The 70,360-nt window shown below is 36.8% G+C and overlaps 3 protein-coding genes and 1 long non-coding RNA gene across 10 annotated transcripts; all 4 read left to right on the plus strand.

Moving 5' to 3' along the window:
- Positions 1-7,856: 7,856 nt before the first annotated feature.
- LOC113893633 lies at positions 7,857-11,229 on the plus strand. Of its 2 annotated transcripts, none has more exons than XR_003511321.1 (3): positions 7,857-8,153; positions 9,902-9,997; positions 11,075-11,229. It is a non-coding gene; the product is annotated as an uncharacterized LOC113893633 (long non-coding RNA). The 2 variants fall into 2 exon arrangements; XR_003511322.1 differs by lacking the exon at positions 7,857-8,153 and adding an exon at positions 9,520-9,593.
- A 3,018-nt stretch (positions 11,230-14,247) lies between these two features.
- On the plus strand, positions 14,248-19,490 carry LOC113893634 (C-type lectin domain family 9 member A-like). The gene is made up of 4 exons (XM_027543530.1): positions 14,248-14,497; positions 15,389-15,531; positions 18,052-18,158; positions 18,722-19,490. The coding sequence occupies exons 1-4, from the start codon at positions 14,362-14,364 to the stop codon at positions 18,822-18,824; spliced, it is 489 nt and encodes a 162-aa protein (XP_027399331.1). The 5' UTR covers positions 14,248-14,361; the 3' UTR covers positions 18,825-19,490.
- A 15,352-nt stretch (positions 19,491-34,842) lies between these two features.
- On the plus strand, positions 34,843-39,628 carry LOC113892467 (NKG2-A/NKG2-B type II integral membrane protein-like). Of its 2 annotated transcripts, none has more exons than XM_027541324.1 (6): positions 34,843-35,065; positions 35,450-35,596; positions 36,032-36,085; positions 36,646-36,797; positions 38,868-38,968; positions 39,291-39,628. In XM_027541324.1, exons 1-6 carry the CDS (start codon positions 34,879-34,881, stop codon positions 39,406-39,408), a joined length of 759 nt encoding a protein of 252 aa, XP_027397125.1. In that variant the 5' UTR covers positions 34,843-34,878; the 3' UTR covers positions 39,409-39,628. The 2 variants fall into 2 exon arrangements, with proteins under 2 accessions (XP_027397125.1, XP_027397127.1); XM_027541326.1 differs by having other exon boundaries at positions 35,450-35,569.
- Positions 39,629-48,340: 8,712 nt separating this feature from the next.
- On the plus strand, positions 48,341-59,059 carry LOC113892472 (C-type lectin domain family 9 member A-like). 5 transcript variants are annotated; one of them, XR_003511064.1, is made up of 7 exons: positions 48,341-49,018; positions 50,847-50,957; positions 51,518-52,253; positions 53,980-54,084; positions 54,948-55,090; positions 57,535-57,641; positions 58,217-59,059. XR_003511064.1 is itself a non-coding variant. In XM_027541337.1 (6 exons), the coding sequence occupies exons 3-6, from the start codon at positions 54,054-54,056 to the stop codon at positions 58,317-58,319; spliced, it is 384 nt and encodes a 127-aa protein (XP_027397138.1). In that variant the 5' UTR covers positions 50,964-51,073; positions 51,518-52,253; positions 53,980-54,053; the 3' UTR covers positions 58,320-59,059. The 5 variants fall into 5 exon arrangements, 1 of the variants encoding a protein (XP_027397138.1); XR_003511062.1 differs by having other exon boundaries at positions 48,341-50,957; XR_003511065.1 differs by having other exon boundaries at positions 48,341-50,957; positions 53,994-54,084.
- The last annotated feature ends 11,301 nt before the right edge of the window (positions 59,060-70,360 follow it).

Below are 70,360 nucleotides of genomic sequence, written 5' to 3' on the forward strand. Positions count from 1 at the left end.
AGATATCTTTACTATTATGTTCATTGTAGCATTGTTTATGAACATTAATGGCCAAGATATGGAAAACAGTACAAGTGATATATATTATAAACATGTAATGAAATATTGTATAACAAATATTTATAACTGTATAAGATCCCTTGGAGAAGAGAGAGGCTACACCTTCAGTAATCTTCAGCTTCCCTGGTGGCTCAGATGGTAAAGAATCTGCCTGTGAAATTGAAAGGGGGGTTAATTCCTAAAGAGAAAAGTTGCTTTCAAGAAAAAAAAGGCATATGGGAAAGAAGAAAAAGCAAATTCATATACTTCACAACACACATTATTAGAGGTACTTTACATATTGATTGCATCCAAAGGACAGTTGTTCTTTAGGTTTAATTTAATGCCATTATTAAGAAAAAATGAGGTATAATTTTCCATTGTTAGTCCAGGAAATAACCTAGAAAACAGTGAAATTCTCCTATATATACACATAGTGTTTTGTTTCAAAGACGTCAATATCCAAGGATAGTTTATCTGAAATTATGAAAAGGATTACTAATAAACATGTAAGACAGTAATGGTACATTTCTTCCTGAATATACAGAACAATGGAGAAGAGAATGGCAACCTACTCCAATATTCTTGCCTGGAGAATCCCAAGGACAGAGGAGCCTAGTGGACTACATTCCAAGGGGTCATAAGAGTCGGATGTGACTGAGTGACTAACACACACACACATACAGTACAATTTTTTATTTTCTAATTTTTTGTTGCTACTATTATTCTAACTTTTTAAAGAAATTGCTGAGGATGTTTTAGAGTTTATTTGAAAACTGTACCACACAATCCTACAATTTTCACCACTTTGCAAAAAAAGACAATGGGGAAATAGCTTCAAAATTGCTGTCTTAGATATTCATATAGTTAAGACGGTTATCTATTAACACCCTCGGATGATCAACCAGTGTGTCTTAGATTGTCACCTACCACTTGATTGTACCATGAAAAATGGATTCTGCTTTATAAACTAATCAATTGTCATGCAGATATTGGCAGAGGCCCATAAGATAAACGGAGAAGGCAAATGGCACCCCACTTCAGTACTCTTGCCTGGAAAATCCCATGGACGGAGGAGCCTGGTGGGCTGCAGTCCATGGGGTCTCAAAGAGTCAGACATGACTGACTGACTTCACTTTCGCTTTTCACTTTCATGCATTGGAGAACGAAATGGCAACCTTCCCCAGTGTTCTTGCCTGGAGAATTCCAGAGATGGCAGAGCCTGGCAGGCTGCCATCTATGCGGTCTCACAGAGTCGGACATGATTGAAGCAACTTAGCAGCAGCAGCAGCATAAGATAAAAAAGATTATAGGTCACATTATAGGTCAGATTATGGGTCAATTAATAAAAAAAACATACCCTTGGAGAAGGAAAGCAAAATTTTATAGTGGTGGTTAAGGAGAAAAAAAAATATCACAATTTCCAGACTCTCAACCCTGCTGATAAGAAGATAATTTAATTGAAATTGAGTGATTACTATAGCCCATGTACAGCAGGGTAATTTTCAAAGTGGGAAAGTAGTTATTGAAAAGAATGATTCAGGTATAGGTGACCTTATTTGCAAAGCAAAAGTAGAGAGACAGATGTAGAGAATAAATGTATAATTATCAAGGGGGGAAGGGGAGTGAGAGGAATTGGGAGATTGGGGTTGACATATTTAAACTATTGATACTATGTATAAAATAGATAACGAATGAGAACCAACTGTATAGCACAGAGAACTCTGCTCAGTGCTCTGTGGTGACCTGAATGGGAAAGAAATTCAAACAAGAGGGGATTTGTGTACAAATTCAGAAAACTAAGATCATGGCATCTGGTCCCATCACTTCATGGGAAATAGATGGGGAAACAGTGGAAACAGTGTCAGATTTTACTTTGGGGGGCTCCAAAATCACTGCAGATGGTGATTGCAGCCATGAAATTAAAAGACCCTTACTCCTTGGAAGGAAAGTTATTACCAACCTAGATAGCATATTCAAAAGCAGAGACACTACTTTGCCAACAAAAGTCCATCTAGTCAAGGCTATGGTTTTTCCAGTGGTCCTGTATGGATGTAACAGTTGGACTGTGAAGCAAGCTGAACGCTGAAGAATTGATGCTTTGAACTGTGGTGCTGAAGAAGACTCTTGAGAGTCCCTTGGACTGCAAGGAGATCCAACCAGTCCATCCTAAAGCAGATCAGTCCTGGGTGTTCATTGGAAGGACTGATGCTGAAGCTGAAACTCCAATACTTTGGCCACCTCATGCAAAGAGTTGACTCATTGGAAAAGACCCTGATGCTGGGAGGGATTAGGAGCAGGAGGAGAAGGGAATGACAGAGGATGAGATGGCTGGATGGCATCACTGACTCCATAGACATGAGTTTAGGTAAACTCTAGGAGTTGTTGATAGGGAGGCCTGCTGTGCTGTGGTTCATGGGGTCACAAAGAGTTGGACACAGCTGAGCAACTGAACTGAACTGAATAGCTGATTCATTTTGCTGTATAGTAGAAACTAACACAACATTGTAAAGCAACTGCTTCCTGGGGAAGCAGATACATGACTCTATGCATTTGTCAAAGTCCATAGAACTGTATATCACAGAGTGAATTTTGATGTAGACTAAAATAAACAGAAATTCGTCAAGATATCAAGGGATCCCAGAATGAGATGCAAATCACAACAAATGAATCTAACTATAATACAAATACATGAAACAATCTCACTGAAAGTGTTGGGAAAAATAGGAGCTGACTTAAGTGGGTTTGGAAAATGGCATTTTGGTCAGAAATGATAAAGTTAGAAGCAAAAGGAGCCTACATAGTGATCTAGTTGGTCAATTTGTTTCTCATGATAGATGGGTTAACACTTCTGAAACGGATTTATGTGTACAGATGGAAGTTGGTAGGAGACAGATTTCACACTTTCTGAAAAGCAAGTTACAGACCAAGCAGAAAAGGTAGGTTAGACTAAATACTGTGCCACTAGATTAGAGTCAGCAACATCTGTTTGAACTCATGTTTCACCCAATGTACATACAGATGAAGACATATACAAACAGATGCACATACGTGTGTATACATGGGTTAATACAATGCCTAGCTCTGTCCACTTAAAAAGTTAGAAGCAGTGAAACCCCCAAAGCAGCAAACATACCCAGTACCCAGATCTTGGTTTTTAAATGTTATTCATCAGTAAAAGGAACTAGAGCTCTTTGGAGAAATGACTGATTCTAAAGTTAGCACAGAGAAAATATATAAGCTGAGAGTATCTTACAGTGACAGAAAGTAGAAAGTGCTCAAAAATAAAAAGATTAGGGTAGGTCAAAGGCACAGAGGAGCTACCTAAAAGATCTCCCAAGAGGCAAAAGTGGAACAATTTATGCAACAAAAGTAATAAAGTAGTATTGCATTATAAACCCAAGAATAAAATTCATATCAGTGAACCCATGCTATTAAAAATAAGTGATTGAATAATTAAATAAATGGGAGAGAAAAGACAAATCTTTACAGAAAATTTTCAGACATTCTTCTGCCCAGGAGGTGTAGTTTAACTCTGACTGAGGGTAGACTGGCTTTGGTGACTTGCTTTCTTCCATAGAACAGAGCTTGGAAAGAAGAAAATGATAACTTCACAGTGGGAAAACCTGACAAACACAAATTAAACCAAGTGATAAGGTTAAGATCACCTTATCTTATCACCTTATCCATACCTTGTGGATAAATGTTATACCTGATAAGACCTGATGATTTAGGTTAGTTCACCTTTGTGGTAGTTTTTCTGAAAATCCCACATTTCCAGTCTAAACAAGAGAAAAACATCAGAAGAGCAAACTTAAGGGGCATTTGACATGAAATCTGGCTGCAAGAAAAGACTGGAAGTGTTACAGAACAAACAGAACATTATGACTGAATGTCGTGTTGTATCCTAAATTGAAATAATGCCATTTGCAGCAACATGGTGCTATTGTTCTATCAGTCAGTCGTGTCTGACCTCATGGACTGCAGCATGTCAGGCCTTCTTGTCCCTGCAGCAACATGGATGAACTTAAAAATCAGTTGATATACTGAGTAAAGTAAGTCAGACAGAGAAGGAGAATTATCATATAACACTCCTTATATGCTGAAGCTAAAAAGAAATGATACCAATGAACTTATTTACAAAGCAGAAACAGATTCTCAGACTTAGAGAACTATGTTTTCAGGAGGAGGAGAAAAGATGTGGGGAAAGGATAGATAGGGAGTTTCAGATGGGCATGTACACACTGCTCTATTTAAAGTGGATAACTAACAGGGACCTACCATATAGCACAGGGAACTTATGTGGCATCCTGGATGGGAGAGGAGTTTGGGGGAGAATGGATACATGTATGTTTATGGCTGAGTCCCTTTGCCATCACCTGAAACTATCACAATACTGTTAGCTTACTCCAATACAGAATAAAATTTTTTGAGAAAAATGAAAAAAGCAAAAATAAAAAATTTGAAAAGCACATTAATGGAAGAAGTGATGAAATCCCCCCAAATGTTTCTCTTTTACTAATGTTTAAGTATTTTTTAGCTTTTTAATTTATTTACTTATTTTTTTATTGAACGATAATTACTTTACAGAATTTTGTTGTTTTCTGTCAAACCTCAACATGAATCAGCCATAGGTATACATATATGCCCTCCCTTTTGAACCTCCCTCCCATCTCCCTGAAGAATTATTTACAGGGCAGCAATGGAGAAATAAACATAGAGAATAGACTTATGGACATGGGGAGAGGGGAGGAGAGGGTGAGATGTATGGAAAGAGTAACATGGAAACTTACATTACCATATGTAAAATAGATTGCCAATGGGAATTTCTGTAAGGCTCATGAAACTCAAACAGGGGCTCTGACTAATATTTAAATATTTTTGAGCATTATTGTCTTGTTAAATTTTGGCTTGAACTGTGCTTACATGGTAAAAGTATTTCTGAATACTAATAACTGTGACCTGTTAGCTCATATTATTAAAATACCACAACAGAAAGCAAAATAAACTTCCAATGTGCTCTGTGTATAAAGAAAGAAAATACATATTGATTTTTAATTTTTATAATAGGAGAAATAGAGCATACATAATATTTTGAAAAATCTGATATCACCAAGATTATTTTTAAGAAGTATACTTTGTAAATAGCAAATACTAGGTTTCCAATGCTGACATTTTTTTAATATCATCCTCTTTTCCGTATTTTGAAATTTAGAGTTCTTTGAGTTTGTTTCTTTTGGTGCTAACTAAAGACTGAGGCTTATATGAAATAACAGACTGTTCAGTGTTCATCAGCTATGGATGTGTTTGTGTTTATCTACATGAGTATGTTCTTGAAATTAAGACAAAAGAAAAGCCAACAAAAAGTTAACAATACCTGTTAGGTTGTATTATCACCTCGTAAAAAAAACTTGATATTTATTTTTAATAAATTTCAAATTCTTTCAGGATTAAATGAGGTAATATCTGCAAAGTGCTTAGCACAGTGCTGTAAAATATTCAGTAATCTAGGTAAATTAATTTTTAAATTTGGAGAAACCAATTTGTAAGGTGAAGCATAATCATAGTAAAGGTTATGAGAACTATGTTAAATGTGGAAGATTAAAGAATTAGTGACATTTAGAAATAATGGGCACATTATATCATGCAGAAAGAAATTTCTGTAGAGAGGTATAATATTGTAAAGAAAAATTATCAAGAAGTGGGTGAGAGAATTGAGTTTTTGATTAAGTGGAGAAACTAGTGATCAGGAAGAAGTGGAAATATTCAGTGGACTTGCTAATTTGAGAAGCTAAGGCCTAAGCAAATGTTTTCAGGTTCTAATTACATGGTGTTGAGTGTTGAGCTTACCAGGTGGTTGTTTTAGATGAAGTCTATCGGAGAAGGCAATGGCACCCCACTCCGGCACTCTTGCCTGGAAAATCCCATTGACGGAGGAGGCTGGTGGGCCGCAGTCCATGAGGTCGCTAAGAGTAGGATACGACTGAGCAACTTCACTTTCACTTTTCACTTTCACACATTGGAGAAGGAAATGGCAACCCACTCCATTGTTCTTGCCTGGAGAATCCCAGGGACAGGGGAGCCTGGTGGGCTGCCATCTATGGGGTCGCACAGAGTCAGACACGACTGAAGTGACTTAGCAGCAGCAGCATTGCAGTTAAGTAGGAAATGGCAACCCACTCCAATATTATTGCCTGGGAAATCCTATGGACAGAGGAGCCTGGCAAGCTACAGTTCATTGGGTTGCAAAGAGTCAGACAGGATGGAGCAACGAACACACACAGAGCAGTTGAAGAGAGCAAGACAAAAATAAGAAGGGACTACTACAAGGCCCAAAAGGACATTTAATCAGAACATAAGTAACATTCCTCTTTTACAGCCTACATAGAGTTACTTTTTTATTACACTCATTCTGTTTGAAAATTTGGTAACAAATTATTTTTATATCAAAATAGGTTTTCCTTTTGTCATCAATTCTCCATACTAGAACTTAATGGAAAACTCTTACAAATGCACCACTCCCAAATGTGTTTTTTGTTTTTTTTTTATGAATGAAATCCACAATTGAAATACATTTCTTATTGTGCTTTTTATAATTATTGAACGGTGAAAACAGATAAAACTGTCTTTTTCTACTGAGTTAAAACCCATATACATAAACTGCATTACCATTGTTATTCATTACACTATTGGAACTGCTACTTTAGACTACTAAGAGGGTGTATATGTGTGTGTGTGTGTGCGTATGTGTGTGCTCAGTCACATCCAACTCTTTGTAACCCCATAGACTGTGGCCTGCCAGGCTCCTCTGTCCATGGAATTTCACAGGCAAGAATACTGGAGTGGTTGCCATTTCCTTCTCCAGGGGATCTTCCCAATTCAGGGAAGATCAAACCCACATCTCTTGTGTCTTCCTGCATTCACAAGTGGATTCTTTACCACTAAGAGGGTAAGGTTTATCAGACAGTAAAGAATCTGCCTGCAATGCAGGAGACCAGAGTTTGATCTCCAGGTTGGGAAGATCCCTTGGAGAAGGGAATGGCAACCCAATCTAGTATTCTTGCCTGGAGAATTCCATAGACAGAGGAGCCTGGCAGGCTGCAGTCCATGGACTTGCAAACAGTCAGACAGGACTGATCGAATAACCTACTTACTTAAGAGGGTAAGCCAATATATTTCTATTCATTATTAGAGTACAGACTGAAGGGGAATGAAATAAAAAATCTTAAAACCTGAAGCTTATATGTAGAAAGTGTATTTAGAGATTATACAGTATACTTGTATTGGAATGAACTGAAAAGTAGACTGTAAAAAATTCATGTGCTGGAAAAAAATGTTTCAAAAAATAAAGCAATTGAATTTAGGTATATTTTAAGAGAACCAGGGTTTGACTGGCTCTTCAGCTAATAAATCTTAACATCTTAAAATGTATTATTCAAAATCCCCTTCAGAATAATGTGAAGAGAGATGGACTATTAGCATTCATATATTTTCACTGAGTTAACACTACTGTAGTTTAGAAGATGAATTTAAATATATCATTATGTACAGTTGCTATTTAAAGCCCAAACTAGTGTCTGAAGCCCAAACTAGTGTTTGATATAGGGATTATATTTAGAATCCTAGCATTTGATGGTGGTCATAGTGGTGTTGATGACCACCCCCCCGCCCCGGCCTCACTTTTTTTTTTAAACATGCAGTGTTTGGATTCTGTGCAAAGTGGGTATGGCCCTTTAAATTATTTTTCTCAGTCATCTGCGCTGTTAAAATACGACCTTCCTCTGTAAAACAAAAAAAGCAAATGGTAAAGCCTGAAGTTCAAATATGAGCTGCTTTCTTACATCTTTGCAAGGAGCTGGCAAATACTGAAGCTCCTTTGGAGCAAGAACCAGTCATATTTAGATCCCAGGAAGAACCATCTTTTTTTTTTTTTTTTAAACCTTTTTATTTTATATTGGAGTACAGCTGATTGGACCTAGAAACTCATACCGAGTGAAGTAAATCAGACAGAAGAGCCATCCTGAGTCCAGCTCACGCATCTGTGCCATTCGCCCACTGGGGTTTACCTTTTCTCTTTGGACTAGTCTTCAGCAGAAATCGCCAAACTAACACAGGTATCACCAACTATACCTATAGCTGTTGCTCTCAGCATATATCATTATAACCAGTGCCACTTGATTGTATATACGGAGCACAAAGAATAGAGATTTTAAAAAGTAATTAAGTAAATTTAATATTGTAAGAAAAAGAGCTAAATCATTCAGATTTTAAAATTACTTTACAAGGTAAATTACCTTATATTTTTTCATGGTTTACCATTGAATACAACCAATAGTGTTGTTAGTCAATATTTCAATATATCTCTTGGATTAACTGAGTGGACAGACCAAATGATCACATCAATGAAGGCAGGATGTGAGCAATAAAATAATTATTTAATCAGTGATTAATTGTTCTTGTCTATATAACACTGTGTATCTCTATTTCATACCTACATCCAGAATTTTCTTATATATGTGATATAGCTTCCATATTCCTCATATATTCCAAATCTGGTAAAGAATTTTTAAAAGCATTAGAAATCTATTTCTGTACAATTGTGTTGTCTTATGAGAAGTTATCTTTAGGAAACTTTAAATGCTATAAGTGAATATTATGAACACAGAGGTCTATATATTTTAATCATATTATAAAAAATAACAATGGAGCGTACTTCTCTGAGGAAATGAAAATATATGAAAAGTATTTTATTTGGTGACATGCTGGCAAACTAGTGAACATAAGAATTTTCAATTTGTTTATCAGAATTCTATTATATAGAATATTGTTATTATCAAAATTATATTTAAACTATTTGAAGTAAATTGCTTTTAACCTATATGTTCAAATATTATGGACATAATGCCAGACACCCTACAGTATTATTTAATTACAAATAAACCAATTTGGATCACTTTTGTAGGGCTTTCATTTTTAACAACTTGTTGGAAGAGGATCTTTCAGAGATAATGGGAGGTAAACTATCTTTAATCATGAAAAAAGAATGAAGATAAAAAGATAGAAAAATATCAGAAGAACTAAAGACAGAGAAATTTTAGAATACATTATGTAACACTATCTTTACAATACAAAATGACTCATAAAAATTATATTGGCATTTTTCTGGATAGAGTTTTTAAGTATAGTATGAATATTTCATCTATCATAGCACTGTTACCCTTTTAAAGTATATATCACATTTAGAGAACTCCAGGTAAAAGGTGAAATGATATCTAAAGAGATGTTAACTGATAATTTTAAGAATGGGAAAGAAAATAACCTGAGACAAAAATCTTTCTTAAAAGAAAATTGCAAAAGTAAAATCATGCATCAGTAATTAAATGGCATGAAATAATGATGTCAGTAATACACAAAGAACCCAGAAAGATAAAACCTGAAAACTTAGATTTATATGTCTTAGAATTGCTATTACAATTTTTTAGAGATGAGTGGAAAACATGCAACACATGCAACGGTGAAACACATTCCTTCCAAAAAGCCAGCGCGAAAAGAAAGTGAGTGTTTTTTTCTCCCAATCTCTACTGAATTGTGATATTATTCGTTCCCTTGGTAAATAATTTTTATAAGGAATTTAATTTTAATTTAGCATATGACACATTATGTCTAACTCATTCTCAAGATTTTGTCATTTAAAAGATTTACCTAGTGGACTTTACATAGTAAGAAGAAACAAATTACGTAAATCTCCTTTATTTGGGGAAAAAAAAAAAAAACTTTGTCAACTCTGTTCAAACATATTTATAACCTACATGCTTTATGAGAAATAATGTGACTATTAAAAAGTTTCTATTTTAATCTCCAGAGACAAAAGAGCAGCTAATTTACACAGAAGTGAAAACAGTCACTTCACAGTCCAACCAGACAAAGATAACAAGAACTAAATCACCTGAAGAAAAAGGTAAAGTTTATGTAGAGGCCTAGCTTGTTGTTGTTTAGTGACTAAGTCATGTAAGACTCTTTTGCGAGCCCATGGACTGTAGCCCACCAAGTTCCCCTGTCCATGGGATTTCCCAGGCAAGAGTAGTAGAGTGGGCTGCCGTTTCCTTCTCTAGGAAACCGTCCTAATCCAGGAATCAAAACTGCATCTCCTGCTTGGCAGGTTGATTCTTTACCACCGACCCACCAGGGGAGCCAGACCTAACTTACATCTTCTCCAATTGCTCAGTTTACCATGGTACCAAATTACTAAGCCTGCCCAGTTTCACGGGGTTGCTTAAACTATATCCTATAACCTAAACAAAAAATGTAGTATTGCAAATGAAATGTCCATATTTATCATATTGCAGATAATTATTGTAGTCTGGGTGCTATATACATAAATTCGTAACTGAGCAATCAAGTGGCAAAATTCATTCTTTTCAACTTGTTTGGAAATAATTGTGACTCTCCTGATGTCATTATCCACTTGTTCTATGAAGTTTCAAGAAATAATGCATGATTAATATTATTTGATACATATTTGGAGTTATAATTTCTTCTACTGCTGAAACTATAGCAAAGTTCCAATAAGGAAATGATGGGTATTTATATATATATATATATATATATATATATATATATACACTTTGTATGCATGGAAGCACACAATATTTACAAAATTATAAATATACTCTGATCATGGGTCAATAAAATTGACTCATACAGATATGATTTAGAAGTATGTTTGCACTCCAAAAACCAAATACCTGTATTTGATATTTACTTTGTATTCATAAATCATAGAGATGAATCAGAGGATTATTTTGATAAAGTTAGAGTAAGTGACTTTCCTAAGAGATCTATATTAACAGAACAGAATAACTCTCATTTCTTTCAAATTGTTCATTATCCATTTCAATTTATAATTCCAAGTTTGAAGACATTCAAGAGTTAGGGTTTTGAATTTATGGAACAATCTGCCTCTAAACCCTGCTCTGTAACTTAATCTTTACTCTGTTGATCTCAGCCTCTTTTTTTTTTTTTTCCCTCTGGATAGGGTCTTCAGTTCCATTTCCTTGGTTTTTCACCGTAGTGATTCTTGGAATCTTCTGTTTCCTTCTCCTTTTAACCACAGGAATCTTAGGATTTATGGGTAAGTTAAACAAGACCAGTGCCCTGAACCAAATGTCTCCTCCCTTGGGAATTACTATTTTTACCAGTCTTCTTTTCCTAGTAGTTCCAAAACTATGATCTCCAGTGCTACCCAAGAAACCTTTCCACCATCACCACTAATGTAATCACTTGGACAGTTATCAAGTTCCTCAAAAGTTTCTAATGTCTTCTTTACTGACACAGCCTGGATCATATTCCGGATACTTCCAGGAAAGACTATATTTCAGATTTTATTGATGACTGATCATACTTTGTGAACATTAATTTCTCTGTATTCTCTGATGCCTTTTCATAAATGGTCCAATCTTCCTGCAATCTCCATTCTGCAGTTCAAACTTACTTTTTAAAATTGTTTATTGTCACAAACACCTAATACAACCCAACAATGCTTTTTCTCCTATATTATTACAGTCACCTCCTAAAATCAAGAGACTTTCAAAATCCTATTGCAATTGCCAGATAAACTTCTCCGAGTATATCTATGATCATGTCATCACAATGCCAAGAAACTGTCTCATCCTGTATTTATTATGTTAAAATTCCCCTACTTGTATTTGCCTTTGTGAATCAGTTTTATTTCAACCAAATGATTTTTAGCTTTCCTCCCTATGTACAGATTGGCTTCAGATAATTTTAGATCATTTGCTGGTCCCTGCAAGGTTCTCTAAGTCTCTCTGCCACAGTACGTTTGTTTATGCTATTCTCTTCATCTGGACAGCCTTCCTCATGTAGCCTGCCTCTGCCTATGAACATTTTAGACATCTCTCAAGGCCCATTTCATAGGACATGGATGACTTTTCTAAATCATCCATGATGTATTTTCTAACTCCCTAACTTGATGTCAATTCTCTCTGTCTAAAACCCATTTTGTGACTTTTTATTATTACTTTCTATTGGAGTATAATTGCTTTACAATGTTGCTTTAGGTTCTGCTATACAATGAAGTGAATCAGCTATATGTATAGATATATCCCCTCCCTCTTGGACCTCCATCCCACCCATCTAGGTCATCACAGAGCACCAGGCTAAGCTTGCTATGCTCATTTTATACATGGTAGTGTATATATGTCAATTCTAATCTCCCAATTTGTCCCTCTCTCTCCTTCCCCTCCATGTCCACATGTCCGTTCTCTACCTCTGCGTCTCTATTCCTACAAATAGGTTCATCAGTACCATTTTTTTAGATTCCATATATATGCATTAATATGCGATATTTGCTTTTCTCTTTTTGACTTACTTCACTCTGCGTAACAGGCTCTACGTTTGTCCACCTCAGTTTAATTGACTCAAATTCATTCCTTTTTATGGCTAAGTAATATTCTTGTTTATATGTACCACAACTTCTTTATGCACTCATCTGTCAGTGGACATCTACGTTGCTTCCATGTCCTGAATGTTGCAAATAATGCTGCAATGAACATTAGGGTACATGTGTCTTTTTGAATTATGGTTTACTCAAGGTATATGCCCAGTAGTGGGATTGCCGTTTCATATGATAGTTTTATTCCTAGTTTTTTTAAGGACTCTCCATACTGTTCTCCATAGAGACTGTATCAATCTACATTCCCACCAATAGTGCAAGAGGGTTCCTGTTTCTCCACATCCTCTGCAGCATTTATTGATAAGCCAAACTTTTTGAATTGTATGCCTGTGTGTATACATATAATCATGTATATAACAGATATATATTACTTTTATTAACATACAATTCTCTGGCCATATATTCTCACTTTTACTGAGTAAAATTCAGTGACTTCAAGTATATTCAGAGGTGCACAACCATGAAACAGACTGTTCATCATTCAATTGTGTCCAATGCTTTGTGACCCCATGAGCTGTGGGCAACCAGGCTCTTCTGTCCATAGGATTCCCCAGACAAGAATACTGGAGAGGGGTGCCGTTTCCTTCTCCAGGGGATATTCCAGACCCAAGGATCAAACCTGGGTCTCCTGCATTGCAGGCAAATTCTTTACCATCTGAGCCACCAGGGAAGCCTAACTTTTATCAATATTAGAGCATTTTCCTTACTCCAAAAAGAAATCTCACACTCATTAGCTATTGCTTCCCATTTCTCTGAAAATTTGCTAGCCTAAAGCAACCAATTATCTATTTTATGTCTCTCTAGATTTTCCTGTTCTGGACATTTCTTAAACGTGGAATCATATAATACATGGTCTTTTGTGACTGGCTTCTTTCACTTAACATGATGCTTCCAAGGGTCATTCATGATAGGATATATCAACATGGCATTCCCTCTAATAGCCAAAAAATATTCCACTGTATGGATATAATTAATCTATATATTAATCTTGTATCAGAAATAATTTGTAAATATTTTCCCCATTATTTGTATTGCTTTTCACTCTCTTGTAGTGACTTTTCATGTGTAAAAGCTTTTAATTTTGATGAAGCCCAGTATACTCTTACTTTGATCACTTGTGTTTTGGATATCATATCTAAGAAACCATTGCCTAATCCAGGATCACAGCTTTCACCTATGTTATCTAATGTCATAATTTTAACTTCTTCATGTGTGTGTTTGATCCATTTTGAGTTAATTTTCATGTGATATAAGGTGAATATGAGGTATTTTTTTCCATTTATTTAGGTCTTTAATTTTTAACAATTTTCTTTTTAAAGTACATGTTTTACACATCTTTGTTAAATGTATTCCTGAATATTTTATTATTTTTGATGCTATGATAAATAGAACATTTTTCTTAACGTTGTTTTCAGATTAGCCATTGCTAGTGTTGAGATCACAAGCTTTACCTTGAAGACAATGGCAATCCACTCCAGTACTCTTGCCTGGAAAATCCCATGGACAGAGAGCCTGGTAGGCTGCAGTCCATGGGGTCGCGAAGAGTTGGACATGACTGAACGACTTCACTTTCACTTTTCACTTTCATGCATTGGAGAAGGAAATGGCAACCCACTCCAGTGTTCTTACCTGGAGAATCTCAGGGATGGCAGAGCCTGGTAGGCTGCCATCTATGGGGTCACAGAGTCGGACACGACTGACGCGACTGAGCAGCAGCATTCCCAAAGGCTTTTTTATGCTGTAATTTTTTGTCTTCTTGTATAGTCTTAGCTCTCTAAAAAGCACAGGAATAAAACTCCTGAACATTAACTGACATATTAAAATTTAAATTATGCCTATTAGTCTGCCCCATGTTATGCTTTCCTAGAACTAATGATGTACGTAAAGTTTTCCAGGGTCGCTTACCAGAGCTTCCACTGGACAATGGAACACAAGAAAATTCCGCATCTAAAAACATAACTTTCAAAGAGAAACCACTTTACACAGGTATGTAGACATAAAGACTGAGACCAACAAGTTTCTTCTCTGCTTCTCTCAATCACTTGATAACCTGCTCAAATTGGATTTTATTTTAGAATCAGACAATTGTGGAGTCCAACTTTCATTTCATTTCATTGGGAAAAAAAAACTTAGTCTTTCCCAGTGGTTAGATTCTTCTGTATCCATGGTACATTCTTTTAAATCACTGTTTCACAAAATAATACTTTTTCTAACAAATAGTCTTAACTCTCCTTTAGCACATTCTCTAATCATTATTATATGCTCTCTTGTGGATATGTAGATCAAGTACTAGGTTTATGTACCTGATATACATAAACAGGTACAATGTATCAATGCTAAGTTAAGATCGGCTCTGTACCTATAGATTTTACTTAGTCTAGAGAATGCTTCCCTTGTGGCTCACCTGGTAAAGAATCCGCCTGCAATGCGGGAGACCTGGGTTAGATCCCTGGGTTGAGGAAATCCCCTGGAGAAGGGAAAGGCTACGCACTCCAATATGCTGGCCTGGAGAATTCCATGGACTGTATAGTTCACAGGTCACAAAGAGTCAGACATGACTGAGTGACTTTCACTTTCTTTCTTTCAGAGAATACAAAGAAGTTGTTTTCTCCTGTGAACTCCTATCTGTAGAGATTGTGAGAAAAAACATCAATTTTCTAAGATATATATCCTAGAGAATTTTAATAGTCTTATGCATAGATTTGGAGGGATGTAAGTCATCTCCCTAAGGCCAGGAATGTAGAAACGAAGTCCATCCATCTCACGAAATCAATGGTTTTACAAGGAGTAGAAAGGATTCCTCAGTAGCTAAGTTCCAGAGCATTCCTTTCAAGATACACACTGAATGGTCTCCGGGGAATATCTTTTGTTTTGAAGGAAAGGAATGTAAAAGTAAATGGTCGTGTTGTGGACAGAAATGTTACTATATTTCGGATGAATTGAAGAACTTTGAAGAAAGTAAAAAAAGCTGCAAGGAAATGGACTCCACACTTCTTAAGATAGAAGATAAGGAAGAACTGGTGACGTATTTCTTTTTCCATCTCACCCTGTGTTCATCTTATTCTTCTGGCCATCTGGCTTTTAGGTGTTGCCTAAATCATTTTTTTCTTTTTTAAGCTGTGCTGGGTCTTCCTCGCTACCCGTGGGCTTTCTCTAACTGCGGTGACAGGGCTTCTTGTGGAGGTGACTTCCCTTGTTGTGGAGTATGGGCTCGAAAGCTCAGGCTCAGTAGTTGTAGTGCGCAGGTTTAGCTGTCTGTTGCATGTGGAATCTTACTGGACTGGGGATCCAAGCTGTGTCCCCTGCGTTGCCTGACAGATTCTTAACAACTTGACCACGGGGAAGTCCTGTTAGCTAAATCTGAATGCTTGATAATATTTGAGTGTCCATAGTTTACAGTTGTAAGTTGATTCAGATCTAGACAGTTCTCATCTTAAGGTCAGAAATACAAGTAGAAATGAAATTAGAATTTCCTTTAATTCATCTAACTCACCCACAGTTAGAACTTTTCCAGTAGAGCAAATGTAAAGGGAAACATGAAACAATTAGGAAAAAATTATGCTTAAAGTATTTCATTTTATCAGAGATAATTATATTTTCATACTAATAATTTCATGGAAATGTAGCTTCTCTCTGAAAAAAAAAGTCATTTTACCTCCAACAAATCAAGAAGTACAATACCACTGAGTTTAGGGTAAAAGGAAGACTTAGTATGAATTTAAAATTGAAGATCAATTAATTCAAACTCATATTAAATTTTAACTCATACTAACTTCCAAGAAAATTGAACTAAATATTTCATAATCCTTATCAATATCCTTGATTTGAATAGAGAAATAATTTACTATTATTCTTTCAAGAAATATATTCTTACATTCCAAGTTAAGGAGAATCTTTATTATTCTTTCACAGACACTGAGACTAACTCAATTATCTGTAAGAGTACAATCACCCATATCTTTGGCTTTTAACAATTCATAAATAGTTATAAAAATATGAACTTGAAAACCATCAAGAAAACAGAGCAAATCTGAACCCGAAAAGAAGACCTTTGCAGATCTGAATTAACTTCCTTTTTATTCCAAGGGGCTTCCCTGGTGGCTCAGACAATAAAGAATCTGCCTGCAATGCAGAAGATCTGGGTTGGATCCCCTGAAGAAGGGAATGTCAACCCACTCCAGTATTCTTGCCTGGAGGATTCCATAGACAGGAGAGCCTGGTGGGCTCAAAAATTAGCTTTAGAGTCTAGAAGCCCTAATCTTTTATGTAGGATATCTTCATCAAGAAATAAGATCATCTATGAAAACCATGAAATTGAATGTCAAATCTTATGAGTAGATGGTATGTACGTCATTTTTTTCTGGGTAGAGAGACTAAGTTTTTGCCATATTCTCTATGGTGAAAGAAGCAAAGGAAAATAAAAACAAACTAAGGGTAAAAACTAAAGCAGAATAAAGAAATACAGAATTTATAGTCAGGAACTCTATCTTTAGTTCCCTTTCACACATTACTTTGCTTGTAATAAAACTGGTTATATTTTCTTTCCAACATATGTTAGGAAGATCACATGAGATAATATATGAACATTGCTGTTGTTTGTTGTTGTTTAGTTGCTAAGTCATGTCGACTCTTTTGTGACCCCATGGACTGTAGCCTGCCAGTCTCCTCTGTCCATGGGATTTCCTAGGCAAAAGTACTTGGGTGGGTGACCATTTCCTTCTCCAGGGAATCCTCCAGAACCAGAGATCAAACCCGTATCACCTTCATTAGCAGGCAGGTTCTTTACCACTGAGCCATCAAGGAAATCCCAATATATGTGCATAAATGTGGTAAAAATTAAGTTACAAGATGAACATCAGTTACATGTGTACTTATCAAGTAATTTCCAGATACCCATGTAAACATCTCATCTGGTAGAATGACCACTTCTTCAAGATGCTCACTTCACAAAAAATAAGCACAGTACTTTTGAAAAATAATTTAAATGACATTCGTAAAAACCTCATATCTGTCACACCTGGACCTCAAAATACCAACCAATTTTGCTCAGAATTTTTTCTTGAGCTACAAGTGTCAGTTTTGAAAGTAAATTAAGATATTTTAGTCTGAAGATTAAATAAGATAGGTACAGGACTTCCCTAGTGGTCCAATGGTTAAGACTTTACCTTTCAACCCACAAGGTACAGATGTGATCCCTCGTCATGCAGCTAAGAGCCCACATGCCTCTCGGCTAAAAATCCAAAACATAAAACAGAAGCAATATTACAACACATTCAATAAAAGCTTTAAAAATGATCTACATTCAAAAAATCTTTAAAAAAAGAGATAGGTAAGGTAAGACAGTGTTATTTTATGTCTCATTTTTGTCAATATATTTAATAAATATAACTAAGACTATTATTTTATCATTTGAACAGAATCAGGATGAAATTGATCTTGAAACTGTTGCTCAAAATAATAAAATATTAAAAAGATTATTATTTCATTTAAGAACTATGAAAAGACATTTTTCTCATAGAATATATCTCTTTTTATTGCAGAACTTCATTCAAAGCAGACTATCCTATTTCTATTGGATTGGATTATCTCGTAAAGGAACCAGAAATCAATGGACATGGGAAGATAAGTCATTGCCTTTTCTAAAATTGTAAGTCTCAAGAATAGATAGTAAATAAAAAGTTCCATATTCTAGTTTACATTTTGAAAAGTATATAGGGAAATGCACACTTTAATATATAGACAAATATACATACATATATGGGCATATACATGTGGCTCAGTGGTAAAGAATCCATTGGTAATGCAGGAGACACAGGTTTGATCCCTGGATCAGGAAGATCCCCTGGAGAATGGCAACGCACTGCAATATTCTTGCCTGGGAAATCCCATGAACAGAGGAAGCTGGCAGGCTACTGTCCATGGGGTTGTAAAGAATAGGACATAACTTAGCGACTAGCACACACATGAGCATTGCATGTACATACAGACACACACATACAAAGAATTTAAGTTCAGAAAATGAGTATATATAGAGAGGGAGGCTTTGCAACTTGTTGCTATAATCCTTATAAAGTATGCTTTAGGAAAGGCTAGGGCACCAAGGGATAGTTTCTTGTAAGGAAAGAAAAAATATATATACCTTAACTTTGAACCAATATTTCTTCTGTTTGCATTCAGATACATTATTTATATGCTTTATTTTATTTTAAGTGATTGGAAAGAGTCAAACGAAGGAAACTGTGCATATATTAAAGCAACAAAGATGTCTGCTTCTGACTGTTCCAGATTCAGGCGCTTCATTTGTGAGAAGTAGGTAGCTTGTCTTGCTACCTAATGAAACAACAACCAAAGACACATGCAACAACATTGCCTTATAAAAACTCAGACCCTTGGAAGTCCAGTCTGTATATCTCTCATTTCAGAATGCTTTGTTATGGGCTGCACCTATATTTTAGCTTGGTAGAGATACATTGTGGACCCTCCACTTCTGCCTCTTTCAAACATAAATCCCAGATCACACCAGTTATGAGCACAGTTTGGCAGAGTGAGAAACTATCAGTGCTTCTCATGAACCTTAGGACTGTGTAGTCAATTTCTGCAACTCACACAGATTTAGTAAGTAATCTTGCAACCTGTTGTCACAGCCATGTATATTTTACTTGGGATTTAATGCCAAGAGTAAGCGACGTCATTATTCTGTATCAATTGTATATGCATTTGTTTGATTTCTTACTTTTTAGCAGAAAGACAGTATAGTAACAGGAAGAAAACAAATAGATCTGTGTTTGTGACCTATACCACAACTAATAGCCTGAATGCTCGCTGGCAAGTCCAGACTTCTGTATATGATTCCATATTGCAAAGTGGCTGTACCGTTTTGCATTCTATTAGCAGTGTATGAGAATTCCATTTGCTAGTGTCCTACTAACTTTATATTGAAAACATGAAAAATTTCTTAATAAAGGTGTGGTATAATAAAGGTATATTTGTATATCTCTAATGAATGTTGCCGGGAGAAACATCAATAACCTCAGATATGCAGATGACACCACCTTATGGCAAAAAGTGAAGAGGAACTAAAAAGCCTCTTGTGAAAGTGAAAGTGGAGACTGAAAAAGTTGGTTTAAAGCTCAACATTCAGAAAACGAAGATCATGGCCTCTGGTCCCATCACATCATTGGAAATAGATGGGGAAACAGTGGAAACAGTGTCAGACTTTATTTTTCTGGGCTCCAAAATCACTGCAGATGGTGACTGCAGCCATGAAATTCAAAGACGCTTACTCCTTGGAAGAAAAGTTATGACCAACCTAGATAGCACTTTCAAAAGCAGAGACCTTACTTTGCCAACAAAGGTCCATCTAGTCAAAGCTATGGTTTTTCCAGTAGTCATGTATGAATGTGAGAGTTGGACTGTGAAGAAAGCTGAGCACTGAGGAATTGATGCTTTTGAACTGTGTTGGAGAAGACTCTTGTTAGTCCCTTGGACTGCAAGGAGATCCAACCAGTCCATTCTAAAGGAGATCAGTCCTGGGTGTTCATTGGAAGGACTGATGCTAAAGCTGAAACTCCAATACTTTGGCCACCTCATGCCAACAGTTGACTCATTGGAAAAGACTCTGATACTGGGAGGGATTGGGGGCAGGAGAAGAAGGGGATGACAGAGGATGAGATGGCTGGATGGCATCACCGACTTGATGGACATGAGTTTGAGTAAACTGCAGAAGTTGGTGATGGTCAGGGAGGCCTGGTGTGCTGCAATTCATGGGATCGCAAAGAGTCAGACACCACTGAATGACTGACTGAACTGAACCAATAAATGATGTGCACCATCCTTTCATAGATCTCCTATGGTAAAGATTGATTAAATATTTTGCCTATTTTTATTGGGTTGTTCATTTTCTTATTATTGAGCTGAGAGTTCTCTCTTTATATGTTTTGGATGTTAATATTTTTTCAGACATTTGTTTCATAAATACTGCCTTCCAGTATACCTTGTATTCCCTTAACATTCTTTTTAGAAGTTTAGATGAGCAGAAGTTTAACTTTAAGAAGTGAAATAAATAATTTTTAAACATATGTTTGTATATTTAAGAAGTTTTTAATTAAGAAATCTTAATTAACCTGAACTTAAAAAATTTTCTCCTATGCCTTCTTCTAGAAGCTCTGTTTACATTGATATCTATATTTCATTGCATTAATTTTGTATATAGTGCAATGTATGGATTGATTTTTTTTTAATGTTTTGCAAAAAGATGTCTAGTTATTTCAGCACCATTTTTTGAAAATTGTACTCTTCTGTTCAATTATCATGGCACTTTTGTCAAAAATCAATTCACCACTTATACTTGTATCTATTTCTAAACTCTATCCTATTTCATTGATCTGAATATCTGCCTTCTTTCACCAATAATTTGATTATTGTGAATTTATAGGAAGTTGTGAAGTGATGTGAGTTCTCCTGCATTGTCTTTTTCAAAATTGTTTTAACTTTTTTTTGCAAAGAATAAAAAACTTACTTAGCAGCCATTTTTTATTATAATTCCATTACTAGTAAATAAAATCTTAGCTACTTGAAAAAAATGGCTGATTCTAAAATAGGGGTAGGAAATACATAAGAAGAGCCTGGAGATTTTTGTAGTTCTAGAAAATGGAGAAGTGCTTAAAACTGTAGAGGTATGTCATCTAGGTAAAGGAATTACCAATGGCCAAAGCTGGAACAATTTAAACAGCAAAAGTCACAGAAAAGAAATAGTATTAATTATAACCCCAATATAAAATATCCATGAGTCCAGAGTAGTATAAAATGATTGAATACTTTAGCAAATGAGGGAGATGAAACAATCTCCTGTGCAGAAAAATTCTAAATAAATAATGTAGATGCTCTTGCCTAAAAGGGATGGGACTCCTTACTCCTTAAGTACTTACTGCACATAATGATTTCCTTCCAAAGAAATTATTACAGAGTCATATGGAAGAGGGAAAATAAGAGTAACCTTTGAGTGGAAAACCTGACAAACACCACCTCAGTGAGCAAAGGTAACATCAACAGTGAGGTCATGTTCACAGTTTGTTCCCTTGATATGATGTAATAAAATTTACACTCTGTCATCCTCCCCAAATTTACAACTCCAATCTCCTGATGAGAAAAATGTCAGACATATCTCAATGAAGGATATTCTAAAATATACCTATGTAGCAGTTTTCAAAACTATCAAGATCATCAAACACAAGGAAAGTCTGTAATAGCCAAGGGAAGCCTAAAGAGACATGACATCTAAATGTCATGTGGTAACCTGGATGGGATTCTGAAATAGAAAAAGGACATAGGTAAAAGTAGTTAAAGAAGCATGAATAAATTATGGATTTTAGTTACTAAAAATACACTGATGTTGGTTTATTAATTACAACAAAAGTGCAATATAATATAAAATGAATTAAAGAGGAACTGATTTCAGAATATATGGAATTCTATACTATCTTCAAACCTTTTCTGTAAATGTATATTGTTCTAAAAAACAAAATTCATTTTAAAAAATTAAAATTAATATGCAACTTTCTACAAAATAAAAGCTTAAAATGTTTCTTATTTTTTAACCTTTTTTTTTAATTGGAGGAAAATTGCTTTACAATGTTGTGCTGAATTCTATTACACAACAATGTGAGTCTGCCATAAGTATACATATATCCCCTCCCACATGAACCTTTCTTCCACTCCATCCAGATCCTGTAGGTTGTCACAGAGAACCAGACTGTGTGTTTCTGATTATGACTGACTGAAATTTATAGAGCAATTAAGGGAGAAAAGGAATCATCATAATGTTTAGACTTCCAGTTTAAGACTATAGTTTATTTATCAATTTGTCTTTTTCAGCCTTTCTCACTAGTATTTTATAATTCATCTTACAAATGGTGCAAATATTTGGTACATTTATACTATCAACTTAAAGCTTTTGACCCCATGAATTGTAGCCTACCAGGTTCCTCCATCCATGAGATTTTCCAGGCAAGAATACTGGAATGGGTTGCCATTTCCTTCTCCAGGAGATCTTCCAAACCCAGGGATTGAACCTGGGTCTCCCACATTGTAGGCAGACACTTTACCATCCAGGCTACCAAGGAAGTCCATTATAAATGATACTTTTTGTTTTTCTCAATTTCTAACAATTTATATAGAAATATAACTGATTTTGGGAGAAGACAATGGCACCCCACTCCAGTACTCTTGCCTGGAAAATCCCATGGATGGAGGAGCCTGGTAGGCTGCAGTCCATGGGGTCGCTAAGAGTTGGACACGACTGAGTGCCTTCACTTTCACTTCTCACTTTCATGCATTGGAGAAGGAAATGGCAACCCACTCCAGTATTCTAGCCTGGAGAATCCCAGGGACAGGAGAGCCGGTTGGGCTGCCCTCTATGGGTCGCACAGAGTTGGACACGCCTGAAGCAGCAGCAGCAGCAGCATAACTGATTTTAATATTCTGTTCTATCTGAAACCATGTTTCGGTTCAGCTCAGTTCAGTCGCTCAGTTGTGTCCGACTCTCTACGACCCCATGGTCTGCAGCACGCCAGGCTTCCCTGTCCATCACCAACTCACGAAACACTCAAACTCATGTCCATCAAGTCAGTGATGCTATCCAACCATCTCATCTTCTGTCGTCCCCTTCTCCACCTGCCTTCAATCTTTCCCAGCATCAGGGTCTTTTCCAATGAGTCAGTTCTTTGCATCAAGTGGCCAAAGTATTGGACTTTCAGCTTCAGCCTCAGTCCTTCCAATGAATATTCAGGATTGATTTCCTTTAGGATTGACTGGTTGGATATCCTTGCAGTCCAGGGACTCTACTTACTGGTTAGTTTTAGGAGGATTTTGGAGATACTTTGGAATTTGTGCAGACAATTATGTCATTTCACAAATAAACAGTTCTGTTTCTCTTTCCAATCTATATGACATTTTATGATAGAGAAGTAGAGTCAACAGATGTAGTAAATAAATTTATGGTTACCAGCTAGACAGCAAATTAAAAAGCAGAGATATTACATTGCCAACAAAGGTCCCTATAGTTAAAGCTATGGCTTTTCCAGTAGTCGTGTATGGATGTGAGAACTGGACTATAAAGAAGGCTGAGCATTGAAGAATTTATGCTTTTGAACAGTGGTGCTGAGTAAGACTCCCGAGATTCCCTTGGACTACAAGGAGATCAAACCATTCAGTCCTAAGGAAAATCAAGTCTTAATATTCATTGGAAGGACTGATGCTGAAGCTGAGGCTCTAATATTTTGGCCACCTGATGCAAAGAACTGACTCATTTGAAAAGACCCTGAAGCTGGGAAAGATTGAAGGCAGGAGAAGAGGATGACAGAGGATGAGATGGATGGATGGCATCACTGATTCAAAGGACATGAGTTTGAGCAAGCTCTGGGAGATGGTGATGGACAGGGTTGCCTGGTATGCTTCAGTCCATGGGATTGCAAAGAGTCGGACATGACTGAACAACTGAAAACCAACAGGTGATGGGGAGGGCAGGGATACACTGGGAGATTAGCATTGACATCTACACATTACTGTATATAAAAGAGAACCTGCTGTGCAGCACAGGGAACTCTACTCAATACTCTGTAATGGCCTATATAGAAAAAGAATCTAAAAACAGAGTAGATACAGCTATGTGTATAACTGAATCACTCTGCTGTACACCTGAAACTATCACACATTATAAAACAGCTAGAATCCAATAAAAATTTTTAAAGAAAAAAATATATGTGTCTTCCTTATTCATTTGTGTTTCTTAAATATTTGCTTTTGCTGCTAAAACAAAACAAAACACGTCTTTCCACATATATGTTCATGAAGTAAGGGCCTGTTTGCCTCTCAATGCCTTTTCATCACATAGTAGACTTCAAAGTGCACAGTCAATATTCAGTGAAGAATTGGAGTCAGTGATACTCCTCTATATTTCACATGTAATACTATGAATGTATATGAATTCCTGACCTATGAAAATATTTTAAATAAATGAATACCGAATTGATGTCAGTGAACCACATAGTCTCAACACAGAAATATTTTATAAATTTTAGATGAGTTTGTAGATGTCTAATACAAAATACATTACCGAGAAAATTTAAAGTAGTAGTAAATAAAGAAATAAAAACACATCTTTTTCCTGAAAAATATTTTTATGACCTGTAAACATTGCCAGAACTTTGTTCCTCATCAGTTCAGTTCAGTTCATTTCAGTCGCTCGGTCGTGTCCGACTCTTTGCAACCCCATGAATTGCAGCACACCAGGCCTCACTGTCCATCACCAACTCCCAGAGGTCACTCAAATTCATGTCCATCAAGTCGGTGATGCCATGCAGCCATCTCATCCTCTGTCTTCCCCTTCTCCTCCTGCCCCTAATCCTTCCCAGCATCGGAGTCTTTTCCAGTGAGTCAATCTTCGCCTGAGGTGGTCAAAGTATTGGAATTTCAGCTTTAGCATCATTCCTTCCAAAGAACACCCAGGACTGATCTCCTTCAGAATGGACTGGTTGGAACTCCTTGCAGTCCAAGGGACTCTCAAGAGTCTTCTCCAACATCACAGTTCAAAAGCATCAATTTTTCAGCAGTCAGCTTTCTTCACAGTCCAAACTCACATCCATATATGACCACTGGAAAAACCAGAGCCTTGACTAGACGGACCTTTGTTGGCAAAGTAATGTCTCTGCTTTTGAATATGCTATCTAGGTTGGTCATAACTTTCCTTCCAGGAGTAAGGGTCTTTTAATTTCATGGCTGCAGTCACCATCTGCAGTGATTTTGGAGTCCAAAAAATAAAGTCTGACACTGTTTCTACTGTTTCCCCCTCTATTTCCCATGAAATGATGAGACCAGATTCCATGGTCTTCGTTTTCTGAATGTTGAGCTTTAAGCCAACTTTTTCACTCTGCTCTTAAAGAAATTCAAAAAAGCAAAATGGCTGTCTGGGGAGGCCTTACAAATAGCTGTGAAAAGAAGAGAAATGAAAAGCAAAGGAGAAAAGGAAAGATATAAGCATCTGAATGCAGAGTTCCAAAGAATAGCAAGAAGAGATAAGAAAGCCTTCCTCAGTGATCAGTGCAAAGAAATAGAGGAAAACAACAGAATGGGAAAGACTAGAGATCGCTTCAAGAAAATTAGAGATACCAAGGGAACATATCATGTAAAGATGGGCTCAATAAAGGACAGAAATGGTATGGACCTAACAGAAGCAGAAGATATTAATAAGAGGTGGCAAGAATACACATAAAACTGTACAAAAAAGAACTTCATGACCAAGATAATCAGGATGGTATGATCACTCACCTAGAACCAGACATCCTGGAATGTGAAGTCAAGTGGGCCTTAGAAAGCATCACTATGAACAAAGCTAGTGGAGGTGATGGAATTCCAGTTGAGCTATTTCAAATTCTGGAAGGTGATTCTGTGAAAGTGCTGACTCAATATGCCAGCAAATTTGGAAAACTCAGCAGTGGCCACGGGACTGGAAAAGGTCAGTTTTCATTCCAATCCCAAAGAAAGGCAATGCCAAAGAATGTTCAAACTACCGCACAATTGCACTCATCTCACATGGTAGTGAAGTAATGCTCAAAATTCTCCAAGCCAGGCTTCAGCAATACAGGAACCATGATCTTCCAGATGTTCAAGCTGGTTTTAGAAAAAACAGAGGAACCAGAGATCTAATTGCCAACATCTGATGGATCATGAAAAAAGGCAAGAAAGTTCCAGAAAAAACATCTATTTCTGTTTTATTAACTATGCCAAAGCCTTTGACTGTGTGGATCACAATAAACTGTGGAAAATTCTTCAAGAGATGGGCATACCAGGCCACCTGACCTGTCTCTTGAGAAACCTATATGCAGGTCAGGAAGCAACAGTTAGAACTGGACATGGAACAACAGACTGGTTCCAAACAGGAAAAGGAGTATGTCAAGGCTGTATATTGTCACCCAGCTTATTTAACTTATATGCAGAGTACATCATGAGAAACGCTGGGCTGGAAGAAGCACATGCTGGAATGAAGAGTGCCGAGAGAAATATCAATAACCTCAGATATGCAGATGATACCACCCTTACGGCAGAAAGTGAGTAGGTTAGGATTGATACTTGGGTTTTTTAAATGTCTTAATATTTCGCCATTTAGTTACTTTGTAATTTGAGAAATCTAGATTTGAACAATCATTAAATAATGATAAAATGGATAAATACACTACCATTTAGTTTTCAACAAATATTCTCCCTCATACAATGCCAAATTATAGAGTAAATCTTATAATAGGCAAACTATATTTCATTTGGCTTTATTTACCATCAAATACTTGTACTATATTCACTAAAAAGCAAATTTATAAATACAAAAATGGATTTCTTTGATAGAAAAATAATCATAGTACCAAGCCATTTAAACTTTCAGATTGCATCGAATTTGAAGATGAGGGAATTTGAACATTGGAAAATTTGTTGCTAATGAGGCAGATAACACCAATAGCTGTAGATAAAACCCCACAAAATTTAACATAAAAAAAATGAATTAAATATTTCCCAAAACTGGAGACAAAAACATTATGTTCTGCATAATAAATATTTTTGACCCACTTTCATTTTGAGAAGATCATGGCATCTGGTCCATCACTTCATGGGAAATAGATGGGGAAACAGTGGGAACAGTGTCAGACTTTATTTTTCTGGGCTCCAAAATCATGGCAGATGGTGAGTGCAGCCATGAAATTAAAAGACGCTTACTCCTTGGAAGGAAAGTTATGACCAACCTAGATAGCACATTCAAAAGTAGAGACCTTACTTTGCCAACAAAGGTTCGTCTAGTCAAGGCTATGGTTTTTCCTGTGGTCATGTATGGATGTGAGAGTTGGACTGTGAAGAAGGCTGAGTGCCGAAGAATTGATGCTTTTGAACTGTGGTGTTGGAGAAGACTCTTGGGAGTCCCTTGGACTGCAAGGAGATCCAACCAGTCCATTCTGAAGGAGATCAGCCCTGGGATTTCTTTGGAAGGAATGATGCTAAAGCTGAAACTCCAGTACTTTGGCCACCTCATGCGAAGTGTTGACTCACTGGAAAAGACTCTGATGCTGGGAGGGATTGGGGGCAAGGGGAGAAGGGGACGACAGGATGAGATGGCTGGATGGCATCACTGACTCAATGGACATGAATCTGAGTGAACTCCGGGAGTTGGTGATGGACAGGGAGGCCTGGCATGCTGAGATTCACGGGGTTGCAAAGAGTTGGACATGACTGAGCGACTGATCTGATCTGATCTGATCTGATCTGTCTTCACCTGTAGAATAACAGGAACGTTGCTACTGCTGCTGCTAAGTCGCTACAATTGTGTCTGACACTGTGCGACCCCATAGACGGCAGCTCACCAGGCTTCCCCATCCCTAGGAGTCTCCAGGCAAGAACACTGGAGTGGGTAATGTGAACATTAGCTATTACTTAACATGTACCCCAGAGAAGGCAATGGCACCCCACTCCAGTACTCTTGCCTGGAAAATCCCATGGACGGAGGAGCCTGGTAGGCTGCAGTCCATGGGGTCGATAAGAGGCGGACACGACTGAGCGACTTCACTTTCACTTTTCACTTTCATGCATTGGGGAGGGAAATGGCAACCCACTCCAGTGTTCTTGCCTAGAGAATCCCAGGGATGAGGGAGCCTGGTGGGCTGCCGTCTATGGGGTCGCACAGCATCGGACACGACTGACTCGACTTCAAAGCAGCAACATGTACCACAAGGTAAATTATTTCCTGCAACAGTCAGAACCTCCCAAATTCTACATTGCTCATCCATAGCAAGTTCCCCTGTATCTATCTTTGTTCAACAGTGTGACAGCAGAAGCATGGATTACATGCCCACACTGACTGATAACACCTATGTCTGTGCCTTGAGATTTCACCAATTGGAGCACAAGCTTGGTCAGAAACACATGTAGGGTCAGCTCTCTCGACTGGCCTTTCACCTCTGCTTTTAGAGTAGCAGGTCCATGTTGGTATGTATGACTGGTTTCAGAGACATTATATCAGAAAAAGATAGCCAATGATCCAATAGCATTCAATATTCCCACACAGAAAGTTTCCACTGGTTTCACTATTTCATTTACTTCACACCCTTCAGACAAGAATCATAGAGAACTAAAATGCCAAATTTTATGAAGATTTCGTAGATCAAACCATTTGTGAACTTTAAGAGCCAACATAAACTTGAAAAATAAGGGCGAACTTTCAGACTCTCATGCAGGTGGGAAATAACTAAATTCAAAAACCCTAAAAATAAATTACCTGACATCATTCCTAGATATAAATTCAAAATATCAAACTGTGGGTAAATATCAGTCTATATTTTTAAGAAACATCCTAAGGATATCCAACCTGATTGATACAGTACAGTAAATATATCCAATATTGGGTTGACTGATTTGAATAACAACAGATTTCCACTTCTTTCTTGTGTTCTCCTTATTTTTCATTTCATTTCATTTTATTTTTTTATTTTATTTTTAACTTTACAATATTGTATTGATTTTGCCATATATCAACATGAATCCGTCACAGGTATGCACGTGTTCCCCATCCTGAACCCTCCTCCCTCCTCCCTCCTGTACCATCCCTCCAAGTCATCCCGGTGTCTTGTGTTCTCTTTAATTTATCTGAAGAAACAGATATTGGCATTCAATAAAATATGACAGCTGTAATTGAAAATCTTAAAATGTTTGAAAGTTGCCCTTTAAATGCATCAAAATCAAAATGATCTATTCCGTTAGCCATAGCAACAATTATAAAAGCAATTGTTTAAAAATCATTACATGTTTAAATATAATGAGAATGTCTGAGCCCTATTTTACCTCAGAAATAAGTGCTAGTTAGGCAGAAACAAAAACAATAAAAAAGAATTGGATTTTGGCTCTTGTTGTTTGTTTGTTGGTTTTTCCTCTTATGAACTACATAGATCTGTGCACCTAAAGGGCAAACAGTGCTCCAGTGCTTTATAATTTTTCTGCAAAATGCATAGCAATAAGAATTGAACAGGGAGGCCTGGCGTGCTGCAACTCATGGGGTGGCAAAGAGTCGGACACGACTGAGCGACTGAACTGAACTGAACTGAACTGAACGATTGAAATTACTTCTATGTCAGCTACACCATTTGTAGTCTTTTCAAAAGCACTTTTAAATGGCTTGGGATTCCTTCTTCTCCGAATCCCTATGCAAAAGTGTTTTTCTCCTTTTAAATAAAGGTAGTGCATTTTTGGGGGGCTTTCCTGATAGCTCAGCTGCTAAGCAGGTAAAGAATCCACCAGCAATGCAGAAGATCCCAGTTGGATTCCTGTGTCAGGAAGATAACGTGAAGAAGGGATAGTCTACCTACTGCAGTATTATTAGGGTGGTGGTTCAGATGGTAAAGAATCTACCTGCAGTACGGGAGACCTGGGTTTGATCCCCTGGAGGAGGTCATGGCAACCCACTCCAGTATTCTTGCATGGAAAATCCTCATGGACAGAGGAGGCTGGCAGGCTACAGTCTATATGCTTAACCTCTTACCCCCCAGGGAAGCCGTGGGGTTGCAAAGAGTTAGAACACAATTGAGGAACTAAGCATAGCACAATTTTTAGATCTTCTAGTGTGTCAGTTCAGTTGCTCACTCATGTCTGACTCTTTGTGATCTCATGGACTGCAGCATGCCAGGCCTCCCTGTCCATCACAAACTCCCAGAGTTTACTCAAACTCATGTCCATTGAGTCAGTGATGCCATCTAACCATCTCATCCTCTGTCGTCCCCTTCTCCTCCCACCTTCAATCTTTCCCAGCATCTGGGTCTTTTCAAATGAGTCAGGTCTTGGCATCAGGTGGCCAAAATATTGGAGCTTCAGCTTCAGCATCAGTCCTACCAATGAATATTCAGGACTGGTTTCCTTTAGGATGGACTGATTGGATCTCCTTGCTGTCCAAGGGAGTCTCAAGAGTCTTCTCCAATAGCACAGTTCAAAAGCATCAATTCTTTGGCTCTCAGCTTTCAGTCCAAAGCTCAGATCCATACAGGACTCCTGGAAAAACCATACCTTTGACTGGATAGACCTTTGTTGGCAAAGTAATGTCTCTGCTTTTTAATATGCTGTCTAGGTTGGTCATAACTTTCCTTCCAAGGAGCAAGCGACTTTAATTTCATGGCTGCAGTCACCATCTGCAGTGATTTTGGAGCCCCCCCCAAAAAGCCTGTCACTGTTTCCATTGTTTCCCCATCTGTTTGCCATGAAGCGATGGGACCGGATGCCATGATCTTAGTTTTCTGAATGTTGAGCTTTAAGCCAACTTTTTCACTCTCCTCTTTCACTTTTTTCAAGAGGCTTTTTAGTTCCTCTTCACTTTCTGCCATAAGTGGGTGTCGTCTGCATATCTCAGGTTATTGATATTTCTCCCAGCAATCTTGATTCCAGCTTGTGCTTCATCCAGGACAGCGTTTCTCATGATGTACTTTGCATATAAGTTAAATAAGTAGGGTGACAATATACAGCCTGACATACTCCTTTCCTGATTTGAAACCAGTCTGTTTTTCCATGTCCAGTTCTAAATGCAGCTTCTTGACCTGCCTATAGATTTCTCAGGAGGCAGGTCGGGTGGTCTGGTGTTCCCATCTCTTTCTGAATTTTCCACAGTTTGTTGTGATCCGCATGGCCAAAGGCTTTGGCATAGTCAATAAAGCAGAAGTAAATGCTTTTCTGGAGGTCTCTTGCTTTTAAAAAAATATATACAAATTTATTTATTTTAATTGGAGGTTAATTACTTTACAATATTGTATTGGTTTTGCCATACATCAACATGAATCCGCCATAGGTATACACGTGTTCCCCATCCTGAACCCCACTCCCTCCCTCCCCGTACCATCCCTCTGGGTCGTCTCTGCACCAGCCCCAAGCATCCAGTATCATGTATTGAACCTGGACTGGTGACTCGTTTCATATATGATATTATATATGTTTCAATGCCATTTATAATAGCCAGGACATGGAAGCAACCTAGATGTCCATCAGCAGAAGAATGGATAAGAAAGATGTGGTACATGTACACAATGGAGTATTACTCAGCCATTAAAAAGAATACATTTGAATCAGTTCTAATGAGGTAGATGAAACTGGAGCCTATTATACAGAGTGAACTAAGCCAGAAAGAAAAACACCCATACAGTATACTAACACATATATGTGGAATTTAGAAAGATGGTAATGATAACCCTGTACGTCAGACAGCAAAAGAGACACAGGTGTATAGAACAGTCTTTTGGTCTCTTGCTTTTTTGATGATCCAATGGATGTTGGAAACTTGATCTCTGCTTCCTCTGCCTTTCCTAAAGACAGTTTGAACATCTGGAAGTTCTCAGTTCACGTACCATTGAAGCCTGGCTTGGAGAATTTTGAGCATTACTTTGCTAGCAAATGAGATGAGTGCAATTGTGCAGTAGTTTGAACAGTCCTTGGCATTGCCTTTCTTTGGGATTGGAATGAAACCTGACCTTTTCTAGTCCTGTGGCCACTGCTGAATTTTCCAAAATTGCTGGCATATTGAGTTCAGCACTTTCACAGCATCATCTTTCAGGATTTGCAATAGCTCAACTGGAATTCCATCACTTCCACTAGCTTTGTTCATAATGATGCTTTCTAAGGCCCACTTGACTTCACATTCCAAGATGTCTGGCTCTAGGCAAGTGATCTGGATGCTTATCTGAGTCATGAAGATCTTTTTTATATAGTTCTTCTGTGTTATCTTGCCACCTCTTCTTAATATCTTCTGCTTCTGTTAGGCCCATACCATTTCTGTCCTTTATTGTACCCATCTTTGCATGAAATGTTCCCTTGGTACCTCTAATCTTCTTGAAGAGATCTCTACTCTTTCCCATTCTATTGTTTTCCTCTATTCTTTGCACTAGTCACTGAGGAAGGCTTTCTTATCTCTCCTTGCTATTCTTTGGAACTCTGCATTTAGATGAATACCTTTTTCCTTTTCTCCTTTGCCTTTAGCTTCTCTTCTTTTCTCAGCTATTTGTCAGGCCTCCTCAGAAAACCGTCTTGCCTCTTTGCATTTCTTTTTCTTGGGAGGACCTTGACCACTGCCTCCTATACAGTGTCACAAAGCTCCATCCATAGTTCGTCAGGCACTCTCTTTATCAGATCTAATGGATCTTACAGTATATGGTAACACTTTCTCAGAGGCATTTAAAAATGGAAAATGTAAATAACACAATTAGAGGTCCAGTTGTCCTTTTAATTGGAGCTCAAAGTCTCCTATTTTCTGGAGGTGTGTGATAAGCTAAACTCTCTTCAACTCGCCTAAGTGTGAGGATTTCCTGTTCAAACCTGAAGTGACACATTGACGACAAATCAATATTTTCCATTCTAGCTTCACTCTGAGCCTTCACAGGGCAGCCTGTGAAGGTCACAGACATTGCTTATCTTGACTGGGTTGTAAGTTTTAAAATTTCTCCTTTGGTTACCAGCTATAGCAGGTCTCTTTTTAGAGAGTAACCTGATCTGCACACTAAAGAATGCACAACTTCCTGGCCAACAGAAGGTATGTGTCCCTCCTCTCCTGTCTCTCTGCTAGACCGTCTCACGTAGTGGGAACTAACAAATGTTAGAGGGGATGCAACTGAGCTATAGTAAATATACAACAAAATCAAAGTAGAACATTGTTTTTTTTTTTAATAATTTGGTATAAACAATAACCATAAAATACCAAATATTGGGTGATTTCTCCAAGTATTCAAATTATTGTCTGTAGAACGCTAGTCAGTGAATACACACATGCATATTTGGGTGTGGATATAATATTAAGTGAACTTTATTGACCTCATGATAGGGAACAATTAGTTTTGGATTTTATAATCAGTAGATGGTAAGCTTTTTTGTATAATAATACATTTATACATATTTTGCTCAACATCTATAAACAGATTCTTGGAAAGGAATTCATTATATAGCAAAAGGCCAAGCATAATTCCTCCTATATGTTTTAGGTTGAATTAAAAAACCCTAATTTTTTAATAAAATTAAAGATGAAGTAACTTCTTTTTTTTAATATATTTTATTTCATATTTTAACTTTACAATATTGTATTGGTTTTGCCATATATCTAAAGGCTAATTTAAACTTAATTGTCATATTAAAGTATTTTTAAAAAATCAAACATTGCATAAATGATATGTTATACTAATTAAAGGCTGATATAAATCAGAAATAGTACCATAGAAATGATGACTAAGATAATAATTAAAACTGATAATTACTGAGAACTTATAAATTTCAGGTTGAGTGCTCAGTGTTACACACCTTATATATTGCATAAACTTATTTCCATTTTATATTAATAATATAGGTTACCAGATAGTAAATAACTTTTTGAAGGTCACATTTTATAAATTTCAGTCATAATTAAATTCCAGATACTTCTGACTACTGCATCAATTGTCTGAATTATTAAATTATGTTATCTGGATTTTTTATAAGTAATTACCATCACTTATACAGCTAAAATGACCTTTACTAACTTGGACATCTCTCAGATCTTTCTGCAAGTTTGAACCAACAGTGTTCTTCCATAAGTGACCTGTACATGTTTATCATTTTGTGGGTTCAGATATTAGCCATTAAATCAATTATCAACTACTTTTGTAAAATAAGTATTTTTTAGTCTTTCCTATTGTTTTATTTTTCATATTACTTTGTTCTATATGTTTAATGTGTCATTAACATTTTCCAATATATGAAGCATTTCCTCAGTTTTTAATGCTTTCTCAGAACTCCTCAACCATTTGAAATAAAGACCATTTGTTATCCCTTTCATCAATCAATGTAAGTCACCAAATAATGTAATTTAGTGTAGGAAATTATTGTATATGTCAACATTAATCTCTCCTCATCTTTAAAGAACTGTTTTAACCATTATTAAATTTCAAAATTATCATAAATTTGGGTGAATCTCTCTTGTTAACAGAACATTTTAATTTGAACACAAGCACTATGATGGTTTTAAAATATTTCCATGGAATCTGACTTAATAAGGATATTATTGTTCATGAACTTCTTTATTCCTCCCTAATTTATTGCTTTTCACTATTTCAATCAATAATATATGTGTCAAATATAGAATATCTTTTTCAAAAAAGCATTCTATCGTGAAAAACTTGCTTAAAGTTGTGAGGAATTTACCAGGCTTTAAATTTGTTCAGCTTCAAAGTGAGCACTAAGCGCTTTGCCCCGCCTGTGGCATTGTACTAGGGTGCTTATCTCACATACACCACTCAACTTCAGTTCACTTCAAGCACAGTCCTTGATCTCACTCAGCTGCAGAGATGAATAACCAAGGAGCAACCTATGCAGAACTGAAGGGAGTCAAGAACTCAAAGAGGCAGAAAAGAAAACCTAAGGTTTCTAAAAGTTCCATTTCAATGACTGAGCAGGAATTAACATATGTAGAATTAAATCTTCAAAATGCTCCTCAGAATCTTCATGGGAAAAAGAAGAATCACCGCTCCAAAGGTAAACACTTACTAGACACACATGCAACTGTTCCAGGATGTGCAGTGGGGTGCAGAGGTGTGGAGGAAGAGTAGGGGATAAGCTCACGTATTTTTCACTTTGAGGAACAGAACTTAAAGCTGGATATGGGATTCTGATGTGAAATTGGAGGACTACTTTTATTCTGGCATTACTATAATTTGAAGTTTTTGATCAACAACACATGTAGTCTCATATTTGCTGAAAACGCAATGGTATATTCTGAGAGAAAGACTACAGTGGTCAAAATGGGTTGGGGTCCAAGTTTATAGCCATAACTCTGTGTTCGTGTGGGTTCTTGTGTATGTAAACTCTAAACAACTGTCCCCATCACTCCTTTCTCCATTTCCTTTTCTGTCCCTGCAGGTTCACCGTCACCTCCAGAGAAGTTCATTGCTGGGATCCTGGGAATCATCTGCCTTGTCTTGATGTCCACTGTGGTGACAATGATCATTGTTACTCCTTTAAGTACATTTTTTAAAAACTGTAAGGAAACTTATCACTTTACTGATGGTCAGTGCTGCTAAACATTTCATAATATTATAGAATGTGCCCATCATTAAAATACATGCATTAGAACAAATGCAGTATATCTAATTTGTCAGAAATATATAACACAGGAGAATTACAGAGAGCATGTACATGTATATTCTGATTTCATAACTCAAAAGCATGCTTTAGGAGATTTAAAGATCTTATTGAGAGTTACAAATTAATTCTTGAGACTGTTTAAAGCAAATACTGTAAAACGTGGTGAAGTTTGTTCCGTTAGGTTTTTGAAATATTTTTTCCATCAAGTCTTCATTACCTAATTAATTTTTCTTGCTAAATCAGTTTTATTTCAGATTACTCTAATTCTAAACAATAAACAGAATTCTCAAGCTCATACACTAAAATCATTATGATTCATTTAAAGCAATATTAACTTTTTAATGATTAATTTTGTAGCTACTGTAATACAGGAACAGAATTACTCCTCTCTCATAACAAGGCTCCAGAAAGGTACATAATGATTTTCAAAGTTCTGACATGAATGCAATTCGTTTTTGTCTCTATCTTAGGCTAGTGAAAATAAGAATAGATTTGGGGATAGAACATAATTTATAATATCAGGCAATAAACATTCATATAAATGATTATAGGAGAGTGCTTCTCCCTATGCAATAATATGATCACCATATCCATTTTTAGCAATTGGCTGTAATTTCGTCCTGTTACAGTATGATAAGAGACAATTAATTTTGCTATTCTAAAATAGAAGTTTCATTTCTTGATTTTCAGGACATGTACAGAGTAGACATTTCTATGTATTTCCTTTATATGGGGACATATATTAAAGACAGACCCTCTCTATGAATGCATGAATGAGATTTGTTTTATATGTGCCAGCCTTGAGGATGCATAGATATGTTATTATATATATATATATATATGTGTGTGTGTGTGTGTGTGTGTGTGTGTGTGTGTGTATACATATGTTTATATCTATGCATATATGTAAGTTAATTTTTATTTTCCAAATTCAAATTATTTTTGAATAGTAATTCATAATCTTTCTTCAGAATGTCATTGTGGTCATTGTTCAAAAGACTGGTTTACATATTCCAACAACTGCTATTATACTAGTTTGGAAAAAAAATCGTGGAATGAGAGTTTGAAATCCTGTGCTAGTAAGAATTCTACTCTGCTTTATATAGATAATGAAGAGGAAAAGGTAAGCTATTAAATGTTTCCAACACTTTGCTAAAGGCTTCATTTAGTCAACATTATATTTGTTAGAATTCATTTGTGCTTTTGTACATATTTGTAGTTTGTTTATTTTAAGGTCTGCTAGTATTCCATTAAACAATGGAATATAACTTTATGATACTTTATTTACATTTTTATACCACTCATGCATGTGTGGTAATTTCTGGTTCTTGCTTTTCATAGAAAACCATACTTCTACAAATGCTATTAAATTCTAAAATGCACTGTGCTATCTAATTTTACCATACATCAAGGAAAATAAACATATAATTTTGCCTATAGATTTATGTAATTGCATATCAGATCATGGAATAGAAGTTTCAACTTCCCAGCAGCCCCACCCCTCTGTAATATCTTATCACTTCTCCACCTCCTTATTTGCTCACTGTCCTGACTTGTTATTATAGAATCTATTTGATTGCTTTTGAATCTTATACATGGAATCCCGTGTTCGTGCTTAGTCGTTCAATCATGTCTGACTCTTTGCAACCTCATTAACTTCAGCCTCTCAGGCTCCTGTGTCCATGGAATTTTCCAGGCAAGAATACTGAAGTGGGTTGCCATTTTCTACTCCAGCACATGGAATCATATACAGGTTGTCGCTGTTTCATCACTGCCATATGATATTTTGCACTTCCTCCAAATTTTTGCATTTGTGTGAAGTTTGTAAATTTCCACAGCTCATTGTGTGAATTCAACACTGAAGATCCATTCTTTCCAATCCTGCTGGGTGGAGATGGAGTCTTACACCCTTAGGGATAAAGAGGCTTCTTAGCTTCAGTAGTTTTAGTCAAGACATCCTCTTTGCTGGTCCCACCCCCACCCCTATCACCCGACCCTAGTGTCTCTCAGTGGAGGAAACAGAGGCAATTTCTCTGACTGCTGCTTGTTAGTAAGTGTCCTGACGGATCTTGTAAGGCTAACCTGGTGTTGCCTACACAATTCTCTCAACACACAGGAGGAATGGCTTACCTGTGCCACCCCCAACAGCCAGGTTAGATATTGGGTGTTTGGGAATTAAGAGGCCTAGGTCACTTTCACCTGGTTGGTGGGGAGATACAAGATGCCCCTAATTGTCACTCCCTCACCTCCCACCTTGTTCTCTCATCACGGAGAAGTGATTAGCGATTACAGAGGAGTGGGGCTGCTGGGAAGTCTCAAGCCACATCAGCCTTCTCTTTCCACCTTTCAGAGTTCTCCTTTCTCATGTCTTTCACTAGTTCCCACATTTACAGTTGAACGTAGCAGGGAGGAGCAGAGAGAAATGAGTCTCTGACCCCTTGTCAGGTCCACTGGATTCCACCAATACAGAAACAGATGGCTTTGGGGTTTATCTAGTCAAAGAATGGTTTCAGGCTCGGAAAACCAAATCCAGCTCTCATGTCATTTATTTTCTCATTTTCATTTCCTTAATTTCCCTCTAAAACTGAAATTCTGAGAAACATATAATAGTAGAGAAATCCATTGATATTGTCACAATATCCAGAAAAATGAATGTCATGGAATCTAAAGACTTATTTAAAGCCTTGCTATGTTAGTTTTGACATGAGGAAAAATGAAATTATATGAATCAGAATTTTCTTCATTGCACGTATTCAATTACTCCACCTTCTTAATCCTTAGGCTTAATGTTAGATGCGGTTCACAGCTGTAAGTCTCCCCAAGTTGTTATGCAAGGTGTATTCTTTTGTGGGATCTCTACAACTAATTCATGTCTTTGTAAATATTCCCTTTATTAAATGGCTGTCAAAAAAAAGGAATTTTCCTTATTAATATTAGAACACAGTGAAACTGATAAGTATAATGTTGAGTTGATTTTGAAATAAAGTACAGATATTGGTTAATATTTATGGCACTATTAAAACTTCAGACTCAACTCCTATGCTTTTTAGTGTTAGATTAGAATCTAACATGCTCAATTTGTTCAAAGAATGAAAGATGCTATGAAAGAACACATCCTTTGACTTGCATTTTAAAAATTAATAAAAACATTCCATAATGACTATTTAAGTGAAAATTCTTTATTTTGGGCTAGAAATTTCTGATGTCCCTATCAACTGTATCGTGGATTCAAGTCTCTCGTGAAGGCCGTGGTCATCCTTGGAAGTGGCTAAATGGCTCAACTTGCAATCTACAGTAAGTTTGTAAAAAGAATGCTATATAGAGGAGGAAAAATACAAAAAAGAAATATTTTTTAAAATAATACGAATACACTTGTTTTAGTTGAATTACAGAAAGCTGAAGGAAGATATTGAAAGTTAATAAAATGTTGATACCAATGTTGAAAAATAGACTACTCTGTAGCCTGATTTCCTAGTAACAAGCTCGTACTGAAATTTTATTAAAGACTTCATTACCCATTTTCAAAATATCTTGTATTACAGTTACATGGAAAATGCTATTGTTTCATGAATTGTCTTCATATAATATAAAAGAATTATGCATTTTTCCGTAACAGGATAACAGACAATATACCTGGTGAACATAACTGTGCTATACAATCTTTATGGGACATTGGAGCAGAAGACTGTCAGTTTCCAAATATATATCATTGCAAGCGTAAGCTTGAGAATTAAAATATGAGTTTGGATGCTGTTGGGTAACGACCTTTTATGAAATGGAAATAATATTCTGATTGCATACATTTTAAAATGAAGTATATTATTTTTTCTGATAATGAATGTTTTACAAAAACAGTTGAAATATAATTGTGTGTGCTCATTCGTTCAGTTGTGTCTGACTCTTTGAGACCCCATGGACTATAGTCTGTCAGGCTTTTTGTCCCAGGAATTCTCCAGTCAAGAATACTGGAGTGATTCTATTCCCAGGTTTTTAAGGAATTTCCACACTGTTCTCCATAGTGGCTGTACCAGTTTGCATTCCCATCAACAGTGTAAGAGGGTTTCCTTTTTCTCCACCCCCTCTCCAGCTATTGTTGTTTGTCGACTTTTTTATGGTGGCCATTCTGACTGGCAGAGACGATACCTCATTGTGTTTTTAATTTGCATTTCTCTAATAATGAGTGATACTGTGATATGAGAAAGCTACAAATCTTTTCGTGTGTTTTATGAGCCTTCTGTATATCGTCTTTGGAGAAATGTCTGTTTAGTTTTTGGCCCACTTTTTGATTGAGTTGTTCATTTTTCTGGTATTGAGCTGCATGAACTGCTTATATATTTTGGAGCTTAATTCTTTGTCAGTTGTTTCATTTGCTATTATTGTCTTCTATTCTGAAGACTGCCTTTCCACCTAGCTTATAGTTTCCTTCGTTGTGCAAAAGCTTTTAAGTTTAATAGGTCCCATTTGTATTTTTGTTTTTATTTCCATTACTCTACAAGGGAGTCATAGAGAATCTTGCTGTGATTTATGTCAGAGGGTGTTATGCCTCTCTTTTCCTCTAAGAGTTTTAAGAGTTTCACTCCAGTACTCTTGCCTGGAAAATCCCATGGATGGAGGAGCCTGGTAGGCTGCAGTCCATGGGGTCTCTAAGAGTCGGACACGACTGAATGACTCCACTTCCACTTTTCACTTTCATGCATTGGAGGAGGAAATGGCAACGTACTCCAGTGTCCTTGCCAGGAGAGTACCAGGGATGGCAGGGCCTGGTGGGCTGCCATCTATGGGGTCTCACAGAGTTAGACACGACTGAAGTGACTTAGCAGCAGCAGTGTTAAATTTTGGAGAAGGCAATGGCACCCCACTCCAGTACTCTTGCCTGGAAAATCCCATGGACGGAGGAGCCTGGTAGGCTGCAGTCCATGTGGTCGCTAAGAGTCAGACACGACTGAATGACTTCAGTTTCACTTTTCACTTTCATGCATTGGAGGAGGAAATGGCAACATACTCCAGTGTTCTTGCCTGGAGAATCCCAGGGATGGTGGAGCCTGATGGGCTGCTGTCTATAGGGTCCCACAGAGTCGGACACGACGGAAGCGACTTAGCAGCAGCAGCAGCAATAGTGTTAAATTTAGATCTTTAATCCATTTTGAGTTTATTTTTGTTTATGGTGTTAGAAAGTGCTCTAGTTTCATTCTTTTGCATATGGTTGACTGGTTTTCCCAGCGTTTGAATCAGTTCTAATGAGGTGGATGAAACTGAAGCCTATTATACAGCGGGAACTAAATCAGAAAGAGAACCATCAATACACTATATTAATGCACATATATGGACTTTAGAAAGAAGGTAATAATGATCCTATACGCAAGGCAACAAAAGAGACACAGATGTAAAGAACAGACTTTTAGAGTATTCGGGAGAAGGCAAGGGTGGGATGATTTCAGAGAATAGCATTGAAACATGTATATTCCCATATATAAAAGAGATGACCAATGCAAGTTGGATGCATGAAGCAGGATTCTCAGAGCTGGTGCTCTGGGACAACCCAAGGGATGGGGGAGGGAGGAAGGTGAGAGCGGGGTTCTGAATGGGGGAACACATGTGCACCTATGGCTGATTCATGTCCATGTATGAGAAATATGCCACAATATTTTAAAGTAATTATTCTCCAATTAAACTAAATTAATTAATTAAAAAAAAAAGACTACTGGAGTGGGCTATCATTTCATATTCCCTGGAGGACCTTCCTGACCCAGGGATCAAACCCTCATCTCCTGCACTGGCAGGCAGTTGCTTTACCACTAGTGCCACCTGGAAAACCCCACTGAAGTATCATATACACATCCAATAATATAGGTATCGTTACTTTTGTCTCACTTTTTTTGCTCAACAGTATGTTTATGGCATTCAAACTTCTAAAAGGTTGCATACTGTGTGAGCCCATTTCTATGTTATATCAAAAATAGGAGTCAAGAGACCAAAAGTAGATTAGTGATTACTAAGAGTTCTGAAGAGACAGAACAGGAAAAGACTGCAAATTGATTAGTGATGAATGCTTTCTAGAATTTGATAATAGTGACGGTCGTAAACTGTGAATAATTTTAAAATCATGGAGTTATATATTTTAAATGGATAAATTTTATGTTCTGTAAATTACACCTCAATAAACTTTTTAAAAAATAACTGCTTTGGGACTGCATTTAATCTTTAAAATAATTTCTGAAGATAATCGTCTTACAGTATTGACCCTTCCAGTCAATATTCATGCTTTATCCTTCCAATCAATTAGGTTTTCTTTAAATTCTCCCTATTTTATTGATCAATTTTTATTTATTATTTTTTTGTGTGACACTGTTCAGCATGTGGTAATTTGATTCAGTGACCAGGGATCGAACGCCCACTCCCTGCACCGGGAAACAAGTAATCCGAACCACTGGACCACCAGCGAAATCCCTCTAGAATATTTTATAGTTTCCAACATTGAAATTTCACACAAATATGGACTTTTCATAGCCATGCTTTTGTAAATAGCAATTTTGTTTTTAAATTTGTAGTAATTGTTGCTGCTACAAATAGAATTATGCCCAATGACTTCTCTGATTGTATGTATTAATTTTATTATTTCAAATATATATTCCTCTGGATTGTTTATGTAAATAGATATCGCATCTCTGAATAATCACGTTTTATTTCTTCCCTCCAGGTGCAATAACTTTTTCTTGTTTTACTTTTCTTTTTTTTTTCCTTCTTGTTTTTGACTTATTTTTACCCAACTGCCTTTTATTTCCAATGTTGAACAGATGATACAGTAAAGGTCTTATAAGTATCCTTCCTATACTGGGGGAAAATACTTCAATATTTCATCGCTCAAATATGAGGTCTTTTTAAAGGTTTTTTCATATACCTTTCTAACATAAAAGCAATTCCATAGTATTCAGAAAATTCTTACAGGTTTTGTATGCAATCACTCATGTTACCATTTTATTATTTTCTTTCAATGAAATGAGAAAATTTTTAATGTTTTTGAAATATCTCTTTCCTTCAAATGTTGACCAATTATGCATTCTTGAAATAAAACCACAAAAATCATTCTGTATTTTCTTCCTTTGAAAAATCACTGCATATATCATATTTAGATTAAGATGATTTTCTTCATCCATTTATCACAAAGAATTTGGACTGAGTCCATTGCTATTATGTAACTTGACATGTTTTGTTATCAAGGCTCTTTGGAAGACTCTGCTTTATGGTGAAAGACCTGGCAAAGTTTTAAGTGTTATTATTCACTACTGTTACCATTAGAGCTCCTAGAATTTTTTGTAGGAAGGTTTGTACAGTGAACCTAATATATTTAACACATGTTAAGCTTATACAGGTTTATGGTTGTTGTACTACATTTGTTAATTTGCATTTTCTAGACATTCTATTTCATATGGATTGTAAAAAGTTCTTATAATACAGCTTTATTGTCTGTTTAACATCCGTAAAAACCATAATGGTTTTGTAAGGTTTCAGTTCAGTCACTCAGTCATGTCTGACTCTGCAACCCCATGGACTGCACTATGCCAGGCCTCCCTGTCCATCACCATCTCCCAGAGCTTGCTCAAACTCATGTCCATCGACTCGGTGACACCATCCAACCATCTCATCCTCTGTTGTGCCCTTCTCCTCCCGCCTTCAATCTTTCCCAGCGTCAAGGTCTTTTCTAGTGAGTCAGTTCCTCCCATCAGGTGGCCAAAGTATTAGAGTTTCAGCTGCAGCATCAGTCCTTCCAGTGAATATTCAGGACTGATTTTCCCCAAGATGGACTGGTTTGATCTCCTCCCAGCCCAAGGGACTCTCAAGAGTCATCTCCATCACCACAGTTCAAAAGCATCAATTCTTCAGTGCTCAGCTTCTATATGGTCCAACTCTCACATCCATACATGACTACTGAAAAACCAAGCTTTGTGTAGACAGACCTTAAAGTAGTGTCTTTGATTTTAATATGCTGTCTAGTTTGGTCATAGCTTTCCTTCAAGGAACAAGCATCTTTCAATTTCATGGCTGCAGTCAAATCTGTAATTTGGAGTCCAAAAAAATAAAGTCTCTCACTGTTTCCATTGTTTCCCCATTTCTTTGCCATATACTGATGAGATTGGTTACCATGATCTTCGCTTTGTTAAGTTTTAAGCCAGGTTTTTTACTCTCCTATTTCATTTTCATCAAGAGGCTCTTTAGTTTTTTACTTTCTGCCATAAGGGTGGTGTCATCTACATATCTGAGGTTATTGATATTTCTCCCAGCAATCTTGATTCCAGCTGTGCTTCATCCAGCCTGGCATTTCGCATGATGTGCTCTGCATGGAAGTTAAATAAACAGGGTGACAATATACAGCCTTGACATATTCCTTTCCCAATTTGGAACCAGTCTGCTCTTCCATGTCCGGTTCTAACTGTTGCTTCTTGACCTATATACAGATTTCTCCAGAGACAGGTCAGGCAGTCTGGTAATCCTATCTCTTGAATAATTTTCCACAGTTTGTTGTGATCTACACAGTCAAAGGCTTTGGCATAGTCAAAGCAGAAGGTGTTTTTCTGGAAGTCTCTTGCTTAGGCATATATAGCAAATTTTTGGGAAATGTTCATTTGAACTTAAAAAATAAGAATATTCTATGTTAGTGTATGTGTGTGTGTTCATATATGTACTGGTTACTTGTCTAGCTTAGATATTTCTATTGCCTACTGCTACATCTGCTTGCTTGATAAGTAGTAGAGATAAATTGTTTAAATTTCCATTTATGATTATTTATGCATGGTTTTCAAATCTGTGTTGACCTTGTGCTATTCAGTACATACATTTTTTAATTGCTAATAGCTTAGATACTCAATATATAATTATTAAACAGGCTCCATCTTTTGTAACGTGGTTCTTGCTTTATACTGTGAGAGTACATTAACTAAAGCAGTTTGTGTTTTTACTTTGCTGTTCATGGATTTTTATAAAATAATATGGCTCATTAAGTCAGCAGTTATTAAAATAACTGTTTTACATACATAGCTGTGTTAAACAAAATATTTTAAAATATAAACGTTATTAAAATTTAAATGGAAAGCTATTCCCTGTATATTTAATATGAATTTAGGATTTATATGCTCTATTTACATACATTATTTATATGTAAGTACATATAGTTAATATTTAAGTATAATGTTACTTTGAATTCTACATTATGTTGTTTTCTTAGCTTTCACAATAAATATTTTTAACTTTCTTTTATAAGAATTTATAAATTTAATATGTCTTAGTTCTATAGGTAGAGAAGGCAATGGCGACCCGCTCCAGTACTCTTGCCTGGAAAAATCTAATGGATGGAGGAGCCTGGTAGGCTGCAGTCCATGGGATCGCTGTCGGACATAACTGAGCGATTTCACTTTCATGCACTGGAGAAGGAAATGGCAACCCACTACAGTGTTCTTGCCTGGAGAATTCCAAGGACAGGGGATACTCGTGGAGTGCTGTCTATGGGGTCGTGCAGAGTCTGACACGCCTGAGGCAACTCAGCAGCAGTTCTATAAGTGCCCTACATTTTACAGCATGCATTCTTTACTCAATACTCCAGTAAGTTCATATTTTTGTACTTTTATGAAACAACGAAAAGACATAATTTCTCTCTACTATTTTCACTGCTCATGCCATTTTTGCTGCCTTGAATTCTAATACAAACATATATTCACAATTTGATAGTTTACCATTACTATTTTACCTGTCAATATCTATTTGGATATATCCACATAAGTTCTTTTCTTCAGTTCTTCGTTCCTATCTGCATATCCAAATTTTCAACTAGAATAATAGTTTCTTCATTATAAGACCTTAAAATGTTTCCTTTACACAGAGTTATTTCGTAATTTTGGAAATTTCCCTCCATTTAAAAAACTTCCTAGAAATGAATCCATCTAGCCATCTTGTTAGAAGGATAATATCGCAATTACTATGGACATGTAATTTATCTATATTTCTTAGGTCACTAGGTACTGCCATTTTAGATTTAGTCACAAAAACATTTTATATGATAAACAGTAAATTCAAAATACTCTTAATATTTTGAGTATTTATCTTGGCTCTACGTGGACTAACCATTCTGCTGCTACTGCTGCTAAGTCACTTCAGTCATGTCCGAATCAGTGCCACCCCATAGACGGCAGCCCACCAGGCTCCCCCGTCCCTGGGATTCTCCAGGCAAGAATACAAGAGGGAGCTGCCATTTTCTTCTCCAATGCATGAAAGTGAAAAGTGAAAGTGAAGTCACTCAGTCAGGTCCGCCTTTTAGCAACCCCATGGACTGCAGCCTACCAGGTGCCAAATATACCCAGAATACCTGTGATTAGAGCCATGACATTAAAAGACGCTTAATCCTTGGAAAGAAAGTTATGTCCAACCTACATAGCGTATTCAAAAGTAGGGACATTACTTTGCCAACAAAGGTCTGTCTAGTCAAGGCTATGGTTTTTCCTGTGGTCATGTATGGATGTGAGAGTTGGACTGTGAAGAAGGCTGAGTGCCGAAGAATTGATGCTTTTGAACTGTGGTGTTGGAGGACTCTTGAGAGTCCCTTGGACTGCAAGCAGATCCAACCAGTCCGTTCTGAAGATCAGCCCTGGGATTTCTTTGGAAGGAATGATGCTAAAGCTGAAACTCCAGTACTTTGGCCACCTCATGCGAACAGTTGACTCATTGGAAAAGACTCTGATGCTGGGAGGGCTTGGGGGCAGGAGGAGAAGGGGATGACAGAGGATGAGATGGCTGGATGGCATCACTGACTCGATGGACATGAGTCTGAGTGAACTCCGGGAGTTGGTGATGGACAGGGAGGCCTGGCGTGCTGCGATTCATGGGGTCACAAAGAGTCGGACACGACTGAGTGACTGAACTGAACTGAACTGACCTGTACAGAAAAGCTCTTAATGACCCAGATAACCACAATGGTGTGGTCACTCACCTAGAGCCAGACATTCTGAAGTGTGTAGTCAAGTGGTCCTTAGGAATTCTTACTAAAAACAAGGTAGTGGATGTGGTGTAATGCCAGCTGAACTTCCAAATCCTAAAGAATAATGCTGTTAAAGTGCTGCACTCAATAGGCCAGCAAACTGGAAAACTCAGCAGTGGCCACAGGACTGGAAAAGGGCAGTTTTCATTCCAATCCCAGAGAAATGCAATGCCGAATAATGTTCAAATTTTCCTACAATTGCACTCATTTCACATGCTATCAAGATTATGCTCAAAATCCTTGAAGCTAAGCTTCAGCAGTACATGAACAGAAAACTTCCAGATATTCAGGCTGGATTCAGAGAAGGCAGATGATCACATTGCCAATATCCATTGAATCATAGAGAAAGCCAGGGAACTCCAGAAAAAAATCTACTTTTGCCTCATCGACTCTGCTAAGCCTTTGACTGTGTGGATCACAACCACCTGTGGAATATTCTTAAAGAGATGGGAATACCAGACGAATTTAGCTGCCTCCTGAGAAATCTGCATGCAGGTCAAGAAGCAACAGTAGAACAGGACATGGAACAACGGAATGGCAATTGGTTCAAAATTGGGAAAGAAATACTTCAAGGCTGGATATTGTCACCCTGCTTATTTAAATTATATGCAGAGTACATCATATGAAGTGCTGGCTGGATGACTCACAAGATGCAATTAAGATTGCAGCGAGAGATATCAACAACCTCAGATAGCAGATGATACCACTTTAATGACAGAAAGTGAAGAGGAACTAAAGAGCCTCTTGATGCAGGTGAAACAGGAGAATGAAAAAGATGGCTTAAAGTTCAACAATCAAAAATCAGAGATCATGGCATCCAGTCCCATCACTTCATAGCAAATAGACGGAGAAAAAGTGGAAACAGTGTCAAATTTCATTTTCTTGGGCTCCAAAATCAATGTCTACAATGACTGCAGCCATGAAATTGAAAAGCGCTTGCTCCTTGGAAGTAAAGCTATGACAAAATTAGATAGCATATTAAAAAGCAGATATATCATTTTGCTGACAAATTTCCATATAATCAAAGCTATGGTTTTTCCAGTAGTCATGTATGGATTTGAGAGTTGAACCATAAAGGCTGAACGCCAAAGAATTGATGTTTTCCAGCTATGGTCATGGAGAGAGTTCCTTGGACAGCAAGGAGATCAAGCCAGTCAACCCTAAAGGAAATAAACCTTGAGTATTCATGTGAAGGGCTGATGCTGAAACCGAAGCTCCAATACTTTGGCCACTTGATGTAAAGAGCTGACTCATTGGAAAGGATCCTGATGCTGGAAAAGATTCAATGCAAGAGGAGAAGAGGGCCACAGAGGAATATGTGACTGGATGACCTCACTGACTCAATGGACATGTAGTCGTGGGTGTGCTCAGTCTTTTCAGTCATGTCTGATTCCATGACCCCATGGACGGTAGCCCCGCTAGGCTCCTCTCTCCATGGAATTTTCCAGGCAAGAATCCTGGAGCGGGTTGCCATTTCTTTCTCCAGGGGATCTTCCTCAGCCAGGGATTGAACCCAGGTCTGTTGCATCACAAGCAGACTCTTTACCATCTGAGCCACCAGGGAAGCCCATCACTGGACGTGAATTTAAACAAACTCAGGGAGATAGTAAAAGGGAAATTTTGCCTGCTGCAGTCCACAGAGTCACAAAGAGTCAGACATGGCTTCACGACTGAACAACAACAATAAATTGGTATATAACTACAGATTTATATTCCTTTTGTCAAGATTTTAGAAAGACAAAAAATAGATGACAGTTAAAAAAGTTTAAAATGTAGTAACTCTTCTGAATTAGGGACAAGTATCCTTAAATACGTACTATTAATGGAATTATGATTTCCTCTATTATAATAGAAATGACACAATGAGATTATAAGGAAAAGAAATAAATTATGCCTAGATTTAGCAAACTTATCTAAAAGTAAAACTTAAACATTGAAGTTACTCTTGACAAGGAGTAGATTCAGCATTGATGAATGAAGTGAAAGCAAGTTAACAGCAGGGTGATCATGTCCTTTGTCCCCCTATATCTTTTAGAAAGGGAAATCAATTCTCAGAAGAACTCACCAAAGAACAAACTAACTGATACACTACATATCCAAAGTCTCCTATATTCTGGAGTTGTGTGATGAGATAAACTGTCTTCAAAATACCCAAGGGTAAGAATTTCCTGTATCGGTGACTCGGTGATAAGAAGTGTACTTTTTCCCCTATTGTTTCACTCTGGGCCTTCACAGGGCAGTCTGTGAAGACCACAGACATTGTTTGATTTTCACAGTAACCTGGCCACTCACGGAAGAGGCAGGACTCTGGCCTGTAGAAGGTATGTGTTTCCCTCTCCTTCCTAATTCCTCATCTCATTTAGCAGGAGATTACAAATGCCAATGTGGTTCGACTTAGGGACAATTGCTAAGCAAACAAATTAAAGAGATATTGGTATCTGTATTTGATATTTTGGTATTTTAGTTTTGGGAGAAAATAAGAATAAAATATGAAGTATTGAGGAAGATTTCTTAAAATGTTCAAATTCTTGCCTGCAGACATTATTCAAATGAAAACTTTCATGTATAACTGAGTTTCTTAATCAATCCAATTTAAGATGGAATATCAGTAGCATCAGGACAAGGGACAGTTAACATTGTATTTTGTCATCAATGGACATATAATTAGATATAGTATTAAATATTTAACTCAGCCCTTAAAAATAGGTTCTTAAAATGGATTCATAGAATTGTGAATGGCCAATAAAATTCTTCACTGGTCTAATTAAAGTAAAAATCAGAATATGGTACCTCCAGTAAAATGCTGGATTAACTCAATTATATACAATCAAATGCTTTATAAAAACTTGGTCATAAATTTGAAAAAAGATGAATCACACTAACACAGAGATTTGTGTCTAATAAATTATATTGCCTGATATGAATAATACCATGGCAATTGCATTAAAATAAGAAATAAAATAAAAGGCAAATTTAATATTAGGTGTTTTACATGCTTTATATCATACATATTTTTATTCTCATTTTAGATTAGTAAACTCATTTGCTAAATACTAAATAATTTTTAAAGGTCATACATTGTAAATTTCAAAGCCAGAATTAATTGTAGATTGCACTGACTACAGAATCCATTGACTGAATTTTTAAGGCACATTATTCACTTCTTATACTTGCTGATACAACTAAAGCTTCCCTCATTGACTTAACAGCCTCAGGATCTTCCTGGATGTTTGTACCAACATTGTTCTTCCATAAATGATGTATGCTTTTCCTTATCATTTTGTGATTTCATATCTTAGCCATTGTCAATTATCAATTACTCATGTAAAATAAGTATTTAATGACATTTTAACATTGTTTTGTCTTTATATGATAAACTCTTTTGGAGATTTTAATATGTCATGTACCATTTTTAACATATAAAATATTTATTTAATTTTTAATGATTTCTTAGAGCTCCACAGTCACTCAAAATAGAATTATTTGATAGCATCTCATTCCATTTTCATTAATGAATGTCCCTATTAAAGTAGTTTAATGCAGAGTGTACCATATATGCCTATACTGTTATTCCCTCATCAGAGAAAGCTGTCTTTAACTTTTAATGGATTTTAAACTTACCTATATAATTGGTGCAAGTTTTTCCAATATGGACTTTAATTTGAACAAAGATATTATAACAATTTTCAAGTGTTTCTGTGAATTTTGACTTTCAATTCATCAGGATATTACTATTTATGAACTTTTTCAGTTATCTACTAATTTTCATTGTTCCAATAAACAAGTAACATTATGTCAAACAGAGAATTAGTTGTTTTTAACTAATTGATGACTGGTTGACAATATTGGTTTGATTTCTGTCACATATCAGCATACATTAACCATAGGTGTACATATATCTCCTCCTTTGAGTTTCCCTCTCACCTCCCACCCATTCTCACCACTCTTGGTTATCAAACACCAAATACTGTTTTTAAAACTACTTACTCTACCATGAAACAGTTGTCTAAAGGTCTACTGAAATGAGAACCAACTTGTATTTGCTCAGCTGCTAAATGAGTGCTGTTAACTGATCTCACACATCACCCAGTTTAACCTTTCAAGGTTTCTTGTGATTTTATACACCATTTGTTAACTACTTATGTGAAGTTTCCATAGAGCAACATCCTTGACATTAAACAGCCACAGAGATGAAGAACCAAAAGGAAAGCTACTCAGAACCGAGTCTGGTTAAGGACACCAGGAGACAGCAAATGAGAGGTAAGATCCTGAAAAGATCAATTTTAGCAGCTGAGCAGGAGAAAACCTACGTGGGATTAAACTTTCAAATTGCCTTTCATTATGTCAATGGAATGACAGGAACTACCCCTGCAAGTGTAAAGGATTTACCCACTTACATGATTTTATTAATGAGACTTAGACCTGGAGTTTGAAATACAATATTCTAATATGACATATGTGCTGTGCTATGCTTAGTCGCTCAGTTGTGTCCAACTCTTTGCCACCCCATGGACTGTAGCCCTCCAGGCTCCTCTGTCCATGGGGATTCTCCAGGCAGGAATGCTGGAAAAGGTTGCCATGCCCTCCTCTAAGACTACCTACCCATGCATTGCTGTAATTTGTAGTCTTTGATCTATAACTCGTGAAGCCTTATATTCGCTGAAAAAGGAATGGTATATTCTGAGAAGAGGATTGCAATGGTAGATATTGTTTTGGGGTCCAAGTTGATGTCTTTGAATTCTTACGGATTTGGGATCTTTTGTTCTAAAATAACTGTCTCCATCACTCCTTTCTCAGTGTTTCCTTTTCTCTCCCTGCAGATTCACCATCAGCTCGAGAGAAGCTCATTGTTGTGATCCTGGGAATCTTCTGTTTTGTCTTGATATATACTATAGTGAGAGTGATAACTTTTATTCCACATAAGTCAAGTTTTGAAAGATTATAATTGAACCTTTCATTTTAATGATCATTGGTGCCTCTAAAATGTCATATTATTATGGAATAGAACTCTTATTTTAATGTGTGCATTTAGCCTAAGTATTGAATGGTTATTCTGAGTTGAGCAAAGTATAAATTACAGAATGATTGTAGGGAAAATTAAATATATACATAGATATTTTCTGATTTCATAACTCAAAGATATACTTTAAGAAACTGAAACACCTTATTGAGAAAAACAAATTAATTCTTGAGATTGCTTGAACCAAGTATTGTAAGAGGTGGTTGAGTCTCTTCTCTAAGGTTTTTGAAATATACACACCCCAGGACAGAGGAGCCTGATGGGCTGCTGTCTATGGGGTCGCACAGAGTCGGACACAATTGACCCAACTTAGCAGCAGCAGCAGCAGCAGTCTTCATTACCTCATTAATTATTCTTAAAGCAATATTTTCCGGATCATCCTAAATCCTACAAACACCATGTTTAAACTAAAAACTAAAACTATTATGATTTATTTAAATCAATGTTAATATTTTAAAAGATTACTTCCATTTTTTTTCTAGGTACCCAAATATCAGAACAGAATAAGTCCTCTCTGGTAACAAAGCTTCAGAAAGGTACACAATGATTTCAAACTTCTAATATAAATATAGTTTGTATTTTATCTCTCTCTTAGGCTAGTGAAGATAGAAATAGATTTTGGGGTAGAACATAAATTATAAAATCAGGCAATAAATATTCCTAAATAATCATTATAAGAGAGGCTTTACCCTATGCAGCAATATGATCACCATATCCATTATAGGCAATTGACTCTAATTTTATCCTGCTGTAAGAGATAAAAAATACTGTTATTTGAAAACAGAGGTTTTTAGTATCATATCTAAGAAACCATTGCCTAATCCAGGATCACACTTTCACCTATGCTATCTAAAGCATTGTTTTTACTTCATGTTTGTGCTTTCATCCATTTTCAGTTAATTTTCACATGTGACATAAGGGAAATATGATACATCTTTCTATCCCTTTATTTAAATCTTTGATTTTTAACAATTTTGTTTTTAAAGTATATGTTTTACACATATTAGTTAAATATATTTCTGGATATTTTATTATTTTGATCTAATTTATATGGAACATTTTTCTTTTGTTTTCCAACTTTATTGAGCTATAATTGACACATAACACTGTGTAAATTCAAGGTATACAATGCATTGATTTTATACACGTATATTGTAAAGTGATTACCACTAGCCACATAATCACCATTTCTCTCTTGTGGTGAGAATATTTAAGATCTTCTCAGCAACATTCAAGTATTGAATACATTATTTTAAATTACAGTCACAATCCTGTACATTAGATACTCATCGTGTATTTATTTTATAACTGAAATTATGTACCCTTTGAACATTTCTCCTCCTTCTCTGCTCCCCAGCACGTAGAAACTACCATTCTGCTCTCTGTATCTATGAGTTCAGTTTTTTAGATTCCACAAATAAGTGACGCATACTATATTTGTCTTTATCTGACTTATTTCACCTAGTATAATGTCCTTAAAGTTCATCTATGTTGTTGCAAATGGCAGAATTTCCTTCTTTCTTGTGGCTGAATATTGCATTGTATGTATCTGCATATATGTGTGTGTGTGTGTGTATGTGTGTGTGTGTATCCCACAAGTTTTTAATCCATTCAATTGTCAATGGACACCTATGATGTTTCCATATCTTGGCTGTTGTGAATAATTCTACAAAAATGCTATTTTCAGATTACTCATTGCTGGCATTGAGATCACAATGCCAGCAATGAGTAATTTTTAGGATTTTACCTTAAAAATCCAACTACATTAGCATCCCTAAAGGCTTTTTCATGATGTAATTTGCGTCTTCCTTTATAGTCTTATCTTCCTAAAAAGCACAGGAATAAAACTCCTGAACATTAACTGACATTTTAAATTTTAATTTATAGCTTTTAGTCTGCCCCATGTTATGTTTTCCTAGAGCTAATGATGTACTGATGTCTCTGAGAGCTCAGTTGGTAAAAAATCCACCCACAATGCGGGAGACCCTATTTTGATTCCTGGGTTGGGAAGGTCCCCTGGAAAAGGGATAGGCTACGCACTCCAGTATTATTGGGCTTCCCTTGTGGCTCAGCTGGTAAAGAATCCACCTGCAATGCAGGAGATCTGGGTTCGACCCCTGGGTTGGGAAGATCCCCTGGAGAAGGGAAAGGCTACCCACTCCAGTATTCTGGCCTGGAGAATTCCATGGACTGTATAGACCATGGGATCGCACATGGTCAGACACAACTGAGCTACTTTCACTTCACTTCAATAATGTACAGTAAAAGTTTTCCAGGGTGGATTTCCAGAGCCTCCATTGGACAATGGAACACAAGAAAATTCCACATCTAAAAACATGACTTTCAAAGAGAAACCACTTAATACAGGTATGTAGATAAAAGACTGAGACCAACAAGTATCTTCTCTGCTTCTCTCAGTCAATTGATAACCTGCTCAATTTGGATGTTATTTTAGACTCAGCCAACTGTGAAGTCCAACTTTCATTTTATTTAATTTCAGAAAAAAATACTCATCTTTCCCAGTAGTTAGATTCTTCTGTATACATGATATATTCTTTTAAATCACCATTTCTCAAAATAATATTTTTTTCTACCAAAAAATTCTACATCTCCTTTAGCACATTCTCTAATCATTATTATATGCTCTCATATGGGTATGTAGATTAGGTACTAGGTAAGTGTATCAATGCTAATTTAAGATCAGCTCTGTACCTATAGATTTGACTTAGTCTAGAGAATGCTTCCCTTGCGGCTCAGCTGGTAAAGAATTCGCCTGCAATGCGGGAGACCTGGGTTCCATCCCTAGGTTGAGGAAATCCCCTGGAGAAGGGAAAGGCTACGCACTCCAGTATTCTGGCTTGGAGAATTCCATGGACTGTATAGTTCACAGGTCACAAAGAGTCAGACATGACTGAGTGACTTTCACTTTCTTTCTTTTACAGAATACAAAGAAGTTGTTTTCCCCTGTGACCTCCTATCTGTAGAGATTGTGAGAAAAAACATCAATTTTCTAAGATATATTTCCTAGAGAATTTTAGTAGTCTTATGCATAGATTTGGAGGGATGTAAGTCATCTCCCTAAGGCCAGGAACTTAGAAATGAAGTCCATCCATCTCAGGAAATCAATGGTTTTACAAGGACTGGAAAGGGTTCCTCAGTAGCTAAGTTCCAGAGCATTCCTTTCAAGATACACACTGAATGGCCTCCGGGGAATATCTTTTGTTTTTAAGGAAAGGAATGTAAAAGTAAATGGTCGTGTTGTGGACAGAAATGTTACTATTTTTCGGATGAATTGAAGAACTTTGAAGAAAGTAAAAAAAGCTGCAAGGAAATGGACTCCACACTTCTTAAGATAGAAGATAGGGAAGAACTGGTGACGTATTTCTTTTTCCATCTCACCCTGTGTTCATCTTATTCATCTGGCCATCTGGCCCGTTAGGTGTTGCCTAAATCATTTTTTTCTTTTTTAAGCTGTGCTGGGTCTTCCTCGCTACCCGTGGGCTTTCTCTAACTGCGGTGACAGGGCTTCTTGTGGAGGTGACTTCCCTTGTTGTGGAGTATGGGCTCGAAAGCTCAGGCTCAGTAGTTGAAGTGCTCAGGTTTAGCTGTCTGTTGCATGTGGAATCTTACTGGACTGGGGATCCAAGCTGTGTCCCCTGCATTGCCAGACAGATTCTTAACAACTTGACCATGGGGAAGTCCTGTTAGCTAAATCTGAATGCTTGATAATATTTGAGTGTCCATAGTTTACAGTTGTTAAGTTGATTCAGATCTAGACAGTTCTCATCTTAAGGTCAGAAATACAAGTAGAAATGAAATTAGAATTTTATTTAATTCATCTAACTCACCCACAGTTAGAACTTTTCTAGTAGAGCAAATGTAAAAGGGAACATGAAACAATTAGGAAAAAATTATTTTTAAAATATTTCATTTTATCAGAGATAATTATATTTTCATACTGATAATTTCATGGAAATGTAGCTTCTCCCTGAAAAAAATGTCATTTTACCTCCAACAAAATCAAGAAGTACAATATCACTGAGTTTAGGGTAAAAGGAAGACTTAGTATGAATTTAAAATTGAGGATCAATTAATTCAAACTCATATTAAATTTTAACTCATACTAACTACCATGAAAATTGAAGTAAATATTTCATAATCCTAGAAGATCTGGGTTCGATCCCTGGGTCAGCAAGATCCCCTGGAGAAGGGAATGGCAACCCACTCCAGTATTCTTGCCTGGAGAATTCCATAGACAGGAGAGCCTGGTGGGCTCAAAAATTAGCTTTAGAGTCTAGAAGCCCTAATCTTTTATGTAGGATATCTTCATCAAGAATTAAGATCATCTATGAAAACCATAAAATTGAATGTCAAATCTTATGAATAGATGGTATGTACGTAATTTTTTTCTGGGTAGAGAGACTAAGTTTTTGCCATATTCTCTATGGTGAAAGAAACAAAGGAAAATAAAAACAAACTAAGGGTAAAAACTAAAGCAGAATAGAGAAATACAGAATTTATAGTCAGAAACTCTCTCTTTAATTCCCTCTCACACATTACTTTGCTTGTAATAAAACTGGTTATATTTTCTTTCCAACATATGTTAGGAAGATCACATGAGATAATATATGTACATTGCTGTTGTTTGTTGTTGTTTAGTTGCTAAGTCATGTCAACTCTTTTGCGACCCCATGGACTGTAGCCCGCCAGGCTCCTCTGTCCATGGGATTTCCCAGGCAATAGTACTAGGGTGGGTGACCATTTCCTTCTCCAGGGAATCTTCCAGAACCAGAGATCAAATCCTCATCACCTTCATTAGCAGGCAGGTTCTTTACCACTAGCCATCAGGGAAATCCCAATATATGTGCATAAATGTGGTAAAAATTAAGTTACAAGATGAACATCAGTTACATTTGTACTTATCAAGTAATTTCCAGATACCTATGTAAACATCTCATCTGGTAGAATAAGGACACTTCTTCAAGATGCTCACTTCACAAAATAAGCACAGTATTTTGAAAAACAATTTAAATGACATTGGTAAAAACCTCACATCTCTCATACCTGGACCTCAAAATACCAACCAATTTTGCTCAGAATTTTTTCTTGAGCTACAAGTGTCAATTTAGAAAGTAAATTAAGATATTTTAGTCTGAAGATTAAATAAGATAGGAACAGGACTTCCCTAGTGGTCCAATGGTTAAGACTTTACCTTTCAACACACAAGGTACAGATGTGATCCCTCGTTATACAGCTAAAAGCCCACATACCTCTCGGCTAAAAATCAAAAGTATATAAAAAAAGCAATACTATGTAAGAAACGAGTTGCCAGTCCAGGTTCGATGCACGATACTGGATGCTTGGGGCTAGTGCACTGGGACAACCCAGAGGGATGGTATGGGGAGGGAGGAGGGAGGAGGGTTCAGGATGGGGAACACATGTATACCTGTGGCAGATTCATTTTGATATTTGGCAAAACTAATACAATTATGTAAAGTTTAAAAATAAAATAAAATTAGAAAAAAAAAGCAATATTACAACACATTCAATAAAAGCTTAAAAATGATCTACATCCAAAAAATCTTAAAAAAAAAAGATAGGTAAGCTAAGACAGTGTTAATTTATGTCTCATTTATGTCACTATATTTAATAAATATAACTAAGATTCTATTATTTTATCATTTCAACAGAATCAGGATGAAATTGATCTTGATACTATTTGTTACTCAAAATAATAAAATATTAAAAAGATTATTATTTCATTTCAGAATTATGAAAAGACATTTTTCTCATAGAATATATCTCTTTTTATTGCAGAACTTCATTCAAAGCAGACTATCCTATTTCTATTGGATTGGATTATCTCGTAAAGGAACCAGAAATCAATGGACATGGGAAGATAAGTCAATGCCTTTTCCAAAATTGTAAGTCTCTAGAAAAGATAGTAAATAATAAGTTCCATATTCTAGTTTACACTTTGAAAAGTATATCGGGAAATGCACACTTTCAATATATAGACAAATATGCCTACGTATATGGGCATATACAGGTGGCTCAGTGCTAAAGAATCCATTGGTAATGCAGGAGACACAGGTTTGATCCCTGGATCAGGAAGATCCCCTGGAGAATGGCAACGCACTGCAATATTCTTGCCTGGGAAATCCCATGAACAGAGGAGGCTGGCAGGCTACTGTCCATGGGGTTGTAAAGAAGAGGACATAACTTAGCGACTAGCACACACATGAGCATTGCATGTACATACAGACACACACATACAAAGAATTTAAGTTCAGAAAATGAGTATATATAGAGAGGGAGGCTTTGCAACTTGTTGCTATAATCCTTATAAAGTATGCTTTAGGAAAGGCTAGGGCACCAAGGGATAGTTTCCTGTAAGGAAAGAAAAAATATATATACCTTAACTTTGAACCAATATTTCTTATGTTTGCATTAGTGAATGTCTATTTTACATTATTTATATGCTTTATTTTATTTTAAGTGATTGGATTGAGTCAAACGAAGGAAACTGTGCATATATTAAAGCAACAAAGATGTCTGCTTCTGACTGTTCCAGATTCAGGCGCTTCATTTGTGAGAAGTAGGTAGCTTGTCTTGCTACCTAATGAAACAACAACCAAAGACACTAAAAACTCAGACCCTTGGAAGTCCAGTCTGTATATCTCTCATTTCAGAATGCTTTGTTATGGGCTGCACCTATATTTTAGCTTGGTAGAGATACATTGTGGACTCTCCACTTCTGCCTCTTTCAAACATAAATCCCAGATCACACCAGTTATGAGCACAGGTTGGCAGAGTGAGAAAGTATCAGTGCTTCTCATGAACTTTACGACTGTGTAGTCAATTTCTGCAACTCACACAGATTTAGTAAGTAATCTTGCAAACTGTTGTCACTGCCATGTACATTTTACCTGGGATTTAATGCCAAGAGTAATTGAAGTCATTATTCTGTATCAATTGTATATGCATTTGTTTGATTTCTTACTTTTTATGAGAAAGACAGTATAGTAAGAGAAATAAAATAAATAGATGTGTGTTTGTGACCTATACCACAACTAATAGCTTGAATGCTCTCTGGCAAGTCCAGACTTCTGGGTATGATTCCATATTGCAAAGTGGCTGTACCATTTTGCATTCTATTAGCAGTGCATGAGAATTCCATTTGCTAGTGTCCTACTAACTTTAATACTGAAAAAATTAAAAACTACTTTTAAAAATGTGGTATAATAAAGGTATATTTGTATATCTCTAATGAATGTTGCCAGGAGAAATATCGATAACCTCAGATATTCAGATGACAGCACCCTTATGGCAGAAAGTGAAGAGGAACTAAAAAGCCTCTTGATGAAAGTGAAAGAGGAGAGTGAAAAAGTTGGCTTAAAGCTCAACATTCAGAAAACTAAGATCATGGCATCTGAGCCCATCACTTCCTGGGAAATAGATGGGGAAACAGTGTCAGACTTTATTTTTCTGGGCTCCAAAATCACTGCAGATGGTGACTGCCGCCATGAAATTAAAAGATCCTTACTCCTTGGAAGGAAAGTTATGACCAACCCAGATAGCACATTCAAAAGCAGAGACATTACTTTGCCAACAAAGGTCCATCTAGTCAAGTCTATGGTTTTTCCAGTGGTCATGTATGGATTTGAGAGTTGGACTGTGAAGAAAGCTGAGCACTGAGAAATTTATGCTTTTGAACTGTGGTGTTGGAGAAGACTCTTGAGAGTCCCTTGGGCTGCAAGGAGATCCAACCAGTCCATTCTAAAGGAGATCAGTCCTGGGTGTTCATTGGAAGGACTGATGCTAAAGCTGAAACTCCAATACTTTGGCCACCTCATGCGAACAGTTGACTCATTGGAAAAGACTCTGATGCTGGGAGGGATTGGGGGCAGGAGGAGAAAGGGACGACAGAGCATGAGATGGCTGGATGACATCACCGACTTGATGGACATGAGTTTGAGTAGACTCTGGGAGTTGGTGATGGACAGGGAGACCTGGCGTGCTGCAATTCATGGGGTCGCAAAGAGTCGGACACCACTGAGTGACTGAACTGAACTGAACCAATAAATGATGTGCACCATCCTTTCATATGATCTCCTATGGTAAAGATTGATTAATATTTTTCCTATTTTTATTGGGTTGTTCATTTTCTTATTATTGAGCTCTGAGAGTTCTCTCTTTATATATTTTGGATGTTAAAATTTTTCAGACATGTGTTTTATAAATACTGCCTTCCAGTATACCTTGTATTCTCTTAACATTCTTTTTAGAAGTTTAGTTGAGCAGAAGTTTAACTTGAAGAAGTGAAATAAATAACTTTTAAACATATGTTTTTATATTTAAGAAGTTTTTAATTAAGAAATCTTAATTAACCTGAACTTGAAAAATTTTCTCCTATGCCTTCTTCTAGAAACTCTAAGTTTACATTGATATCTATATTTCATTGCATGAATTTTGTATATAGTGCAAAGAATGGATTGAATTCTTTTAAAAAATATTTTGCAAAAAGATGTCTAGTTATTTCAGCACCATTTTTTGAAAATTGTACTCTTCTGTTGAATTATCATGGCACTTCTGTCAAAAATCAATTCACCACTTGTACTTGTATCTATTTCTAAACTCTATCCTATTTCATTGATCTGAATATCTGCCTTCTTTCACCATAACTTGATTATTGTGAATTTATAGGAAGTTGTGAAGTGATGTGAGTTCTTCTTCATTGTCTTTTTCAAAATTGTTTTAACTTTATTTTGCAAAGAAGAAAAAACTTACTTAGTGGCCATTTTTTAATTATAATTCCATTACTAGTAAATAAAATCTTAGCTACTTGAAAAAAATGGCTGATTCTAAAATAGGGGTAGGAAATACATAAGAAGAGCCTGGAGATTTTTGTAGTTCTAGAAAATGGAGAAGTGCTTAAAACTGTAGAGGTATGTCAACTAGGTAAAGGAATTACCAATGGCCAAAGCTGGAACAATTTAAGCAGCAAAAATCACAGAAAAGAAATAGTATTAATTATAACCCCAATATAAAATACCCATGAGTCCACAGTAGCATAAAATGATTGAATACTTTAGCAAATGAGGGAGATGAAACAATCTCCTGTGCAGAAAAATTCTAAATCAATAATGTAGATGCTCTTTCCTAAAAGAGATGGGACTCTTTACTCCTTAAGTACTTACTGCACATATGATTTCCTTCCAAAGAAATTATTACAGACTCATATGGAAGAGGAAAATAAGAGTAACCTTTGAGTGGAAAACCTGACAAACACCACCTCAGTGAGCAAAGGTAACATCAACAGAGGTCATGTTCACAGTTTGTTCCCTTGATATGATGTAATAAAATTTGCACTCTGTCGTCCTCCCCAAATTTACAACTCCAATCTCCTCATGAGAAAAATATCAGACATATCTCAATGAAGGGTATTCTAAAACATACCTACCTAGCACTTTCCAAAACTATCAAGATCATCAAACACAAGGAAAGTCTGTAATAGCCAAGGGGAGCCTAAAGAGACATGACATCTAAATGATATGTGGTAACCTGGATGGGATTCTGGAATAGAAAAAGCACATAAGTAAAAGCAGTTACAGAAGCATGAATAAACTATGGATTTTCGTTACTAAAAATACACTGATGTTGGCTTATTAATTACAACAAAAGTGCAATACTAATATAAAATGAATTAAAGAGGAACTGATTTCAGAATATACAGAATTATATACTATCTTCAAACCTTTTCTGTAAATGTTCTAAAAAACAAAATTCTTTTAAAAAAATTAAAATTAATATGCAACTTTCTACAAAATAAAAGCTTAATATGTTTCTTATTTTTTAACTTTTTTTAATTTTTTTAAATTTTATTTTATTTTTAAACTTTACATAATTGTATTAGTTTTGCCAAATATCAAAATGAATACGCCACAGGTATACATGTGTCCCCCATCCTGAACCCTCCTCCCTCCTCCCTCCCCATACCATCCCTCTGGGTTGTCCCAGTGCACCAGCCCCAAGCATCCAGTATTGTGCATTGAACCTGGACTGACATCTCGTTTCATACATGATATTTTACATGTTTCAATGCCATTCTCCCAAATCTTCCAACCCTCTCCCTCTCCCACAGAGTCCAAAAGACTGTTCTATACATCAGTGTCTCTTTTGCTGTCTCGGACACAGGGTTATTGTTATCATCTTTCTAAATTCCATATATATGCGTTAGTATACTGTATTGGTGTTTTTCCTTCTGGCTTACTTCACTCTGTATAATAGGCTCCAGTTTCATCCACTTCATTAGAACTGATTCAAATGTATTCTTTTTAATGGCTGAGTAATACTCCATTGTGTATATGTACCATAGCTTTCCTATCCATTCTTCTGCTGATGGACATCTAGGTTGCTTCCATGTCCTGGCTATTATAAACAGTGCTGCAATGAACATTGGGGTACACGTGTCTCTTTCCCTTCTGGTTTCCTTAGTGTGTATGCCCAGCAGTGGGTTTGCTGGATCATAAGGCAGTTCTATTTCCAGTTTTTTAAGGAATCTCCACACTGTTCTCTATAGTGGCTGTACTAGTTTGCATTCCCACCAACAGTGTAAGAGGGTTCCCTTTTCTCCACACCCTCTCCAGCATTTATTACTTGTAGGCTTTTGGATTGCAGCCATTCTGACTGGCATGAAATGGTACCTCATAGTGGTTTTGATTTGCATTTCTCTGATAATGAGTGATGTTGAGCATCTTTTCATGTGTTTGTTAGCCATCTGTATGTCTTCTTTGGAGAAATGTCTACTTAGTTCTTTGGCCCATTTTTTGCTTCGGTCATTTATTTTTCTGGAGTTGAGCTGTAGGAGTTGCTTGTATATTTTTGAGATTAGTTGTTTGTCAGTTGCTTCATTTGCTATTATTTTCTCCCATTATGAAGGCTGTCTTTTCACCTTGCTAATAGTTTCCTTTGATGTGCAGAAGCTTTTAAGGTTAATTAGGTCCCATTTGTTTGTTTTTGCTTTTATTTCCAATATTCTGGGAGGTGGGTCATAGAGGATCCTGCTGTGATGTATGTCAGAGAGTGTTTTGCCTATGTTCTCCTCTAGGAGTTTTATAGTTTCTGGTCTTACGTTTAGATCTTTAATCCATTTTGAGTTTATTTATTTTTTTTTCTTTTTCTTTTGCATTTATTTCTGCTCTGATTTTTTTTTTTTTAATTTTTAAAAGAAAATCCATCCTGAACCCTCCTCCCTCCTCCCTCCCCATACCATCCCTCTGGGTTGTCCCAGTGAGTTTATTTTTGTGTATGGTGTTAGCAAGTGTTCTAGTTTCATTCTTTTACAAGTGGTTGACCAGATTTCCCAGCACCACTTGTTAAAGAGATTGTCTTTAATCCATTGTATATTCTTGCCTCCTTTGTCAAAGATAAGGTGTCCATATGTGCGTGGACTTATCTCTGGGCTTTCTATTTTGTTCCATTGATCTATATTTCTGTCTTTGTGCCAGTACCATACTGTCTTGATAACTGTGGCTTTGTAGTAGAGCCTGAAGTCAGGTAGGTTGATTCTTCCAGTTCCATTCTTCTTTCTCAAGATAGCTTTGGCTATTCGAGGTTTTTTGTATTTCCATACAAATTGTGAAATTATTTGTTCTAGCTCTGTGAAGAATACTGTTGGTAGCTTGATAGGGATTGCATTGAATCTATAAATTGCTTTGGGTAGTATACTCATTTTCACTATATTGATTCTTCCAATCCATGAACATGGTATATTTCTCCATCTATTAGTGTCCTCTTTGATTTCTTTCACCAGTGTTTTATAGTTTTCTATATATAGGTCTTTAGTTTCTTTAGGTAGATATATTCCTAAGTATTTTATTCTTTCTGTTGCAATGGTGAATGGAATTGTTTCCTTAATTTCCCTTTCTGTTTTCTCCTTATTAGTGTACAGGAATGCAAGGGATTTCTGTGTGTTGATTTTATATCCTGCAACTTTACTATAGTCATAGATTAGTTCTAGTAATTTTCTGGTGGCGTCTTTAGGGTTTTCTATGTAGAGGATCATGTCATCTGCAAATAGTGAGAGTTTTACTTCTTCTTTTCCAATTTGGATTCCTTTTATTTCTTTTTCTGCTCTGATTGCTGTGGCCAAAACTTCCAAAACTATGTTGAATAGTAATGGTGAAAGTGGGCACCCTTGTCTTGTTCCTGACTTTAGAGGAAATGCTTTCAATTTTTCACCATTGAGGATAATGTTTGCTGTGGGTTTGTCATATATAGCTTTTATTATGTTGAGGTATGTTCCTGCGGGGAGCCGGTGAGGCATTCCACTCGTGACAAAGGTCATGAGGAAGGAGGCTCGGCATACCCAAAGGCGGGATCGAGCCTCAGGAGTCCCCCCGGATATTCTCGAGCATTTTCCCCCAAAAAACCAGAGTCTGCCTACTTTATTGCTTTGTGCTCTCACCTCTGACTTTACTGGGGGCTGTCCCCTACCACCATCTCTCTCTCTCTGTGTCAAAGAGTTAACTTACAGCTCCAATTAATAAAGTTCCTGGGCAATTAGGAGTGTTTAAATCCAAACCCCTCTGATGGCTCTCTAACTCGCCTGACAAGTTTACCCGGACTCCTGCAGCTATGCATACGATTGTTTACAGTCTCCCAGCCTCGAGAGGCATGGGAAGCTTAAGATATTCAAATAGCTTAGAGCCTCTCAGAGAGTTAAAAACTGTCAGAATAAACTAGTAAAGGATTTCATTGATGAGTCAATGCTTGTTGCCAAGTTTTCACATCCCCTGAATTGTATCCTTGAATATGTATCAATTAATAGTGGGTATGTAGAAAAAATAAGTAGTGGCCTTGGTGTTAGTAACTTTAGACCCTTAAGGTAATAAATTCTTTCTTTGTTGTAAACCCATTACACATCCGCCCTATAGGAATGCAATTTTATCTTTGGAAGATGGTGCCAAACCTTGAAATAATTACTCTTAGAGAAAGTAAGTCTTTGTTGATAAGTCCTTGTCAAGAGTCATAAAATGTTAGTAGGCCTTCTGGCCAGAAGATGATGTAAATCACCTAAACCATTTGTATACGATACATTTGCAGGAAAGAAACCTTGGTTTTTGATAAGAACCAAAGACTGCTGACTTTGCACCCCCTATTATCCTCTATGTGTAACTTAGGGTATAAAAGCCCCTGTTAAAAATAAAGCTACGGGCCTTGCTCACCAACGCTTGGTCTCCCCATGTCATTCTTCCCTTTAACTTCCAGCTGAGTCTCCATCTGGAGCGCGGAACCCACCACGCTTACTAATTATGCCTGGGCTTCTAAGACCCACTCGAGAAGGAGTCTAGGGTGAGACACCTTCCGCTATTCGAGGGGGCGCCTGCGGCCTACGTAAGTGGTGCAAACTTCTTGTCTTGAAGTTTTATTGGTCTCCCGCGTAAACCAAGCTACTCAGCTTCTTTTCTCCACTGAATTTTCCTACTGAGCTATCCTCATTCTATTGTTCTCTATATCTCTAATTAGCATATAAATAGTCGCCTAGGCCGTCTCTCCTTCGAATACCCTGGATCAGCTGGGGCTGGTCCCCAGCATGTTCCTTCTATTCCTGCTTTCTGGAGAGTTCTTATCATAAATGGATGTTGAATTTTGTCAAAGGCTCTCTCTGCATCTATTGAGATGATCATATGGTTTTTATTTTTCAATTTGTTAATGTGGTGTATTACATTGATTAATTTGTGGATATTGAAGAATCCTTGCATCCCTGGGATAAAGCCCACTTGGTCATGGTGTATGATCTTTTTAATGTGTTGTTGGATTCTGATTGCTAGAATTTTGTTAAGGATTTTTGCATCTATGTTCATCAGTGATATTGGCCTGTAGTTTTCTTTTTTGTGGGATCTTTGTCAGGTTTTGGTATTAGGGTGATGGTGGCCTCATAGAATGAGTTTGGAAGTTTACCTTCCTCTGCAATTTTCTGGAAGAGTTTGAGCAGGATACGTGTTAGCTCTTCTCTAAAGTTTTGGTAGAATTCAGCTGTGAAGCCATCTGGACCTGGGCTTTTGTTAACTTTTTTTTTTTTTTTAAATTGGAGGAAAATTGCTTTACAATGTTGTGCTGAATTCTATTATACAACAATGTGAGTCAGCCATAAGTATACATATGTCCCCTCCCTCATGAACCTTTCTCCCACTCCATCCAGCACCTGTAGGTTGTCACAGAGAACCAAGCTGTGTGTTTCTGATTATAACTGACTTAAATTTATAGAGCAATAAAGGGAGAACAGGAATCATCATAATGTTTAGACTTCCAGTTTAAGATTATAGTTTATTTACCAATTTGTCTTTTTCAACCTTTCTCACTAGTATTTTATAATTCATCATACAAATGGTGCAAATATTTGGTACATTTATACTATCAACTTAAAGCTTTTGACCCCATGGATTGTAGCCTACCAGGTTCCTCCATCCATGAGATTTTCCAGGCAAGAATACTGGAATGGGTTGCCATTTCCTTCTCCAGGAGATCTTCCCAAACCAGGGATTGAACCTGGGTCTCCCACATTGTAGGCAGACGCTTTACCGTCCAAGCCACCAAGGAAGTCCATTATAAATGATACTTTTTGTTTTTCTCAATTTCTAATAATTTATATAGAAATATAATTGACTTTAATATGCTGTTCTATATGAAACCATGTTTAAGTTCAGTTCAGCTCAGTCGCTCAGTTGTGTCCGACTCTCTGCGACCCCATGGACTGCAGCATGCCAGGCTCCCTGTCCATCACCAAAGGCTCAAACTCATGTCCATCAAGTCAGTGATGCTATCCAACCATCTCATCTTCTGTCGTCCCCTTCTCCACCTGCCTTCAATCTTTCCCAGCATCAGGGTCTTTTCCAATGAGTCAGTTCTTTGCATCAAGTGGCCAAAGTATTGGACTTTCAGCTTCAGCCTCAGTCCTTCCAATGAATATTCAGGATTGATTTCCTTTAGGATTGACTGGTTGGATATCCTTGCAGTCCAGGGACTCTACTTACTGGTTAGTTTTAGGAGGATTTTGGAGATACTTTGGAATTTGTGCAGACAATTATGTCATTTCACAAATAAACAGTTCTGTTTCTCTTTCCAATCTATATGACATTTTATGATAGAGAAGTAGAGTCAACAGATGTAGTAAATAAATTTATGGTTACCAGCTAGACAGCAAATTAAAAAGCAGAGATATTACATTGCCAACAAAGGTCCCTATAGTTAAAGCTATGGCTTTTCCAGTAGTCGTGTATGGATGTGAGAACTGGACTATAAAGAAGGCTGAGCATTGAAGAATTTATGCTTTTGAACAGTGGTGCTGAGTAAGACTCCTGAGATTCCCTTGGACTACAAGGAGATCAAACCATTCAGTCCTAAAGAAAATCAAGTCAATATTCATTGGAAGGACTGATGCTGAAGCTGAGGCTCTAATATTTTGGCCACCTGATGCAAAGAACTGACTCATTTGAAAAGACCCTGAAGCTGGGAAAGATTGAAGGCAGGAGAAGAAGGGGACAACAGAGGATGAGATGGTTGGATGGCATCACTGATTCAAAGGACATGAGTTTGAGCAAGCTCTGGGAGATGGTGATGGACAGGGTTGCCTGGTGTGCTTCAGTCCATGGGATTGCAAAGAGTCGGACATGACTGAACAACTGAAAACCAACAGGTGATGGGGAGGGCAGGGATACACTGGGAGATTAGCATTGACATCTACACATTACTGTATATAAAAGAGAACCTGCTGTGTAGCACAGGGAACTCTACTCAATACTCTGTAATGGCCTATATAGAAAAAGAATCTAAAAACAGAGTAGATACAGCTATGTGTATAACTGAATCACTCTGCTGTACACCTGAAACTATCACACATTATATAACAGCTAGAATCCAATAAAAACATTTTTAAAGAAAAAAATATATGTGTCTTCCTTATTCATTTGTGTTTCTTAAATATTTGCTTTTGCTCCTAAAACAAAACAAAACATGTCCTTCCACATATATGTTCATGAAGTAAGGGCCTGTTTGCCTCTCAATGCCTTTTCATCACATAGTAGACTTCAAAGTGCACAGTCAGTATTCAGTGAAGACTTGGGTCAGTAATACTCTTCTATTTTTTTTTTTTTTTTTGGTTTTAATTTTATTTTATTTTTAAACTTAACATAATTGTATTAGTTTTGCCAAACATCAAAATGAATCCACCACAGGTATACATGTGTTCCCCATCCTGAACCCTCCTCCCTCCTCCCTCCCCATACCATCCCTCTGGGTCATCCCAGTGCACCAGCCCCAAGCATCCAGTATCGTGCATCGAACCTGGACTGGCAACTCGTTTCTTACATGATATTTTACATGTTACAATGTATATGAATTACTGACCTATGAAAATATTTAAAATAAATGAATACAGAATTGATGTCAGTGAATCACATAGTCTCAACACAGAAATATTTTATAAATTTTAGATGAGTTTGTAGATGTCTAATACAAAATAAATTACTGAGAAAATTTAAAGTAGTAGTAAATAAAGAAATAAAAACACATCTTTTTTTCTGAAAAATATTTTTATGACCTGTAAACATTGCCAGAACTTTTTTCCTCATCAGGTCAGTTCAGTTCAGTCAGTCATTTGTGTCCGACTCTTTGAGACCCCATGAATTGCAGCACACCAAGCCTCATTGTCCATCACCAACTCCCGGAGTTCACTCAAATTCATGTCCATCGAGTCGGTGATGCCATCCAGCCATCTCATCCTCTGTCTTCCCCTTCTCCTCCTGCCCCTAATCCTTCCCAGCATCGGAGTCTTTTCCAGTGAGTCAATCTTCGCATGAGGTAGTCAAAGTATTGGAATTTCAGCTTTAGCATCATTCCTTCCAAAGAACACCCAGGACTGATTTCCTTTAGAATGGACTGGTTGGATCTGCTTGCAGTCCAAGGGACTCTCAAGAGTCTTCTCCAACACCACAATTCAAAAGCATCAATTCTTTGGCAGTCAGCTTTCTTCACAGTCCAACTCTCACATCCATACATGACCACTGGAAAAACCAGAGCCTTGACTAGACGGACCTTTGTTGGCAAAGTAATGTCTCTGCTTTTGAATATGCTATCTAGGTTGGTCATAACTTTCCTTCCAAAGAGTAAGGATCTTTTAATTTCATGGCTGCAGTCACCATCTGCAGTGATTTTGGAGTCCAAAAAAATGAAGTCTGACACTGTTTCCACTGTTTCACCTTCTATTTCCCATGAAGTGATGGGACCAGATTCCATGATCTTCGTTTTCTGAATGTTGAGCTTTAAGCCAACTTTTTCACTCTCCTCTTAAAGGAATTCAAAAAAGCAAAATGGCTGTCTGGGGAGGCCTTACAAATAGCTGTGAAAAGAAGAGAAGTGAAAAGCAAAGGAGAAAAGGAAAGATATAAGCATCTGAATGCAGAGTTCCAAGGAATAGCAAGGAGAGATAAGAAAGCCTTCCTCAGTGATCAGTGTAAAGAAATAGAGGAAAACAACAGAATGGGAAAGACTAGAGACCTCTTCAAGAAAATTAGAGATACCAAGGGAACATTTCATGCAAAGATGGGCTCGATAAAGGACAGAAATGGTATGGACCTAACAGAAGCAGAAGATATTAAGAAGAGGTGGCAAGAATACACAGAAGAACTGTACAAAAAAGATCTTCATGACCAAGATAATCAGGATGGTGTGATCACTGACCTGGAGCCAGACATCCTGGAATGTGAAGTCAAGTGGGCCTTAGAAAGCAGCACTATGAACAAAGCTAGTGGAGGTGATGGAATTCCAGTTCAGCTATTTCAAATTCTGGAAGATGATGCTGTGAAGGTGCTGCACTCAATATGCCAGCAAATTTGGAAAACTCAACGGGACTGGAAAAGTTCAGTTTTCATTCCAATCCCAAAGAAAGGCAATGCCAAAGAATGCTCAAACTACCGCACAATTGCACTCATCTCACATGCTAGTGAAGTAATGCTCAAAATTCTCCAAGCCAGGCTTCAGCAATACGTGAACCATGATCTTCCAGATGTTCAAGCTGGTTTTAGAAAAAGCAGAGGAACCAGAGATCTAATTGCCAACATCTGATGGATCATCAAAAAAAGCAAGAGAGTTCCAGAAAAACATCTATTTCTGTTTTATAAACTATGCCAAAGCCTTTGACTATGTGGATCACAATAAACTGTGGAAAATTCTGAAAGAGATTGGAATACCAGACCACCTGACCTGCCTCTTGAGAAACCTGTATGCAGGTCAGGAAGCAACAGTTAGAACTGGACATGGAACAACAGACTGGTTCCAAATAGGAAAAGGAGTACATCAAGGCTGTATATTGTCACCCAGCTTATTTAACTTATATGCAGAGTACATCATGAGAAACGCTGGGCTGGAAGAAGCACAAGCTGGAATCAAGAGTGCCGAGAGAAATATCAATAACCTCAGATATGCAGATGACACCACCCTTATGGCAGAAAGTGAGTAGGTTAGGATTGATACTTGGGGTTTTTAAATGTCTTAATATTTCGCCATTTAGTTACTTTGTAATTTGAGAAATCTAGATTTGAACAATCATTAAAGAATGATAAAATGGATAAATATACTACCA

The sequence above is a fragment of the Bos indicus x Bos taurus genome, chromosome 5 (genome assembly GCF_003369695.1).
Source record: "Bos indicus x Bos taurus breed Angus x Brahman F1 hybrid chromosome 5, Bos_hybrid_MaternalHap_v2.0, whole genome shotgun sequence".
In the NCBI taxonomy this organism is placed as follows: Eukaryota; Metazoa; Chordata; class Mammalia; order Artiodactyla; family Bovidae; genus Bos; species Bos indicus x Bos taurus.

What these genes read in the sequence shown, in the direction of transcription:
- LOC113893634 (XM_027543530.1), top strand. Translation starts at nt 14,362, where the DNA reads ATGTTATGCTTTCCTAGAACTAATGATGTACGTAAAGTTTTCCAGGGT. An exon ending in AGAGAAACCACTTTACACAG is followed by an intron (nt 14,498 to 15,388) that starts GTATGTAGACAT and finishes TTTGTTTTGAAG; the next exon opens with GAAAGGAATGTAAAAGTAAA. An exon ending in TAGAAGATAAGGAAGAACTG is followed by an intron (nt 15,532 to 18,051) that starts GTGACGTATTTC and finishes TTTTTATTGCAG; the next exon opens with AACTTCATTCAAAGCAGACT.
- LOC113892467 (XM_027541324.1), top strand. Translation starts at nt 34,879, where the DNA reads ATGAATAACCAAGGAGCAACCTATGCAGAACTGAAGGGAGTCAAGAAC. An exon ending in GAAGAATCACCGCTCCAAAG is followed by an intron (nt 35,066 to 35,449) that starts GTAAACACTTAC and finishes CTGTCCCTGCAG; the next exon opens with GTTCACCGTCACCTCCAGAG. An exon ending in AACTTATCACTTTACTGATG is followed by an intron (nt 35,597 to 36,031) that starts GTCAGTGCTGCT and finishes TTAATTTTGTAG; the next exon opens with CTACTGTAATACAGGAACAG.
- LOC113892472 (XM_027541337.1), top strand. Translation starts at nt 54,054, where the DNA reads ATGACTTTCAAAGAGAAACCACTTAATACAG. An exon ending in AGAGAAACCACTTAATACAG is followed by an intron (nt 54,085 to 54,947) that starts GTATGTAGATAA and finishes TTTGTTTTTAAG; the next exon opens with GAAAGGAATGTAAAAGTAAA. An exon ending in TAGAAGATAGGGAAGAACTG is followed by an intron (nt 55,091 to 57,534) that starts GTGACGTATTTC and finishes TTTTTATTGCAG; the next exon opens with AACTTCATTCAAAGCAGACT.